The sequence below is a fragment of the Natator depressus genome, chromosome 3 (genome assembly GCF_965152275.1).
Source record: "Natator depressus isolate rNatDep1 chromosome 3, rNatDep2.hap1, whole genome shotgun sequence".
NCBI classification, from domain to species: domain Eukaryota; kingdom Metazoa; phylum Chordata; order Testudines; family Cheloniidae; genus Natator; species Natator depressus.
Genome location: NC_134236.1, coordinates 110,813,825 through 110,885,913, shown reverse-complemented (window position 1 = coordinate 110,885,913; position 72,089 = coordinate 110,813,825). Strand labels below are relative to the sequence as shown.

Sequence of the window (72,089 nt, the reverse complement as noted above, 5' to 3'; positions counted from 1 at the left end):
ATAAATGGAAGGTAAGGTGTCCACAACAGAATTCTCCATTATCTTAAAGTCCACACTCTAAAAAAGATTGAGAACCCCAGTTCACAATTTTCTTTCTTTATAAATAACGGAGTGCCGTTACATGGAACTTAGTAATGATATACATAAAATTAAAACATTGTTTCATGAATTTTGGAGTAAGGATGCATCCGATGAAGTGAGCTGTAGCGCACGAAAGCTTATGCTCTAATAAATTTGTTAGTCTCTAAGGTGCCACAAGAACTCCTTTTCTTTTTGGAGTAAGGATTGTGACTTTTGCTCTTAACAGGATTTATAAAAACAAAGCTTTTACAAAATTGAAGGCCAATACAAATAATCTACAGATTTACAAACAGTTATTATTTAACAAATATTGTTTCTGTGATGTTTGCAACTGGTTCTAGTGCATTAAATCCAAAAATAAAAAATTGGCTAGGCAGTTATTTTTTAAAAAAAAGTAAAACTGACTTGTCAAATTTTACTTTTTATACTGAGAGATATGCAAATAGTAAACGCATAAATAGTACAGTTGGTTGGAAATTTTCACAAAATTATCCCTTTCTCTTGGAAAACTTCAGAATTCAAAATTTTTCAACCAACTCTAATAAATACAAATATTTTTCTAGAATTCCTTCTGTTTTAATAATCTAAAGTGTTTTTTTTCCATAAAGGTAAGGAAATGTTTTAAAAATATAATTTAACCAAATTATATATCTGAGTTTTTTTCTGTGTGTATATATAAAGAGAAGAAAGTGGTTTTATATTGTATTGTTGTTCCTCTTATATTTCCCTATCTAGTGGGCAGTGCTGACATGTGGACATTGCTTCTGCAATGAGTGCATAGCTATTATTATAGAGCAGTACAGTGTTGGCACCCGCAGAAGTTCGATTAAATGTGCCATCTGCAGGCAGACAACTTCTCATAAAGAAATATCCTACGTCTTCACTGCAGAGACTGCAAACCAGGACGACGATATTCCTGTGAAGGTAATTTGCCATATGTAGCATATCTTGGCCAGTCTTTTCAGAGATGCACACTTAGTAGGCAACAGAGCATGTGCATGCTTGATTTTGGCATGCAAACCTAAACTATATGTTCATGAGTTGGGTTTGTCCATAAGCATGTACGGTTTTTTTCCCATTCCAGCTGGGTGTGACTTACATGCACCTTTTTGATAATATGGTCCTCCCTTCTATTCCCTTCTCAAAAATTTAGACAACTAGAAGCTAACTATCAAGTAAACATTTTTAATTTTTCCTAAACACAAAATCCATGTTAGTTACCTTTTTTAGCTTTAAGTACAGACATGCCGCATGTGATGGCATCAAAGATCAGATGTTTTGGAAGGATGTTTTTAAATGTCTGACTGAAGTCTGTTAGAGATGAATTACAAAACTATAATTTTTTTAAGTTGGATAAATATTTGTCTTTCATGTGAAAATAAAATCTGAAGGCCAGAACCTAAATGGAAACAGCCTTTATTGCGCTTTAATGAGGATTTTCATAACATCTCATCTCCTGTAAAAACAGACTCATGAGCATATAAAGGGCTGTGGACAACCTGCTTGGAAGATGGTTGAATGATTGACTTTTTGTAGTTACCTTCTGTATCTCTTGTAATTTTTTATTTGTGGGGGAAGGAAGGGCAGGGAATTCTGCAGCCTTTACTCAGATGAGTTCCACTTTCTTAGGAAAAATTTGTTGCTTCATTATTTTTAACCAATGTGTAACCGAACAGCTAAATCTTGATTTACCAGAGATCTGAATTTTGTTCCTGAATCTGGTTTCCGCACCTCTCATTGGTACAGATTTAGGTTTATGGATAGCCATGAAAGATTAGCTGCTGTTCAGACTATAGTGGTTTTAAAGGATAAGAAGGTATGTTTTTTCCTTTATCTTTTTTTAAAACATTGCTGAATGAAGATTAACATATACAACATTAACTGTAGAACACTGAAGGCAGTCAATGCTGTTGAGGAAACTGCTCCCAGTAGTAGGCATTATGCCTGCTAGTAAGCATTTGCAGGGTCAGTCTTATTATGTGGTTCAGCTGTTTATTTCATTGTAGAGTGGATTCATGTAAAACTCTCCTTTCAATTCCTTCCTAACATTCTTTTGAGGAGATCCAGCATGTGGTTGCTTTCTTTCTCAGTGGTGAAAAGATGAAGGAGTCTGCAGTGCCATCCGTCTGCCATCTACTTTGCTTGCTGATTAGTCAGTGGGTTTGATTCAAGGTTACTGAGGGTACAAAGCTCACAGCCTCAGATTTTTAAAGCTATTAGGTGTTGCTGTGCTCAAAATTACATCACCTAAGACTTACTTTCAAAAGGGATTTAGGCACTTAGGAGCCAAAACCCTATTAATTATTTGTATTGCAGTAGTGCCTAAAAGCCGTAATCATAGATCCGCATCCCGTTGTGATAGGCACAAACACACAACAAAAAGACAGTCGCTGCCCTGAAGAGCTTACCATCAAGGTAATTGCTGAGCCGTGTGATCTGTTAAGGCAGTTGAAACTGGCTGGTTCTTTATCCCAAGAGTCCAGGGTTCCTTTCTGTACCACTTTTTCCTTGAGATTGTCCATCTGAGTCCTTGTGCAGCTGCGTTGAAGGCTTTTGGAGAAATCTCCCTATTAAGGTGTGTTCCTGCTTTGCCATTTTTGTCTCTTCCTGATGAGTTTGTTTGGAGAGGGCTTATTTTTTTGGATTTTAAGTAATGTTTTGGGATCCCTAGGCTGCTGGGCCAGAAGTATATTCATTTTTGTTTTACAATGGTAGTTTTTATAAAATTCTGGTTGAAAAAGAAAACAAAACTGATGACTTATGGTGGTTGAAAAAACATGGATGAGGAGCCTGGATTTGAAGTGGTAGAGACTCTGGTCGTTTGGTAATGTTTTCACTGAGGAGATTAAGGGTATTTCTACCCTGGAGCTAGCGGTGTAATTTCCAGCTCAAGTACTCATACATGCAATGGCTTTGATTGAGTTAGCACACTAAAAATATCATGGTAACTGTAGTGGTACAGGCAGCAGGATGAGCTAGCTACCCCCAGTACAATCCTGTCAGAGACCCTGGATACGGATTCGGGCAGCTGCCCCATCACACCACCATGACTACACTGCTATTTCACACTACCTTGATAAAAGCTAGCACGTGAATGTCTACCTGAGCTGGAAATTAACCTTCAGTGTAGCATACCCTAAGCCAAAGAGTGAATATAGGGATGGAAGTAATTGGCATGACTTGGCACCAGGGGGAGTAGGTAGATTGTTCTTTGGGAGTGTTCGTTGTTTCGGTTTTCTGTTTGTAGAGTTTTTTTCACAATATTTTTCCATATTTACAGTATTTACCCAGGAGTTTTGGAAGGAGAGGGTAAATGTCATTCCGTCTTGAACAGTGTAAGGGAATATCCTGGGAGGTCTCATTCATAGATTCATATATTTTAGGCCAAGAAGGGACCATTAAGGTCATCCAGTCTGATGTCCCACATAATGCAGGCCATAGAATTTCACTGAAGATTCCTTCATCAAGACCATAACCTTTGGTTCAGCTAAAATATGAAACACTTCATGTATTTGAGTGTCATCCTTGCATTGAGCCATGCTAATATCTTCTTTGTATCATTCCAATTTCAGTACATGTGTTGCAAAAGCAAGCAAGATTTTTTTTTAAAATGCAGTTGTTCGCCCTCTATTCCTTTATTAAAAGAATGGTCATTTTTTTTTGTATTGCATAATGGTTCTGTAGAGTGCCATGATAAATGTTGGTAGCTCACCAATGTGTATGTGAAAATTTGGGACCAGTCCTGTATTTACACTTGTGTCTGTGATTGTCCTATTTCTCATTACTTTCTCTAGTCAGTGTCTTTCTTCTATTTTGTCAACACAGCATTATCCACACAGTGGTAATGCTGCACTCAATTACATGTGGCACTCTCTATACAGCGAAGGTCATTAGGGGGATCCTAGCAAGTTTTTTCACTCTGTGGAAAGTTCTAGCTATTCTTAGTCTGCCATCTGATCAAGGGATATGCTCACACTAGGGATTTTTTAACACGGGTTAATTGATAGTCAGTTAACCTGTTTATATATGCTAGTCTGGACATTCCACAACAGAATACAGATGTTTGTGGATTACTCTGGTCAGACTAGCATGTACAAACATGTAAGCTAACACAAGTTAAATGGCTATCATTTAACTCCAGTTAAACTCTAATGTAAACAAATGCAAGATGTGTTGCTGGGCAATAGGATAACAAATGGCCAGCTTGGAAGCCAAGAATACATAGTATCTATGGTACATCTCCTGTAAACATTATGGTGGGAAATGCTGACTTATTTTTGGCACTAAGAATCAACTTCATTTGGTATTTATTTTTACTTAAAATGTGAACCCAGGTTTCTTTCATGTGGTGGTGGGGGGCCGGAGGGGTTGTGGTTTACACATGTATTTTTTTTCAAGTTGATGGTGTACCTTTAACTTGATTGTTTAGAGCAGAATGATTTAAAAAAAAAAACTGGGGCAGCAAAGGAACTGGGATATTTTGTACTGTACCCATAGTTTCAACTCTCTTGCTGCTCCGTTCACTCCTTTTAGGTGTCACAGATGTGCCATACACTCAAATCAGCAGGAGAATGAGTTTGCAAAAACTAACAAAAAACATAGAGTAAATAGGAGCTGTGGAAAGAGTGGAACCACAGAGATGAGTGAAGCAATGAAGCAGCAAAATATGCTTTTTCTGGTGTAAAAATTACCAAATTTCAAGGTGTTTGGTGGTGGTAATTTACAAAATCTCTGTGATACTGTTCATTGAAGGTTTTTATCTTCCTTTGTACTGCTGCTGATCAGTCAAGAATCTGGAAAATACGGTCCCTGTCCTGAAGACTATATAAGGCCTTGAAACTGCAGGCATTTACACAAGTGAGTTACTCACTGCCTGATTGGTAAAAGGACTCTAATTTTGTACATCATGACAAATTATGTTAACAAAGAGAGGTATGAGGATGGAATGCAGGAGGACCGATGCAGTAATAAAATCACGTGGTTACTCAAGCTGGGTATATAAACACTTTGACCTTTCAATTGAATTAATATATTTTCTTTGGGCAGTTTTCCTGTAGCAAAGATTGAATTTGCTAGATTTGCTTTTAATTCATTTGTCAGTGTTTGATGTTGTGTGTGAAGAGAGAGCTTCCTAATTATAAGGCTCTCTGTAGTGTAAATGTGTGATTTCTGAAAGTGAAATGGTATGAAGCAGTTCTGTAGCACATCTGCATAAACACTGTACAAAAGGGGAAAATGGTCAACTTACCCACTGTTATTTGTATTAGTTATTTTCACAGTACAACTAACTGTGGTGCTGTTGACTAAGCAAAATTGGTGTACACTCATGAGAAATTCTATGTTTTTAAGTATTTCTTGTACAAGTAGTAGTTCTGAATGGCAGAGTGCTGATGATCTTTTTCTGCTTGTGAATGGATGGTGGCAAGAATTATCATCTTTTGGCCTTGGGGCTGTAGCTTTATTAACCCTTTAACTGAAAATATCTCTTAAAAGCAGCCTGTCCCTAGAAGCAGTGAAAAGAGGAGAAAACTGTCATAGACCACCTCCCTTTTTTGATTCTCTAGTCCAGAGTGTAACATTTCCTTGACCAGCCAAGTTTGCATCATACCAAAGCCTGATTAAGGCCAAAGTATTGTGCTGATGAGGCAACTGCTAACTGTTGAGGCAACACCTTGCATAATTACCTGGACCTCCAGGCAAATCCAGCTCTTTCTAGGAAGATTCACTGATACACAGTTCTCAGAAAAGGGGCATCACTCCAACTCCCAACCTCTCTAGGGTCATACCAGTTGTGCTCTCCTATTTATTTTATCCCCTCTCCACCAGCTTCCCAGGGGAATGTAACCCATGCATCCAAGACAAGGTACCACCCAAAGCTGCAGTCCTATGATTCATAGGCAAACTAATTGTACCATGAAACCATAAGTGTCCATACAGTCACTTCCAAGTCCAGAGATGCCCGCAGCATCCTACCCTAATCCCTAGGACAGCCAATAACTTGAGCAACAAGTTACAGATTCTGCAAGCAGCTAATAAAATCCAGAAGACAAAGGAGAGAGAGAAATTGCAGCTTGCAGCAGTGTGGAGACCAGAGCAGAAAGAAGCCTAATTCTACTTGGGGAACCACCCCATCCTCCTGCAACTCCGTCCCAACACTTATAAGAAATTCTGAGAATTAACCAATCTCAGATCCCCTAACCAAGGATGGGTACCATTGGCTGGCTGTTGCCAGGGAGCTGCCCATCATCCAGACCCCCAGCCTCCAACCCCTTTTTAGATATACATTTTTTGAACAGTCTAGTCACACTTCTGGAAACAGGATTCTAGATGTCTGCCAGGTACGTATCAACAGCAAAGGTGTTGGCACTAAACGTTGTTCACTCCTGTACCCAGGACGTAGCACTGAAATCATTATAGAAAATAGTAGCAAAGAAGCTGGCACTGAATACGGAAACCCTTGACAGGTTGAGCATTTGCATTGCTGCTTGTGACATATGAATGCTTGAGCTGCCCAGTGCTTGCTCCAGGCACTCACTCAGACTGGGCTCACTTCCCCACCAGTACTACAAGCAGCAAAACTGCACTAAATTTGACCTGTCAGTATAGCACAGCCAGCCATGTGCAAATCAGCCTTCAGAAAACAGGTACAGACAAAAATAAAACAATATTTGCCCAGCTGAAACAACTACAGTGTGCACTTGTATAGACGCATAACCACTTTTAAGCAATAAAATACCTTTAAAAAACACGGGGTAAAATTACTGCAACACTATATTCATAATTAAGGAAATACATTTTCTGATTGCCAGGCAAACAGAGCCCGTATGCAAACAAGTAAATGTCATAGAGAACAAAGTGAAGAATGAGCAAGAAGTAGAACATAGTTGTGTACTCTTCTGTATTGAGAACATTGTAATCTGTATACATAAGATCATGCATTAAAGTACAGTGAAATGGTCTTGAATGAATGGAAGGTAGACAGACTAGGTAGACAGGATTTGCATTACAGTACCCACTTTAGTATGAGTCTCCCCTCGTGCCCTAAGGATAAATTAAAGTTAATTTATGTACTTTTTCCTAGATTGTTCTTAGTTTGCATAGCTGAAGGTAAAAATAGTTTGTTAGTATTCAACTTTACAGTTACAAGTCTCACTGTGACAAATTTAAAATGTCCATGAGGTCAATAAAGGTGTAACTTATATATTTGTAATACACATGGTAAAATAATATACTTTGCTTTTGATCTAAGAATCTCAGTGTTTTACAAATATTACTATTTAATACATTTCATCCCTGTGATTTACACATGTGATGAAATCAAGTAGGGCTGAAATAGTTAAAGGAGCAAATTTTAATAACCTACAATAGAGGGTAAAAGTGTTACATCTGTATTAGGGCTGTTGATTAATTGCAGTTAACTCATGCAATTAACTCAGAAAAATTAATCTAGATTAATCACATTTTTAATTGCATTGTTAAACAATAGAATACCAATTGACATTTATTACATATTTTTGGACGTTTTTCTACATTTTCAAATATATTAATTTCAATTACAACACAATACAAAGTGTACACTGCTCACTTTATATTATTATTTTTAGTACAAATATTTGCACTGTAAAAAACCAAAGAAACAGTATTTTTCAGTTCACCTCATGTAAGTACTGTAGTTCAATCTCTTTATCATGAAAGTGCAACTTACAAATGTAGATTTTTTTTTTTGGTTACGTAACTGCACTCAAAAACAAAACAATGTAAAACTTTAGAGCCTACAAGTCCATTCGGTCCTACTTCTTGTTCAGCCAATTGCTAAGACAGTCGGAGAACACGTCAGTCTCTCTGATCACTCGATTACAGACCTAAAAGTCGCAATATTACAACAAAAAACCTTCAAAAACAGACCCCGAGAGACTGCTGAATTCAAATTAATTTGCAAAATAGACACCATTAAATTAGGCTTGAATAAAGACTGGGAGTGGATGTGTCATTACTATTTCCCCATATTTGTTTTTCCTACTGTTCTTCACATGTTCTTGTCAACTGCTGGAAATGACCCACCTTGATTAGCACTACAAAAGGTTTTTTTTTTTCTTTTTCCTCCTGCTGGTAATAGCTCACTTTACCTGATCGCTCTCGTTACAGTGTGTATGGTAACACCCATTGTTTCATGTTCTCTGTGTATATAAAATCTCCCTATGTATTTTCCACTGCATGCATCTGATGAAGTGAGCAATAGCTCACAAAAGCTTATGCTCAAATAAATTTGTTAGTCTCTAAGGTGCCACAAGTACTCCTTTTCTTCTTAAGACAGACAAGTTTGTTTACATTTACAGGAGATAATGCTGCCCGCTTTTTATTTACAATGTCACCTGAAAGTCAGAACAGGTATTCGCATGTGACTTTTGTCACCGGCATTGCCAGGTATTCACGTGCCAGATATGCTAAACATTCATATGCTCCTTCATGCTTCAGTCACCATTCCAGAGGATATGCTTCCGTACTGATGACGCTCATAAAAAAAAAATAATACATTAATTAAATGTGTGACTGAACTCCTTCGGGAAGAATTGTAGGTCTCTGCTTCTGTTTTACCTGCATTCTGCCATATATTTCATGTTACAGTAGTCTCAGGTGGTGACTCAGCACATGATTATTTTAAGAACACTTTCACTGCAGATTTGACAAAACGCAAAGAAGGTACCAATGTGAGATTTCTAAAGATAGCCACAGCACTCAACTCAAGGTTTAAGAGTCTGAAGTGCCTTCCAAAATGAAGGATGAGGTGTGGAGCATGCTTTCAGAAGTCTTAAATGAGCAACACTCTGATGCAGAAACTACAGAACCCAAACCACCAAAAAAGAAAATCAACCTTGTGCTGGTGGCATCTGACTCAGATGATGAAAACAAACATGCATCGGTCCGCACTGCGTCGAATTGTTGTTATTGAGCAGAACCCATCATCAGCATGGGGACACGTCCTCTGGAATGGTGATTGAAGCACAAAGGGACATATGAATCTTTAGCACATCTAGCATGTAAATATCTTGCGATGCTGACTACAACAGTGCCATGAGAACACCTGTTCTCACTTTCAGATGACATTGTGAGATAATGGCAGCATTATCTCCTGCAAGTGTAAACAAACTTACCTGAGCGATTGGCTGAACAAGAAATAGGACCGAATGGACTTGTAGGCTCTGAAGTTTTACATTGTTTTATTTTTGAGTGCAGTTATATTTTTGTACATAATTCTACATTTGTAAGTTCAACTTTCATGATAAAGAGATTGCACTACAGTACTTGTATGAGGTGAATTGAAAAATACTATTTCTTTTGTTTTTACAGTGAAAATATTTGTAATAAAAAATAAATATAAAGTGAGCACTGTACAGTTTGTATTCTGTGGTGTAACTGAAATTAATATATTTGAAAATGTAGAAAACATCCAAAAATATTGTTAATAAATGGTATTCCATTAACAATGTGATTAATCACGATTAATGTTTTTTAATCGCGTGATTAATCACAATTACTTTTTTTAATTGCTTGACAGCTCTAATATGTAAATATTTTAAGTGCCCTCCTTCATTTTCTTCTGTGCACATAACCATATTTCGACTTTTGGCAGTGATAAGTGGAGCTGTGGTCATGTAATTGTAGTTCTGTAATTTCAATAAAAATGCCATGAGAAAATACTCGTTTCATTGCAGTCATGGGACTTGGTATTTTGCCATGATCCTGGCTTGAGGTGTTGCTAACTGATTTCTATTTGCTAATTCTTTTTAAAGTGCCTGGGTATTATGATAATAGTTTTGAGACACTACAAATTATTATTTTTTATGGAGCAAAAAGCATTAAATATTAGTGCCGCAGCTGAGTGGGGGATGCAACAGAAGCAGGATTCGTGAATATAAAATCTTACTGGTGACCTAAATTTGCCAAGAGGTAGTATAAGAGAGAGGATGTTAAATCTGGATTTTGAAGATCCTTCATAGGTGGTGTTGCTGAAAACTCGTATGGTATGCGGGAGGAGTCATCACTTTTTGGGAGGGAGGGTGATCACAGCCTGAAATATTTTCATATGGGGTCCCCCCCCCCAAAAAAAGATTGAGAAACCCTGCCATAGACAGTTGTGGATCACTGATTTGTGCAATAGACTCCCATCTATTTTAGTGAAACTTAACTTTGTGATGACTGAAATTAGTTTATATGCCTCCTGTACAGTATACAAGAAGTTGTTGTCTGACATTTCCAATATAAAGAGAAAATGTTGCATTATCTCCAGACTGAAGTCTATGGAAAATATTCTGTTTTGCTGACCTTTTTGTTTATTAATAAATAATTCTACTTCTTGTCAGAAGTTTTCTTATCTTTCTACAGAAAATGTCAAAGACTGTTAATTCCTTTGTTCTGAAGAAGGGGAAAGATGCACTTAGTTGCAAGTCTTGGCACCTACTTTCTCTCATTAATTATGATGGTCACATTTTAGATAATATTGTTAAAAATTGTAATTTCTGAATTTAAAAAAAAGAGAAAAAGAAATAAATCAAGATTGTAATTTTGCTGATATCCAGGCTTCATTTTGTCATTTGATACTGAGAATGCTCTCAGCTACATTGAACTCTCTCTGAGATGTCAAATTGTATTTTACCTATAGAGAGTGATTTATTAATCAGACTTTTATAGTGTTTACTAGGGCCAAAATCTGTTCTGTCTTCCATACCTTCTCATGAGAGGGGACCTGAGCAAGAATATCCCCTGTATACTTTCCTCTTGGCTCTGGTGATGGAATCCTTTGGAGTGGCCTACAGAGCAAAATTGTATTTAGACGTTGGAATCAAAGAGGGGTGGAATACCACCATAATTCTTCCTCCACCTGACTTCAGTAGACTGCTATTCTCGTGCTCAGATGCTTTGGTGGATGTGGTCTTAATAAAGTATACACATGTAAGTTCTTATGCAGTTCACTCAGAGACCTTATACCAGTGGAGGATCAAACACAGAAGAAATTCACTGTGTTCTGCCCCTAGTTCTTGGTTTTCAGATGGAGTTTCATGTGTTGGGTTTGATGCTTGTAACATGCCTACCTGACAGAAATCTCTCCCTATGCCATACTTCTGCAATTGTAATCGTCAGAGTACCCAAACTGGAGATCTCTTCTTTAAATGAAGGGAGAACTTGCTGGCAGGGTGCTCTCCATAATAGCCCTGAACTTCAGATTTTTGTCCCCTGCACTTCATCCAAAATAGCCTGAGTCTTTTGACATTACAGCATTTGGGAAAGCCTATCTGTTAGCGTTAAATGAGAGCTGGGATTTGTGAGTACTGTTTATCTCAAATTTTTAATTGCTCAGTTAAGTTTTCAGCTGGTCTTCTGTTGTGATTGTTCTTTAAATGTCTGTCAAAAGCACCAAGGAGCTTTGGATAAGATGCTACATAAATCTTGTTACATAAATCAAAATAAATAAAACAAATAATAGCTAGAACCTTATGTTAAATAACCTTTTTAAAGAATTATTTATTTCAGGGGTGACAGCATACTCATTGCTGTACAAGCCACAAACAAAAACAGAGAGTGAGAGTCTCACTCCCAGTCTAGCCAGCCCTTGGATGCTAGGTAAAAGGTCCAAGTGTCATGTAACCCCTAAAAGCCCTGAATTCGGCCAGGGGAGAATTCACCCCGTGTAGGAACTAAGCAAGACTGTCATAGGCTATCCTTCAAGGACCCCCTTGCAAGCCCTCCGAGGCATAGTGGATATGCTGGGGGAGGGCGAGTTGTGTCAGGTACTGGATTTCAGCACAAAGTATTGTGGAGGTTATGGGCAGCACTGCCATCCAGAGGGCTGTCTAAATTACAGTGGGGATCACTGTAACTCCCAGAACAGTACGTTACTGGGAGGACACAAAGGCAGCTTAAAGCCATTTTAGCCTACCTTCCCCTCCCCCTCCCCCTCCCACGCTGCAAGTTCTGAATTTCACCTATAGTTTCTGCCCCGAGAAGAGTACGGTCTAAGAGCAAACTATGGTAAGTACTTCCAACGTTCCTGGTATAATTTTGTAAGACCCATCCAAAAAAACGGGTACCCGGGTAAGAGAGATTTGCTGATCCCTTTTGAGATCTATAAGACAGAGACTGCACTAAATTTAAGAGATGCTAATAGAAAGATCAGTATATAATGTGCATGTGTGGTTTTGTTTCCTTCAGTTTTGCTTCATCCTATTGTATGCTGGTGTTTTTCTTTCCCCTTTTCAAAGGGAAGTCACTCCACCAAAGTGGAAGCTGTGGTTCGGACTCTGAAGAAAATCCAGTTTAAAGATCCAGGGGCTAAATCTTTGGTTTTCTCAACGGTATTGATCAACCTTATTTTCTGCCTTAAAAGTTACTTTGTGTTCTACAAATTCTTAGATGCCAATAACTGTTTCCAAAGTTCAGTTTAGCTACTAAACTATGTAAGTAGTTTTCAATATCCACTTGATTCTTTGAGAATTGTGAAGGATTCTTTGTCATTGAGACATTGTTGATAGTACTCATGGTTAATAGATGGAAAGTATTGTATAATAATAACAGCTAGCTCTTATATAGCACTTCTCTTCAGTTGATCTCAAAGCACTTTAAAGGGAGATCAGTATCTTATCCCCCATTTTACAGATGTTCAAAGGGCAAACACTGAAAATTCATATGCAGACATATTATCAGTTCTACATGTATTTTAACTAGATAGAAAAGACACTGTCAAAGTATTTTTCATAAATTTTAAAACTACATTTCATTGTTGCAAATCTCTTCTGCTCAAACTTAGCTTTATTTCTTTATACTAGTTTTCTCTCCTCTGGATTCTGTTTGCCCACTTTGAATGCTGGACTGTTTGCTACTTTGTATCTTTAATATTAAGACAATTTTTAAAATATATTGTTCTTGGAGAAAAAATAACACCCCCAAAAAATTGTTTAATGTTAATTTAAGGCGTATCATAAGAAGTTCCTTTTATAACTGGGTTATTTATTGGTAAGGTTAAGATATTACAGTCATGCCATATTTTCATGTTCTAGTATTGTCAGTGCTATTTGTAATACTGACTTGCTTTTATATTGTGTTTTTCTAGTGGCAAGATGTTTTGGACATAATTTCAAAAGCTCTAGATGATAACAACATGGTGTTTGCTCAGATTAATGGAATTAGTAAATTTCAGGTACAGAAAGCTGATTTTGCTGCAAGTCATTTTTTGCGGGAGGGATTGGTGGGGGAATAATTAGCAGAAATTCATTTGACCCTTTCGCCTTGCATATCCTTTCAGAAAATGGAATGAGAATAATAGAACTGATCAAGGCAGAGCATTTGATCTCTGAGCTAATGAACTCTAAAATAATAATTAAAAAACACTATCAAAACCACAAAAATAAGGCGTATACTATTTGTTTTTAATAAAGTTTATGTGGATGAAGGGGATGAGACAGATTGGCCACGGTGTTGTGGGGGATGCTTGCACTGCTCCTGCTCATTTGTCCTTTGGATAAGAGAAGATTTCTGTGTTCAGGGCTGTCAGTTACTAAATTCTCTTTAAAAAGACAAACAAAAAACACCTGATTGTGACATTCTTCTCAGGGAGCCCAGAAGTGTAAGCCAGTGTGTTACCCCTCTGCCTCTGCAAAAGAGAGCTTTGCTGGAGCTTAAATAGTATTTCACCTCCTTGCCAAACCAGTCTGTCCGCCTCTCCAGCAAACTCTTTGAGACTCTGCCAATCTAAACCTTGCCTTGCAGGTAACATTCAGTGAACCCAGAGATGTGTCTCTGTAGGGTCCAGTCCCTCTCACTAGATACTCACAGAAATTACTAAATCCACTGTCGCCAAAGAGGCAGCACGCGCGCACACACACACACACCAGCCTGATAGCCCAGCTGAAGGCATACTTTTTACCTTGGTACACAACACTGAGATGGTTTATAGTACAACTCAGAGTATGTTTATTAAGCACATAGATTTAAGTGGTACTCAGCCAGAGAAAAAGAGACAGGTATGGTTATAAAACAATACGCTTTCTGGTGACTAAAACTAACTTTAGCAAGTTACAATCTTTGCTTAAGCAGATTTCTCACATCAGGCTACCAGCATCTCCAGCCCTTTGGGCAGGAGGATCCACTGTTCACAGAATTAGCAGGTGCTGATCCCTTTGTCCCCTAACTGATGTATAACTAAGGGATTTTCTCCCCTTCTTATAGTCTAGTAAACCTTTGAAATGTGTTTCTTTTGAAGTGTACACCCCAAACAGAGGTAATTTCCCACTGATGTGCAGATGCCAAGCTGTCTTCATCCTCTTTCTGTTGGTTTACTTATTTTATTTACCTTAGATACAAATATATTTTCACTGTCTCTAGTTTACTAAGCTTGACCCCGGCAGACTGGCAAATCTACATTCCTTTCTCTGGGACAAACCTATTTATCTACTCTACTGAGATTACTTAGTCTACCTTCCCCTCCCCCCGACCATGTTTTAGGAACATATTCCCAGTATACATACCTAACTCTTTACACAATAAATGTACATAGATCACTTAGTAATATTAATGACCAGAAAGTCACCAGCTTTCCTAACAGACTTACTCGATGCACTTTTGTAGTACAATAATATTGAATACAATTAGTTGATTCAATTTCTTATTCTTCACCTTGGGGTGTCTGGATCCTGATTGTCGTACCTACCCTACACTCCTTATTCAGGAACAACTCCCACTGAAATGCTAACATGGTGTTTATCTTCTAGGAGAACCTCTCGGCATTTAAATATGATCCCAAGATCAATATTTTGTTGCTACCCCTTCATACTGGTTCCAATGGATTAAACATAATCGAGGCAACTCATGTTCTGCTAGTGGAACCCATTTTGAATCCTGCACATGAACTTCAGGCCATTGGCAGAGTGCATCGTATTGGACAAACAAAGTAAGAATTAAAATAAACGTTGCTTAAAATTGCTGTTCTGTTGCCTTGTCAGTCTAAAATAATACTATGCTCGTATGTGGCAAACTCCTTTTGAGAATCTTTAAGCTGAAGTATAATAGGTATCCCCACTTTACAGATGGATAAACTGAGACACAAAACGGTTATGGATTAAATCTTCAAATAGAACCTAAATACTTAAGTGACTTAAGCTCTTGTGTTCCATTTTCAAAAGTGACTTAAGCACTAAGTCCCATTGAAAGTCATTGGGACTTAAGTGGCTAAGTGTCTTAGGAACCTACAAAAACTTTGCCCTGCATGATTTACCTAAGACCACATAGTCAGATCCAGGACTAGAATCTATTGTCTTGACTCCATATCTCAAGCTGTAGCCACTATCATTACAAACTCTCTTTGATTTTGTAGTGGCAGCTTAGGTTAATGATATTTTTCTATTTTATCTGAATGGCAGATAATTCAGAAGGGATCAATATCTTACTAGCTTTTTAACTGCTTTGGTCTCAAGAACCACATGCCTTACATGTGAAAAAAAAGAAGCATAGCAATATTTTTTTCCTTGTAGGCTTCTCTTCTATTCAGTTTTGCTGTTGTTTTAACGCAAACTTCTTAAAGATTCTCTTTTTTTCTAATTAGTGATCTTAATCATTTAACTGTATATTTACACTAATAAAAACAAGCCACTCTGCCAGGGTGTGGCCCTTCTGCATGTTTTCCTGGGAAATGGATGGGTTGGGCTGGAAAACATAAAAGGCACAATTCTCCCCTTTATTTAGGTAGCCACAATTGAGCCTAACTCAGTAAAAAGTGGGTGAAGCACATTTAAGATTTGGGAGAGATTACCACTGACTCAGTTGTAAGCTTCATCTTCCCTGGGAGCTGTGAAAGCATGCTCTCAAACAGTGCAGGGCCTGGATTCTACAGGTCCAAAGGAAGTGAACCAAGAGTCAGAGGTAGATGAATGGAAATGAGGCGCAGTCATTCCCAGCAAAATGCTCCCAAGGGTGCTGTTGGATTTCTGAGTGGAAATCAGCTTTGGAAATGCTGCTGTGAGCTACCCTTCCACACCCTTTTGGGGAGGGAGATAAAGTACATGTTTGGGGGTAGGTCTGGCTCCTGAGGAAGCTAGGTGGTCAGGCTAAGTGGTAGGTGTATTTCAGGAGTGGGTCATATCTGGGAATAGAAATTGTATGGCGGGCCATAAATACTCACAAAATTGGGGTTGCGGTGTGGGAGGGGGTGAGGGCTCCAGGGTGGGGCCAGAAATGAGGAGTTCAGGGTGCAGGAGGAGGCTCCGGCTGGGGGTGCAGGCTCTGGGATGGGGCTGGGGATGAGGAGTTTGAGGTGTAGAAGGGTGCTCTGGGCTGGGACCAAGGGGCTCAGAGGGTGGGAGTGGGATCAGGGCTGGGGCAGAGGGTTGGGGTGCAGGGGAGTGGCTCAGGGATGCAGGCTCTGGGCGGGGCTTACCTCAAGTGGCTTCCGGAAGCAGCAGCATGTCCCTTTTCTGGCTCTTACGCAGAGGTGCGGCCAGGCAGCTCTGCTGCATGCTGCCCAGTCTGCAGGCACCATTCCTGCAGTTCCTACTGGCTGCAGTTCCCAGCCAGTGGGAGCTGCGGGGGCAGCACTTGAGGCGGGGGCAGCGTGCAGAGCGGAGCACCCTGGCTGCCCATACACATAGGAGCCGGAGGGAGGCCATGCCACTGCTTCCGGGAGCCGCGTGGAGCACCAGAGCAGGGCAAGCCCCAGACTCCACTCCCCAGCGGGAGCTCAAGGGCCGGATTAAAATGGCTGGTGGGCAGTAGTTTCCTCACCCCTGGTCTATTTGGAGCATAGAGGAAGAGTTGGCCCACCACCTGGGTCTCCTGAAATGAGCATTGTAAGGTTTTCACACTCTACTCATGGAATACACCATGCAGTTAAAAAACAAAACAAAACATCTTACGAACTACTGAACTTTCCAGTAGACTCTGTCTCCTGTGGAAGGAGACAGTCTAGCCCAAATCTTTATTGGTCATGTGTTTTTTATTAGGTTAAAAGATACCTACTGATGTTAAGCTTTACATTGATGATCATTGCTTATATTGCCTACAGACAGCCCCCCAACCTGAAGCGAATACTCACCAACAACCACATACCACACAACAGAACCACTAACCCAGGAACCTATCCTTGCAACAAAGCCCGTTGCCAACTGTGCCCACATATCTATTCAGGGAACACCATCACAGGGCCTAACAACATCAGCCACACTATCAGAGGCTCGTTCACCTGCACATCCACCAATGTGATATATGCCATCATGTGCCAGCAATGCCCCTCTGCCATGTACATTGGTCAAACTGGACAGTCTCTACGTAAAAGAATAAATGGACACAAATCAGATGTTAAGAATTATAACATTCATAAACCAGTCGGAGAACACTTCAATCTCTCTGGTCACGCAATCACAGACATGAGGGTCGCTATCTTAAAGCAAAAAAACTTCAAATCCAGACTCCAGCGAGAAACTGCTGAATTGGAATTCATTTGCAAATTGGATACTATTAATTTGGGCTTGAATAGAGACTGGGAGTGGCTAAGTCATTATGCAAGGTAGCCTATCTCCCCTTGTTTTTTTCCTACAACCCCCCCCCCCCCAAGACGTTCTGGTTAAACTTGGATTATTGCTGTGCACATTGTAAGATGAGCTATTGCCAGCAGGAGAGTGAGTTTGTGTGTGTGGTTTTTGGAGGGGGGTGTGTGTGTGGGGGGGGGGGTGGCGGTGGTGAGAAAACCTGGATTAGTGCTGGAAATGACCCACCTTGATTATCATGCGCATTATAAAGAGAGGTTTCAAAGAGGAATGGGCTATTACCAGCAGGAGAGTGAGTTTGTATGTGTGTCTGTGGGGGGGGCGGGGGGAAGGGTGAGAAAACCTGGATTTGTGCTGGAAATGGCCCTCCCTTGATGATCACTTTAGATAAGCTGTTACGAGCAGGACAGTGGGGTGGGAGGAAGTTTTGTTTCATGGTCTCTGTGTGTATATAATGTCTTCTGCAGTTTCCACAATATGCTATGCATCCGATGAAGTGAGCTGTAGCTCACGAAAGCTCATGCTCAAATAAACTGGTTAGTCTCTAAGGTGCCACAAGTACTCCTTTTCTTTTTTCTTTTTGCTTATATTCTGTAACCATTAAAACTGTAGGAGAGAGGGTTTAGCACTTTCACTTGTGTAAGCAACCTATGACACCTGTACGACAATACAGTCATTCCTTAAAGGGACACTGTCAACTTAGAAAATAAAAATTACTACTTTCATAAAATGCTACTTCCTGTTATTAGGAGAAGTATCTCTCTCAGATTTTTCTGCAGTAGCCATTACTAATTGAAACCACTTAAGATTCCTCTAAACTTTTTTGTTTAACTATAACTGGAAAAATGGATGTCTGTTTAGTCTGTGAAACTGACAAGACACAAAGCACTATGAAATGCAATTTCCACTGTATAGTCAGTTTCCATTGTTTGTGTGGGGGTCTCACACGTCGTCAGGAAAAGAGAAATCGTTTTAAAAATAGGAAAATTTAACTGTAAAACTACAGACTGGCAGAGGGACAAAAGGGCCAGGTTTAATATCTAATTTTTGAAATTGGCTAGGTTTTAAATTGACACTTTTCTTTTATATTAGTATCTAAATATCTCAAGCATAGATGATCCATGAATCTGCACAACTTTTAGTATTGCTATTTTGGTGTTGCAAGCCACTGAACCACACCCCTTAAAAGTTTATTATTTACGGATTACCTGTAAAAGCTCACCTACTTAGATTTCAAAAATTACTAGTAAAACCAAAAAAGCCATACACTAAATAGAAACATAGCTGGACCAAATGTGTTCTGGAATAAAGATAATGTATGTTTCTGTTTGGGGCGGAGGGAGTTGCAGGAGTCATCATGTGTGAGAGTGAATGCATGAGTAAATGGATATTTGGGTGTGGTGCTAAATATTTTGACTCAACTGTGGGGATGAAGATCAGATGAAGAGCAACAGCCTGCACTGTAATTTCACATGGTGCTGGTACTGACGTATCAAGGCATGGCAGAAAATGAGGCAGCAGCAGCAACAATATGTTGTGTTGTACACTTTAATAAAACGATAATGAAAATAAAATCGTGAGGAGCCTTGAGTCAAGAAGAGAACTATGCATAAGTTAAATGTGTAGTAAGGGCCAAATTATGTTTCACCAGCATATATCTGGAGTTATTCCAGATTTAGACTCCTACCCTGCATAGGCATGTGCTTATGCTTCCCTTTCACCCACATGAGTAGTTCTATTGGCTTTATCTAGTACATTTTACTTCAGGGCTTGAAAGAATCCCATTACTTAAATGGACTTTGAATCAGGTTCTGAGTAGTGTTTAGTGCTTTTCATTTTCTAATATAAATTCCTAATCTGAAAAAAAATGTATTGTCAGAAGGATCTACAGCTATTTTCATAGATATTAACTTTTGATTTTTGCTCTGCTCTGTTTCACCCACTCAGGACCTTGAAAATTCTTTTTCTTTCCCTTTAGCTTTGTTGTTCTCCATTTGGCAATCAGATTTTTTTTTACCCTTTTTTATATGGCACATAAGAAACCGAACAAAATGTTTGCTTGTCTTCTGCATTAGCGATGTCAGCACAGGTCTGAAAATGAGGTTTAATTAGTCATTACCTGGAGCTCACTTTTTTGGACGGGCTCAAAAGCAACATTGTAGATCCTATATAAACAATGGACTGAGTTCATTACTGGCCCTCATAAAGGGGGCTCTTCAAGACAACATGCGAGGAGCCTGACACAATCCCTTTACTCAGGGAAGTTCAGGAGATGCTTCCTCCATGTCCCCATTCCATGCGTACATCACCCCAAAGTGGGCCGGGAGAAGGCAGGACTTTTCTCCCATCCACATACCATGCTAGTCTATGGAGCAGGCCCAACATACAAGGAGGAGCAGGCCACTTTCCCTGAAGGGGTGTAGCTGCAGGAGTGCTCCCCCTGTGTGCTGAGGAGTTACCTGGGCTGGATTAACGCATAGGTTAACTGGGCATGTCCCTGGGGCAGGGCCCCCACTTTATTTCATGTATTTATTTATTTAATTTTATATATATGTGTGTGTGTGTGTGTGTGTGTGTGTGTATATATATATACACACGTGTGTGTGTGTGTGTGTGTGTGTGTATATATATATATATATATACACACGTGTGTGTGTGTGTATATATATTTGCTGATGCAGATTTGCACGTGAACTGAAAGAACTTCACATGATGTTGCACCACTTTGTGCCAGATCACACCACCAATCACTTGGGTTGCCAGTTTTGGTTGGATGTATTTCTGGAGATTTCATCACATGACATAATCTTTAATTAAAGATTAATTTTTAATTCCTGGAGACTCCAGGTCAAACCTGGAGGGTTGGCAATCCTACCAATCATTCCTTTTCTTTTTGTGGATACAGACTAACACGGCTGCTACTCTGAATCAAGTGAATGAAGTTCTTTCAGTTCATGTGTATCCCCACATCAGTGGATGAGTGGGCAGAGATATTCCTCCCACACAGCTGAGGCTTGTTTGCCATTTCCAAGGAGGGCACTGGGTAAAGAAACTACTTTCTTCTCCAACAGGGTAGGGGCCCAGAAGTATATGTTTGATTGGGACCAAGTGATGAGTTAATCTGGCCCTGGGAGTTATAGAAGGAGTCATGTCTCTGAGCTCCCTAAGCAGGGTGTGCACATAATGAACCCTTTTTATTGTTACTAGTAAAACTGCGAGCAGAATTTTATCCAATGTCTATTAGGGTTTTATTTAATTATTTTGATAATCATTGAGGGCCTGATCTTGCAAAGTAGCTATTTGAGTGGTGGGAGGTGCTGAACACCCTTTACTCTCAGTAGAGGTTGCTCAGCACCTTACAGGATTGGGCCTTTAAAATCCAGAGGACACTTTCAACAAGGTTAAAATAATTTGTAGGGAGGTGAAAATTTGGGCCTAAACTTCTTGCCAGTCCTATGACAATATACCAGTGCTCAATTTTATTTTTTAATACATGCAGGCCCACCATTGTTCACAGGTTCCTGATAAAAGCAACAATAGAAGAGAGAATGCAGATGATGCTGAAAACTGTAGAGAGAAGGTACTTTTTTTTTTTTTTTTTTTTTTTTGTGGGGAGGTGAGCTAAAAAGCATTACTGCACTGAAATGAAAGTCATGTTCATACATACACCCTGCATTCACTCTGTTTAAGAGGTTATTATGCTGTATTCACTATAGTTGTGAGGTTTTGACTAAAGTCCCAAAATGTTTTCAGCAAAGCTTGAAAAAATTGACACTTTAACCTGGATTTGGTATTCAGTTATTTGAAACAGAAACACAATGTAAATAAGTGCAGTTACTGGCCAGACATTTTAATTAAGAGACCAGATGTCTGCAAGGACATGAACCAGTCAGGTATGTGTGTGGTGAATAACCATAAATGTGAGACCAGATTCATGTCTGCAGTACTCCAGTTTTACACTAGTGTAATTGCACAGAAATCAGTGAAATTACACTATCATAAAACTGGACTAATGCAATGGTGAACTAGACCTAAGGTGTATAGGGTTTTTGCTATTAATAATGTTGTTTAAGCATTGGACAATTATTTGAATTTTTACATGCAAAAAGATTAGAATGGTACAAATGTGTACCAGGTTATGCTTTAAAAGCTGGTATTTGGACAAATCTTGTATTGGCTAGATAACAAACTGATGTGATGTGGATGTTACATTTCTGGTTTACACTAGACTCTTCTTTTTTCTTTTGGGGAAAAAAAACCCTTACTAGCCAGGCATTTTAATTATCTCTAATGGTAAGAGACTGACGTTAAGTCCTGAAGCATGAGATTTAATATTCCTTCCCAAATGTTTGCTATTAATCATGTTATTTAACCATTGGACAAATTATTTGAATTTTTACATGCGAAAACATTAGAATGGTACAGATGTGGAAAACTGATACTTACAAAGATAAGGATGATGCCCTACCCCTCATACCCTTACCCCTGCAACAAATACAAGGTGAGAATTTCTAGTCGTACAGCATAGTGATAGTCAAAAGTTATGAAAAAATAAACCCTTTAACTGCACAGTTCCCTCCATTTAGTTCACAGAACCAAGCTTATGTGACTAGAAGAACTGCAGATCCAATATAGCTGCAGAGGAGCAAAACTACTGTATTATGCTTCTTGCCCAAACAACAAAATCACCAGATGAGTTCAGATTCCAGTCTTTTTATTACTTGTGGTAGTTTGGGAGGATGTACGAAGCAGGGTTTACATCAGTCTCTTACTATTAGAGATCAGGATCTCATGCTAGGGACAGATTATTCCACCTTCTTCTGAAGCATGTGGTTACTGGTCACTGTCAGACAGGGTCCTGGACTAGATGGAATTTGGGTCTAATCTAGTATGGCAATTCTTGTGCTCTTAATCTGAGTTGTACTGAATAATATGAACAACAAAATACCTGATCAGACTACTTTAATTGCTTTGTCTTTAAAATTGCCTAGTGAGAAGACCTCATGCGATTCATAGAATCATAGAATATCAAGGTTGGAAGGGACCTCAGGAGGTCATCTGCTCAAAGCAGGACCAATCCCCAACTAAATCTCCTGTAAGATGGTCTCCACATAATAAACAGGATGGTTCGTGCTGCTTTGGTTGAGCATGGTAATAACCATACCCTTCCTTAAAGAGACAAGATGGGTGTTACTTGTTTCATTGGACCAACTTCTGCTGGTGAGAGATGCAAGCTAGTGAGCCTCACAGAGCTCCTCTTCTGGTCCTTCTGGAAGGTATTCTGGGAAAAGTGTCACAGCTAAATGCAAGGTGACACAGATTGTTTAGCACAAATTCTAAGGAACCATTCAAGGTGGAGTGGCCCATTAACAACTCTGCAGTCATAGGACAAAAAGAGGGGGTTAGTGGGTTACAGATTGTTGTAATAAGCTGTAAATCCAGTGTCTCTGTTCACTCCATGAGTTTTCATGTCTAGGAGAGTTATGAATTTAAACTCCCAGGCAGGGGCGGCGAGTTGTATGGGCCCCTGGTGCCCGGGCTCCAGCAATATTCAGGGCCCGGGGGCCCAGCTCCACCAATGTTCGGGGCCGGGTCTCTCCCTCAGCCCCACCTGCCACCCCCTGCACTCCCCCAAGTGTCTCCCGGCCTCCACTTGCTGCCCTGCGTACCTCCCTGGCCCCCCAGAGTGTCCCTGCAGCTCCACCCTGCCTCTGTTCTCCTGGCTCCCGGCATTAACTGCCGCCGCAGGGTCCTAGTGCCCCCCTCCCCCACTAGGGCCAGGGCAGGCTGCCCTTACCCTCCCCTTCCACCTCGGACCCTTCCCTTTTCCAGCGGGACCCTCCACCAGCACAGCCCCCCCCCCACTGTCACCACTCCTGCCCCCGGCTGGGCAAGGGGCAGCCCCATCCCTCACCCCCAGTGAGGGGCAGCAGCAGGAGAGGAGGTGCACGTGTTATGTCCGCAGCCCCCCTTCCACCCCTGCCCAGAGCACCCACCACAAGGGAGGTGAGGGGGCTTATTGGACCTGAGAGGGGCCCTAGGAGCACGTGCAGTGACAGTGGTGTGAGATGAGTGTGCTGCCGGGGGGGGAGGGAGAGGGGGTCCCTCCCCCAGAGCTCACTGCTGCCAGTGGGAAGAGGGCTGGGGGGCAGTCCTCCTCTCGGGGCAGTTCTCCTCTCTGGCCGCAGCTCCAGGGCACCTGCCTGCACCCCAAACTCATCCCCAGCCCTGTCCCACCCCAGAACCTGCACCCCCAGCCAGAGCCCACCCACTCCCTGCACCCCAACCCTCTGCCCTAGCCCTGAGCCTCTCCAACACCCCAAACCCCTCATCCCCAGCCTCAGACAGAGCCCTCACCCCCCCACACACACTCCTTCCCTCTGCCCTAGCCTTGAGCCCCTCCCAAACCCCTCATCCCCCCGCACCCTAACCCTCTGCCCCAGCCCTGAGCCCCCTCCTGCATCATGAACCCCTCATCTCCAGCCCTCACCCCACACTCCAACCCTCTGCCCTAGCCCTGAGCCCCCCACACCCCCTCATGCATACCCACCCCCTGCCCCAGCCTGCACCCAAACTCCTCCCAGAGCCTTCACCCCCACCCCTTTCCCACACACCCTATCCTACCCCCAAACTCCCTCCCAGAGCCTGCACCCCAGCCCTGCATACTCCCTCCCAGAGCCTGCACCCCCACCCCTTGCCCCAGCCCAGAGCCTACACCCAAACTCCGTCCCAGAGCCTGCATCCCTCACCCCCTCCTGCATCCCTGACCCAGCCGGCGGCCTGCACCCAGCACCACCAACATTTCTACAAACCTGCCACCCCTGCTCCCAGGTTAATCTTTTGAAAGTGTTGTGCAGGTTTCCTTTGAGGAGGAGGATTGATGGGTCAGATATAGTGATCACTTTGTGAAAAGCATTCACCCAATGGTTCTCATGGGAGACTTTAATCACCCTGATATCTGCTGGGAGAGCAATACAGCGGTGCACAGACAATCCGTGAAGTTTTTGGAAAGGGTAGGGGACAATTTCCTGGTGCAAGTGCTGGAGGAACCAACTAGGGGCAGAGCTCTTCTTGAGAGAAGAATTAGTAGGGGAAGCAAAAGTGGATGGGAACCTGGGGGGCAGTGACCATGAGATAGTCGAGTTCAGGATCCTGACACAAGGAAGAAAGGAGAGCAGCAGAATACGGACCCTGGACTTCAGAAAAGCAGACTTTGATTCCTTCAGGGAACTGATGGGCAGAATCCCCTGGGAGAATAACACGAGGGGGAAAGGAGTCCAGGAGAGCTGGCTGTATTTTAAAGAATCCTTATTGAGGTTACAGGAACAAACCATCCCGATATGTAGAAAGAATAGTAAATATGGCAGGTGACCAGCTTGGCTTAACAGTGAAATCCTTGCTGATCTTAAACACAAAAAAGAAGCTTACAAGAAGTGGAAGATTGGCCAAATGACCAGGGAAGAGTATAAAAATATTGCTCGGGCATGCAGGAGTGTAATCAGGAAGGCCAAATCCCACCTGGAGTTGCAGCTAGCAAGAGATGTTAAGAGTAACAAGAAGGGTTTCTTCAGGTATGTTAGCAACAAGAAGAAAGTCAAGGAAAGTGTGGGCCCCTTACTGAATGAGGGAGGCAACCTAGTGACAGCAGATGTGGAAAAAGCTAATTTACCCAATGCTTTTTTTGCCTCTGTCTTCACGAACAAGGTCAGCTCCCAGACAACTGCACTGGACAGCACAGCATGGGGAGGAGGTGACCAGCCCTCTGTGGAGAAAGAAGTGGTTCGGGACTATTTAGAAAAGCTGGACGAGCACAAGTCCATGGGGCCGGATGCGCTGCATCCGAGAGTGCTAAAGGAGTTGGCGGATGTGATTGCAGAGCCATTGGCCAATATCTTTGAAAACTCATGGCGATCGGGGGAGGTCCCGGATGACTGAAAAAAGGCTACTGTCGTGCCCATCTTTAAAAAAGGGAAGGAGGAGGATCCTGGGAACTACAGGCCAGTCAGCCTCACCTCAGTCCCTGGAAAAATCATGGAGCAGGTCCTCAAGGAATCTATTCTGAAGCACTTAGAGGAGAGGAAAGTGATCAGGAACAGTCAGCATGGATTCACCAAGGGCAAGTCGTTCCTGACTAATCTAATTGCCTTCTATGACAAGATAACTGGCTCTGTGGATGAGGTATCAAGTGGAGTGCCCCAAGGGTCGGTCCTCGGGCCGGTTTTCTTCAATATCTTCATTAATGATCTGGAGGATGGTGTGGATTGCACCCTCAGCAAGTTTGCAGATGACACTAAACTGGGAGGAGAGGTAGATATGCTGGAGGGTAGGGATAGGATACAGAAGGCCCTAGACAAATTAGAGGATTGGGCCAAAAGAAATCTGATGAGGTTCAACAAGGACAAGTGCAGAGTCCTGCACTTAGGACAGAAGAATCCCATGCACTGCTACAGACTAGGGACCAAATGGCTAGGCAGCAGTTCTGCAGAAAAGGACCTAGGGGTTACAGTGGACGAGAAGCTGGATATGAGTCAACAGTGTGCCCTTGTTGCCAAGAAGGCCAATGGCATTTTGGGCTGTATAAGTAGGGGCATTGCCAGCAGATCAAGGGACGTGATCGTTTCCCTCTATTCGACAGGCTTCATCTGGAGTACTGTGTCCAGTTTTGGGCCCCACACTACAAGAAGGCTGTGGAAAAATTGGAAAACATCTAGCGGAGGGCAACAAAAATGATTAGGGGACTGGAACACATGAGTTATGAGGAGAGGCTGAGGGAACTGGGATTGTTTAGTCTGCGGAAGAGAAGAATGAGGGGGGATTTGATAGCTGCTTTCAACTACCTGAAAGGGGGTTCCAAAGAGGATGGATCTAGACTGTTCTCAGTGGTAGCAGAAGACAGAACGAGGAGTAATGGTCTCAAGTTGCAGTGGGGGAGGTTTAGGTTGGATGTTGTGAAAAACTTTTTCACTAGGAGGGTGGTGAAGCACTGGAATGCGTTCCCTAGGGAGGTGGTGGAATCTCCTTCCTTAGAAGTTTTTAAGGTCAGGCTTGACAAAGCCCTGGCTGGGATGATTTAGTTGGGGATTGGTCCTGCGTTGAGCAGGGGGTTGGACTAGATGACCTCCTGAGGTCCCTTCCAACCCTGATATTCTATGATAGGGTGTTTTTGTCTTTTATCATTTTCCTGTGTGAGTTAATTTGAGAGTCTACTGATTGTCTGGTTTCACCCACATGGTTGCTATTGGAGCGTTTAGTGAACTGGATGAAGTATACCCAGGGCCATCCCTACCCACACACAAACTACACAGCTGCGTAGGGCACCAGGAAATTTGGGGCACCAAATTGCCCCAAATTTCTTGGTGCTCTACGCAGCTGTGTGCTGCGGCCAGCCCAATCCCCCCAGGCAGCTGAGCCAGTCCCTCATGGGCTGTGCACAGCAGGGCCCAGGAAAGCTGCTGCTGCCCCCGCTCCACCCCTTCCCCCACCCATATCCCGTCCCCTGAGCTATGCATCCTGGGGGACTGCAGCAGGGGTCAGGGTCAGGCACTCAACGGGTGGCGGGAAGTGGAATGACCCGGCCCCAGCCCGCTGTGCTGTGCCAGCTCCCCGCTGCTCCGCCGGTGAGTGTCTGGGGAGGTGGTTTCTCCCCTTCCCCCAAGCCTGGGAGCAGGGGAGCAGAGCGGAGCAGGCTGGGGCCAGATCGCTCCACTTCCCACCACCCCATGAGTGTGGAGGTGGGCCCGACCCCTGCTGCCTTCCTGCACTGGCTGCTCCTGCCTCCCAAAGCCCTTGGGTGCAGCCCACCCACTCATGTGCAGAGGCCTGGGACCCCTCTCCCCCTCGGAGGCCCAGGGCTGGTCCCACCGGGGGGGGGGGTGCGTAGGGCACCATAATCTCTAGGGACAGCACTGGGTATACCGCATGTTGTGATAGGCACGTGTAAGATCCATGGATCTTGAAATGTGTTGATCATTACAGCAGTGGAGATATGTCTGCAGGTTTTGCATCTGTTGTTCTGGCAGTTGGTGTGTCCTGATCTGTGGGAAGCTTGCTTCTGATGATGAGCTTGGAGAGGTTGGGGGGTTGTATGAGGGCCAGAAGTGAGGGTTCAGGAAAGATTTCTTTTAGGATTGGGTCCCCATTGAGTATAGGTTGTAGTTGTTTGATGATACCCCATATGGGTTCCAGTGTAGGGTGGTCTGTGACACCTAGGGGCATGCAGCCGGAGGGAGGTTTATTTCTGTATTGAAGCAGGGTCTCAGGGTATTTGTGTGGCCCGTTCCATGATTGTCTGCTACTCTGGTGGAGTGTCCTTTTTTTGGTGAAGGCAGTTTTGAGTATTAAGATATATATCCCAGACTTTCTCCTGGGAGCCTATTCTGTGGTATCTGAGTGCCTGGCTGTAGATAACAGATTTGTTGGTGTGTTTGGGGTGGATACTGGAACTTTGAAAGTAGGTGTGATCTCTTCTTTCTTGTATATGGTTGTCTGTAGGGATCCATTGTTGAAACTAATTGTGGAGTTTAATGGATTGGGATTGGTTGTTGAAATTGTGGTGGAAATCTATGAGGGGAGTTTAAGCCATTTGTCCAGAGGAAGAAACTATCATCAGTGTGTTTGAGGTATATCATTGGTTTTGTGGTGCATTTGTCTTCTTCAAGGTGGCCCATGAAGAGGTTGGCATATAGCTATTCCCAGGGTTTAGACAAAGTGTTTGTTGTTGAATGTAAAATTGTTACGGGAGAGGATGAAATGGATAAGTTTGTCCGCGTGTTTGGGATGGATATCTGAGGGCTGTCCATTGTTTTGTAAATATTTGACGCAGGCATCATTGTGGTCTGTAACCTACTAACTCCCTCTTTTTGTCCTATCACTGCAGAGCTGTTAATAGGCCACTCTACCTTAAATGGTCCCTTAAAATATGTACTAACTACTTATGCTGAACAATCTGTTCCACCTTGCGTTTAGCTGTGATGTTCAGAGTACTTTTCCCAGACCTGAAGGAGAGCACTGTGTGGTTCGAAAGCTTCTCTCTCACCAATAGAAGTTGGTCCAATAAAAGATAATACCTCCCCCATCTTGTGTCTCAAATATCTTGGGACCAACACAGCTACAACTACACTGTATACATACCCTTCCTTGTCATCTTCCTTTGTGATGTTCACTGTAGTATAAATTTTAGACAATCTACAACTGCATGTTCTTTCTTTATTGTGCAGAGTCTGTTCTCTAACTCTCATGTGCAAATTTTCCCTACAGCCACACCAGCTCTTCCATGAAACAGTCAGAAGCCTCAGTGTTGACAGTGGCTGATCTGGCAGACCTTTTCACAGAAGAAACTGAAGAACTTGAGTGAAACAACTTGGATTTGATGCAGTGAAATCAGAAGGGACATGTCTTAGTAATAGCATCTGTATTAAATCGGTTGACCTGTCATAAATTCCTGTAGATATCAAACACCCTTCTTCTGTTAGGATTGCTAGAATTAGTAAGGGTTTTAATCGTTTTCATTTGATTCTGTGGCTATGTCCTTATCAGCACGTTTTCTGATAGCACTGAAGAGATATTGCACTTTGCACACGATACAAAACAATGGATTTTATTTCCAAAGAACATTTGAGCTGGACTTTTGAGGGTAAAATCTTGGCCCCAGTTAACAGGAGTTTTGCCACTGTCTTCAATGGCGCCAGGATTTCACTCCGAGTAAAGCTTCACTCTGGGGGAAGGGAAAGTGGAATCAGAGAAACTGAACAGAGTATTTTGCTTCTCAGTTTTTTACTCTACAAAGCATTATTGGGAATGAATACCCTCATAGAAAGGGCTCTAGGGTTCTCGGCATTTAACTCTCAAGGATTGCACCTCTTATTGTTAACACTTAAACTCTTTACTAACCAGTTGGGTATTCATAATGCCCTTTTTAGGTATTCTTGTAGATTATGTAACACCACCGAAGTTTCATTGCAAGTTAGATTTCGTGTTCACTTACTGCAGTGTTATCTTGATAAATTATGCCTTTTATATGTATATTGGTCTTGAAATAACAGTAAAAAGCTGAATCAGTTGTACACATTTTAAAAAATTCTTGAAGCCGTGACTACTTTACTGCTTTGCTGTAAGAATTTGGGTTCCTTTGTTATAGAATTTAAAAAGAAATTAAGCTACCCATCATTTTATACTCATTTGGTGTCTGTGTTTTTCTCTTTCCCCATTCACTTCTTTTCTGAAACGGTGGGCTTCTCTGCACAGTGCGCCAGAAGGGTGTGATTTGTAAAGCACGCTAACATGTTGTTGTGCTCTAACTGGCCTGTGTACACCCTTCTGGCATGGTCTAAAAGGTACCTCGTCTTGTGGACTACATTAATGTGAACTAGGTACCTTTTAGAGCACACCTGCAGGATCTGCATGGGGCAGTTCACACATACTCCTTTCCAACACTTTCCTTATGCCCTTCAGAACAACTCGCACCAAGTTAATGCTCCCTGTGTCTGCATTATTTCTTCCAGGATCATTGTTTTGTCTGCAAATGTACAAAAATTTTCCTTATTTGGGCTTTCACTCCATACAGCTGTTTTTTAGAGAAAGTACACTGTTATTTTCTCCAATACAAATGTTGTGATAAACTAGAGGAGAAACTTTTTGGGTGGACTGAACAATATGATAAAGTTTGAGCTCAGAATTTACATTCCCTTAAATTGTGGTAAGGACGTGAACAGAAGAGTCTGAAAAATATGATTAACTAGAATATTCTATTTCTGAATTTTAATCAGAACGCTTGTTGCTTGAAATACAAGAGCTTCTTTAGTTTTATACATGCTGACACACTGCTCTGCAAAGCATCTGTGTCGGTACACCGTGTTTTTCTTCCTTTTTTGGTTGTCTGGGACATGTAAGATGTTTACAAGAATAGCCCTCATTTATGGTACATGACCATGGGAATCCCACACTGGGAAAAAGGAACCCAAAGAAATCACTCCTCACCCACCCCCCCACCCCCCCAGCTTGCTTAATCTCTTACAAAGAATGAGTGTGTTTGGTCAATGGCATTAGGGCAGATGAGTCACAATCTATTAAATAGCTACTGTAAAACTAGTTTATTGGAACTAAAGAGTGTAGATGAGTGGGAACTTTTTTTAAAGAAAAGTTTAACCCATTGTTACCCCACTATACATTTTCTGTGACTATAAAGTCTACTCTTTGCCTGTCTCTCTGTTTACTGCAGAAGCAAATTTTGAATTTCAATCTAAGCACTTTATATTTCCAGCTTGTTACATAGTGTCAACAATATCATCTGAAGACTTGGAGAGGCAGCTAAGTAATTAAGTATTAATTGAGTATTAAGTAATCATTTAGACTCACAGCTTTGTTCAAATCCCAGCGTCTGGTTTATATTTTGATAAATATGACCTATTTTTGAAATGTATGTTTTAGGGTGGAATTTCCTTTGCATGAATTGCAGAATGGCCTATTTACTTCAGAATTTTCTATATTCATGCTTAGTGCATCTCCTCTAAGTTAGATCTGCTAAGTGAGGGCCCCAACTGGGTTCATCAAGTCTGTTACTGTTTTTCTTCCTTATAGGAGGCTCTGGGTCTAAGTGTGTGTGGGTGGGGGGGGGGTCTGCTTATGCTATCATGTTCTTGGTTACCTCAACTTGCACATGGAGAGGACCCAGGACATCAGCTTTAGACCCACATGGAAACAATGGCTTTCACAGAAACTATTTCTATACCTACTCACACAACAGGACCTTATTGTCCGCTCAGGAGTGGATATTGGAACTCTCACAAAGTGTCCTGATCTCGTCGTCCAACCACCATCTCAGCCCTGTGAAACTGTCCTCCCTTCATTCCACTAGGACAGAGGTGGGCAAACTACATGTGGCCTGTGGGACCATCCTGCCTGGCCCCTGAGCTCCTGGCCCGGGAGGCTGCCACCCCTCCCCTGCAGCCACACTGCCGTGAGGCGCAATACTCTGAGCAGCAGGGCTGCAGAGCCCGGCCCTCTGTGCTGTGCTACTGCCTGTCCTGGTGCAGCCGCGCTGCCAGCCACCAGTGCTCCAGACAGTGCAGGGACAGGGAGCAGGGGGGGATTAGGGGCAGAGGAGGTTGGGGTGTGGATAGAGGTTGGGGTGGTCAGAGGGTGGGGAACAGGGTTGAATGGGGGCAGGGGTCCCGGGGGGGGCAGTCACGAAGGAGAGGAGGGGTTTGACGGAGCGGTCAGGGGACAGGGACTGGGGGGGGTGGATGGGGCAGGGTTGAATGGGGTGGTGGGGTGGTCAGGGAGAACGGGTGGTTGGATGGGGCAGGGGTCCCTGGGGGGCCGTCAGGGAACGGGGCGGGTTGGATGGGGCAGGGGTCCTTGGGGGGCTGTCAGGGAATGGGGCGGGTTGGATGGGGCAGGGGTCCCAGGGGGGCCATTGGGGTGAGAAGTGGGGGGGTCGGATGGGGGACAGGGGCCGGGCCATGCCTGGCTGTTTGGGGAGGCACAGCCTTCCCTAACCGGCCCTCCATGCAATTTGAGAAACCCGATGCGGCCCTCGGGCCAAAAAGTTTGCCCGCCCCTGCACTAAGGGAATGAACCACCAAAGTCTGTCTGCCCACAAAATCTTTGAAAGCTGAAGTTTCCAGCATGCCTCAGGAAGACCATCACCCACCTACACAGCCAAAGGGCTGATGAGCTACTAGGACAGCACAACTGCTTGTCCCTTGGCCTTCTCTTTACACCAACAGATCACCATAGTTCAACAACTAACTTTGTTAGGTAAAGGCCTATAGGCAGATAGACAACACAAAGACCTTCTCTGGAACTATGCCGTCTAGTAAAAGAAGCAAAGAAAAGCTACTTTAATTAAGACCAGAGTGCTTTACCTGTTACTCCTGCTGGAATTTGATCCCATTACACTCAAAGCTTTCAGAGTAGCGGCCGTGTTAGGCTGTATCCGCAAAAAGAACAGGAGGACTTGTGGCACCTTAGAGACTAACACATTTATTTGAGCATGAGCTTTCGTGAGCTACAGCTTTAAAAGCTGATGCTCAAATAAATTTGTTAGTCTCTAAGGTGCCACAAGTACTCAAAGCTTGAGGTCATGGCAAACAAACCCCAGTATGAAACAGATCCTCCACTAACTAAGAATTGTGCTCACTGCTACCAGAAATTATCAGCATTTCCTTCAGAGAAACAAACCTACCAACCTCCTCTGAGAAATGTAATAGTCTGTTCAATCCTCTTTAGCTCTTACCCTCTCTGACCATTTCTAGATAAAATCATTAAGGAAGGAATGGGGAAGGAACACAATCTACATTGGGAAAGAACAGGTTAAAGAATATTTAGGTAAGTTAGATGTATTCAAATCAGCAGGGCCTGATGAAATTCATCATAGGATATTTAAAGAACCAGCTTATCATGATAATCCAACCTAATTTTCTTCTTTGAGAGGATTACTGGTGGGAAGCAGTAGATCTGATATATCTTGATTTTTAGTTAGGTTTTTGACACAGTCCCATGTGACATTCTCATAAGCAAACCAGGGAATTGGGGTTTAGATGAAGTTACTGTAAGGTATGTACACAACTGGTTGAAAGACTGTACTCAAAAAGTAATCAGTGAATGGTTCGCTGTCAAACTGGGAAGGTGTATCTAATGGGGCCAGCGGGGGTTGGTCCTGGGTCTGGTCCTATTCAGTATTTTCATTAATGACTTGGATAATGGAGTGGAGAGTATGTCTGTAAAATTTGTGGATGACATTAACCTGGGACGATGTAAGCACTTTGGAGGACAGGATTCAAATTCAAAACGACCTTGACAATTTGGGAGAATTGGTCTGAAATCAACAAGATTAAATTCAATAAAGATAAGCACAAAGTACTTCTCTTGGGAAGGAAAAATCAGATGCATAACTACAAAATGGGGAATGACTGGCCAGGTCGTACTGCTGAAAAGGATAGGGGCATTATAGTAGATCATAAATTGAACATAAGTCCACAATGTGATGCAGTTGTGAAAAAGGGTAATATTCTGGGGTACAGTACCAGGAGTGTTGTATCTAAGATATGGAAGGTAATTTGTCCTGCTCTATTTGGCACTGGTGAGGCCTCAGAGGTAGTACTGTGTCCAATTCTGGGTGCCACACTTCAGGAAAGATGTGAACAAATTCGAGTCCAGAGGAGAGCATCAACAATGATAAAACGTTTGTAAATTTTTCCTCACAGGTCAGGTTTTCTAAATACTGGGCAGGTTTAGTCTTGAGGAAAGATGACTGAAGGGGAAATTATATAACACTCTGTTCAAATATGTTAAGGGCTGTTCTGAAGAGGACTGTGGTCAGTTGTTTTCTGTGTCCACTGAAGGTAGGACAAGAAATAATGGGCTTAATCTGTAGCAAGGGAGGTTTAGCTTACATATTAGGAAAAACTTTCTTAATAGAAGAGTAGTTAAACTCTAGAATAGGCTTCCAAGGGAGGTTGTAAAATCCCCCTTGTTGGGGATTTTTAGTGGCAGTTGGACAAACATCTGTAGGGGTGGTCTAGGTTTATTTGGCCTTGCCTCAGCACAGGAGGCTGCACTTAAGGCCCTCTTGAGGTTTCTTCCAGCCCCATGTTTCTATGTTTAAGTTGTGACCACTGCCACTATATCAGATGCTTCAAAAAAAGCAGAGGAATGGATTTGGCCCCATCAAGCCGCTTAAATGAAGTTCCCGTTTCTAAAAAGAGATAAGAACAAACATTTCCATTAAAATTACATTTTCCTTATTTACTTGGGACATTGTTATAGTTTATTTTATTTAGGTATCCAAGTGCTAGACACTTAACAATACCAAGATACATACGTTCCCTCCCCCACCACTTTAACCCTGTCCCATTCCTGTATAGGTCACCTCGCACAAGCACATACATGTTCAACACACACAACTGTGTATAACTCTCATTGACATGGCCCTTTCCTACATCTTGCATAATATTATCTTAATAATTACGATTATTGATACTGTGCCATTGCTGTATAAGGTCTTTGGGCACACATAAGACAAGTTTGTAACCAAAAGAAACAAGCTGCAGCTAAGGAAACAGGGAAAGGCTGCAACATAAAAGCAACTAGACTGACATCTTTCTTGCTCCTTCTTTAGTTGTGGGGTTTTGTTTGTTTGTACCTCCTGTTAAATTGTCTGGGAGCTAAATTCGTATTTTCAGCCCAGACATGAGTACAGTGGACAAATAGTGACATATAGATCTAACTAATCTGATGTGTGAGACAAAGGGGACTGTACTTAAATCCAGCAGTAGCTTGGATTTGATGGAGCCAACACTGAACTGGAGCCATGGTTCCTGGGAACGGCTTTTTCTTTATCACCTTGGTAACCTAGCTAACGTGAATGCAAAGTCTTTGCTCAGAGAGAGCTTTCAGACTCATGTACATTAACGGGGGGGCAATTCCTGGTGACAAAAGGAGGAAGTTTGCCTAGAGGAAAGGCAAATGGGTTTAATTCTTTCTCTTCCCTCTTAAATCAGGCCTACACTGTTACTTTACCAGCTGCTGTGCGTGTAGGGAGTGGTCATTATTCCAGCCATAGTATCTTCTAGCTAATTCCAACACCAATGAAAGAAAGCTTAAGAGTGATGGATGCGGGTGCACAGCAAGTAGCTTTGCTCTGCAATGGTTTCCTAACATCAGATCAAATCCTGCACTCTTTAGACAATGGGGATTTAATCTGAGTAAAGAGTGTAGGATTTGTCCTTGACATTTCGTAATACCAGCCTCCCAGCTCTGCGCACTTAGGGGCTCTTTCGTATAGATGACCTGCTCCACGACCAAAAGGGGGATGATTAGCTGCCTTTGTGGCACTGTCCTCCATATTCTAGGGAGAGCATGTTGTAGATCTGGTTCACATCAGGAGAGAGAAAGGAAAATGGGTCAGCTGGGGGAATGCATGTTGTCCCTTCTCAGTCTCTTGGTGAGTCCCAGTAAAACTTAAACATAGCTTGGAACTATATTGTCATTTCCACAGAGCCCTTCCAACTCCTTGGGTCTGGAAGCAGCTGTAACAAGGAGGCAACCCTGGCACTGCAGCTGGTAACAAGCCAGGAGAGCCCCATTCAGCCAATGAAGAGGCATGGGGCCTCCCTTAGGTCCCTGGTCATCTGTCAGGTTCAGGGCTGGTCCTGTGACCTACCCTGCTGGAGGGCAGAACCCACTCTTGATAGAACAGTGGAGGAGGACCATTGAATCCTTGTAGCAATTTCCTCCCCCCAGGTCCTCTCCCATGGTAAGAATGATCCAGCCCTCAGCTATGAACAATGAATAATGTGTTTTTCATAGGTAACGCATTCATTGGCAACAGGGATCATAAAAAGCTGAATCTGAACGTTTATCAAGCCATATTTTACTTGCATTTATAATCAAGACTATAGTTATTTTCTTAGTGGAAACAAACAGAATTACTGGAAACGTAAAGGGCTTTGCAGTTGTTGAGGAAAATAACCCCTTTTGTATAGGTTTGCCACAGTGACGGGTACTTTAACAATGCATGTGATAACTACTCTGGCACTTGGTGGCCAAACCCATACTGCAGATTTGTGAGTGTAATAGCAAAACACCATGCAGTACAAATGTATAGCACCCCACAATAAAATTATAGACTTTGTCCTTAAAACAGATGCATTAGCCTTACAAGTCATTCTCTGCAGTGACTGTACAGCCATCTTGATGGGATGAGGCTGCAAATTTCACAACTGTCCCCCACAAAATGAAATCTTGCACCTTGCAAACTTGCATGTCAGCACAAGGCTTAAAAAGCAAAGAACCACTGCAATTCCACTGTACGGGAGCATACAGGCTGCAGAGCGGGAGTCTGGCTCCCTTTGGTAGCTCACAACAGGACTGTATCATAAATATTTCAACTCCAGTAACTGGTGGCCATGTGACCATTGTTCTTGCATATACGTTCTTAGTAAGGAATCTTGAAACTGTGATTTTCCATGTAGCATTCAAAAAAAAATTAAAACAAATTTCCTTCATCAAAAAATTGCCTCTCTTCAAAGGATCATTATATTTTCGGGGGAGGGGGAGATAGCACAAAATGCTTTGGGCTCCTTTGTTACGTGTTTCCAACAAGGATAGATGCCTCTAAATCATTCATAGCTCCCATGAGCAGCCTGCAAAGCAAAATGCAAGGGTATAAAACGCCAAAGCAATCAGCGACGTGAACGAGGTCTGCGGGAGGCTAGACTCCTACCTACAAAGAGTGAACTCTGCTGCTGCTATAGTACAAGACAAAAATGTGGGGGGGTGTTCTGTCTTGGAGAAATTCAGTCCTAAACTAGGTAGAAATTGATTTGTGAGTAATCCTGGTCTCCACTGACTATCTCCGTGCACGTTAGGAATCCCATTGTTGGGCACAGGACCCCATTCAGCCGTTCACTGGGAGGTGGTCATTTCTGTGAAGAGGTTTACAACAAAAAACAAAACAAGAAACCTACTCACAATGTGAAAGTCTTGAGGAAAGTCACCCCCCATTGAGCTAGTTATTCCAGCCAAGTAAAGCGACTGAAAGGGCAAGAGATACTTAGGGGGTTCCTGACTTTGAGCTGTTTGAAGGATCTGTAGTTCTGAGTGTAGTGTTTAAGATGCTCTTTGCTGCTTTCCTGACCGTTTCTCTGCTGACTTCTTTAACTCCAGCAAAGGACGCTGGCAGCGGGGAGGGTGAGTTTTTTAAAAAGAAAAATGTTACCATTAATTCACACGCAAGAAAAGCATTTCCATGGGGAATTCTGAACAGCATGGGCCAAGTTCTGCACTTGCACTGGAGTAACTACATTGGCTTTAAACCAACGTGAGATCAGACTCAAGCTCTGTGTGCACAGGACATGGCATGCTTTTCAAATCGTACACACTAGGCATCAGATTGGTATATGGTGGGTGTAGATGCGATTGAGTTTAACTGAGATAATATTTAGAAACCTTTGTTTTTCCTGGCTTGCACCTGAATTACTTTCATATACGACTTTATTGTTTTATTAAAAATGTTAGGGCATCGAAAGCCTTGGATAGGCATCTTTTTAGTATTTTAAATCTAAATAAATAAAAGTATTAGAATGTAATGGTTAGTTGTACCAGCATTAAATATGTCCCCATTATGTGATCGGTTGGTAAGTGTAAGCACTGCACATTTACAATTAAGCTTTAAATTAATCCTGACATGGAGCTTTGTTTGAATTGCAATTACTATTCTGTTGCTGTGTATGTTTTAATTAGTTTTGGGCATCAATGTTGAGCTAGCATGTGCATTCTTCTATGTATAAATCAACTTGTATTTTATAAAATAACATGAGTCAGATACTCACAAATTGTTGGAGTTCTTATATTGTAATTTAATGATAGCATCTCAGAATGGAGAGGGAGTAACTGAATTGCTTTGTTAAGAGAAAACTGGAACTAATCATTTTATACACTAGCAGGCTACAGTGAAGAGATTTGTAAAGAAATTAAATTTAAAGAAAGGAATATATGCAAAAAAAAATCTGTTTTTTCCCTGTCATACTCCAAATCTGATGTAAGGTTTCGCCCCCTCCCAAGTGCTCCTCCCCGAACAGTAACACAATTTCTTCACTGGGATTCAATATTTTTACTTTGTGAAATATCAGAGCTTCTGGATTTTGTTTCTAATCCAGACTAGAACATTTCAGTCTCGTGGTTATGCCTCTAGCACTTGATCCAGTGACTTCAACAGGTGTTTGATTAGGCGCCATGTGGGTGGGTGTTCTGTCATGGAGGAATTCAGTCCTAAACTAGGTTAACGAAAAATTAAAAGCAAATTGCTGAGTGAAAAGGTGTAAAGAAAACACTGAATGCTGCCACATAGAAAATCTGAGGCTGGTATCTCTTCTAGTCAGATTACTCATTCTGGGTTTTTATATCACATGCTGCTGCATCACCTCTAATTTTATTGTGCAATATATTTTTCCTCTCTGATAACTTATCGGTACCTTAACACAGCAGGAAACATATTGTGCTTTTGGTCCCTGAAGAACTACACGTCTCTGTCAGCAGCCTTTTATTTTGAAATCATGTTTTGGTGTTAAATATGTTGATTGTCCCTTAAAATTTCTCTTAATCGCTCTTTTTTTAAATACAAAATTTGTTCTGAATTACCTGGGAACTGAAATAACAGCATATATTACGATATTTATGGAAACATTTTTCCTTTTTTTTTAAACTGTTGTGAAATGTTCATTACTTTTTGCTAAGCCATTGGGGAAATCACTGGGGAACATTCCGGTAAGCTAGTTGTTAAGCAATGCTGTGTTCCTAATCCTTTTCTTTACACAGCATGTTGCTGAGGTGTCTGACAGATGTAACTTGTGCTACACATTGTTAAGCAGTTTCAGTGAATGGGATTGCTCTGAGTAAACTGCATGTAGACATCTCCTGGTTTTCAGACTGAAATGTCTGTATTAGAAAACATGTTAAAAGGGACCTATAAAAAGGGCAAGGGGATATAATGATCCTGTACCTTCTTGCTTCTTTCTAATGTATAAAGAAGGTCTGAAAGGATTTTTTTCCCCCTGCTTGTTTTTTTAACTTAGAAATTCCAGTCTTATTTACCCTGCAAGATTTCATGGGCTCCTGCAGAGCTGGTAGGTTTATGACATCTCAGTCCAAGGGAGTGACACCTAATTACTTGAAAGAGTGTTTTGATTTTTATTCCAATTTGTTTACTATTAATATATCACTACTCATTGTAGTCAGTTGGAATTGGGCCAGCTGAAATTGAAGCCAAGTCCAGCTCTATTTTGGAACTAAGTCAGATGGCCAGATTTGCTCTCTTCCCATCCTTCGTTTTGAGGCCTCCCGTTCTATGGAACTGAGATAGTGGGATTATTCCGCTGGCTTGCCTGCTAAACTGTAGTGTACTTCTGCTTTTGTGGCTATAAATCACCTCTCATCAGTCCCAGGTATAAAGAATCAGCATTTTCTAGATTACATTTGGAGAAGTCAACTCCTTGAGTCTCTTGCTGAGTAGCAGCTCAGGCATGACTGTTTTAGGAAACCATATAGCTATGAAAAACCAAAAATCGACTAAGTTACTCAATCAGTTGCACTTAGCGTTAACTAGAGGCAGGGGTGCTAGTTTCACAGCAGAAAAAATAGTTGGTAAAATGTTTGAAAGAACAAACTTTCTGAAAAAGAAAGTGGAAGTGACGATATTGTAAATAAGGAATGTGTATAATTATTATTATTTCTTATTTGTATCACAGTCACACCTAGAAACCCCAAAAGAGATCAGCCCCTCCTCCCCCCACCCCCCACTGTGCTGGGAGCTCTACAAACAGAGTCTGATCCAAAGCCAACTGAAATTAATGGGAGACTTTTCATTGAATTCAGTGGGCTTTGGTCAGTCCCACAGTGAGACAGAAGAGCTTACAGACAGGACAAAGAATGGAAAGGGACACAGAGAAGCGACTTGCCAAAGGTCACTCAAAGGCAGAGCCAAGAATAGTACCCAGGCTTTCTGATGTCCAGTCCAGCACCCCATCCATTGGAATGATGTCTCCTACATGCATTTGTTGTAGGCAGCAGCAAACCAACCTAGATCTGTAGAATCTGTCACGTGAGGATGTTAGCACAGTCAGTCTGGGGCCCATTCATTACTTGCTGTTGCTCACAGTGCTTGCTGGCACCCCTTATTCCTGTCAGAAATCAGCTTTTTGCTGGCTGGTTTGCTGACCAACGGGCACCAGGCAGACTCTGGCTTTTTCCAAACAAACCCAGGGAACACTACAACAATGGGTTGATTCTGACCATGCATACTCCGGTGAAGTCAATGGGCCAGATTCACCACACACTGGTTTTAAAATAATATTGACTTCAGTGGAATTACTCAACTGTATATCGATGAAAGTGATATCAGCCCCAGTAGAGTTATGTCTATGTACAACTGAGGCAAGGAAAGCAGAATCGGACTAAAATTGTTGTTGTGTTCTTGCAATATTCACTTTTTCTTAGGACTTGGTGAAAATTTGGTGTAATATGGACAGGATATTTGGTAGATGCTGCTCTTTTTACTAGATCCTAGCGGGAAGTAACCAATAAGACAAGCCAATCTGGACTCTTTTTAATCTGAGGAGGAGTGTATTAGTCAAGGTATGGAACAATAGTCAGAGCTTGTGGGTCCAACTCCCCACAGCTCACTGTGACTGTCAGTAAATCTCACAAGCTGTCTGTTTCTCAGTTTACTCATTTTAAAATGGTTATAAGACTTCTTGAGCTAAAGAAGCTAGTAAATTACTAATGAAATTCCCTCTAAAAGTGGAGAAAACACTGGCTCAAGCAACAACTTGGAGGACAGTAGTTCTTTAGAAATGGGAGCAATGCTGTTAACACATTTGACTAGATCTTTCTGATGGGTTGATACTCTCCGATATACTCACTATACAAACACGGAAGAGAAGAAGATTTTATATCAAAGGATAATGAACATAACCAAAAATGCTGAACTATACAAAGTATAATTGTTACTTGCATATTGACTTCTGAGAGAAACAGATGATAAACAGTTCAACCTGTTAATGAAGATGATTGAACCTGAGGAAAAAAGCTCCAACGACCTATGTAAACAATGGGTTCTACAGGTCTTCTTCCAAGAAGATCTGACAGGAAGTTGACAAAGATGACGCACCCAACAGAATGCTGCTGGCAGGAGGGATAAGCATGCTTTAAACAGGATTAAAAAGCTTAATCAATAAATTGTAACTACAGTGTCGGGCCTGTTTGCTGCACTTGTGCACAGGAATAGCCTAGTCATGGCTGTCATTCCATTTAGTTTTCATTTGTTGAGTCTCACTTTGTCAAATAAACCTGCTTTTAATTTAAAATAACCTGAGCTTGGAACGCAGGGTGTTAATAGGGCAAGTGCTGCGAGATGTTCACAGGGGAAACAACCTGACATCTGACCCAATGGGAGGCAGAAGCTGGATAGAAGCGACAGCTTGAGCACGAGGTCAAAAGCAAGGGCACAGAGGAGACTATTCCTAAAAAGATTTCTCTAAGGAAGCTGATGGCTTGGGAAAAGTTTAAAGGCTTTGGGACATCTTTTGCCATCAGTCACTCCAGTGTAAATCTGGTGTTTTGGAGTTTCTCTGTACTTACACCTCGTGTAACTGAGGGCAGACATGGCTGCTTACACCTGCTGAGATCAAATTCTGCTCACCTTCTCCATGTAAGTATCCTTATTGACTTCAGAAAGTTCTGCACGAGTGAGAACCTCAGGATTTTGTTCCAATAATACTTAACACTGAGGGCTTGCCTACACGGGGCTTTAAAACTGTATCAAATCCAGTTAACCTGGATTGAAAATGCTTGCTTTACACACAATGCAACCTATCGCTGCATACTGACTCCACATTGGTGGGAAATCTGGAGTTTTCTTGCAAAGTGAACTGTGTTTGCTTTGAATTGGTTTAGCTTTTTGTTTCTGTGCACACAGCTATATACCACTTTTTGCACAATTTCCCGTCCGCCCTCCAAGGATGATGGGCTCAACCCATCAGAGGATAAGCAGGAGGATGCCGGAGAAGAGCTGTCCGTCCCCCCCCCCAAGATCTTTTTGTGACTCAGGACCCTGATGACAGCTGCTGGAAAGCCAGCCCCTGGCCTGACCTGCTACCATGGACCAATCCTGCCCAGAATAGGCTGAGCCCAAGTCCCAGCCAGAAAGCCAAGCCGGGACTGAAGAGTCCAATCCTATGGAGGAAACTTCAGCATGTAAGTACCTATCTTTGAAATGTATTATTATTGTTGGCAGATGTGAGCTACCCGTCCCCGCCACCTCCCCAACCCTCCTTTGTGCTGCTTCAAAATGGCACCCGCCAGCATGGTGCGGTCTGTCCTGCTCCCTTTCCCCTCTTTCCCCCCACCCCGGCAGATTTGAATATCAAAAGCATTCATTTGTGCAGAATTCAGCAGTTTATTGAGACCGTGCTTACAGGAAGAGAAATGTGCTTAGTTTGCACAGTTTACATGAGGTATAAGGCTAAGTTTTTGTCATAGATATTTTCAGTAAAAGTCAGAGACAGGTCATGAGCAACAAACAAAAGTTCATGGCCTGTGACCTGTCCCTGACTTTCACTAAAAATATCCCTGACAAAAGGGGTAGGTGGCTCCAGCACCCACTGCTGCTGGGGCTCCTGGGTTCCCCGTTGCTGTGGTGCATGGGAGCTCCAGGGTCCCCCAGCCGCGGGGCTGAGCAGCTGCAGGGTCCTCCCGCCGCGGGGCTGAGCAGCTGCAGGGTCCCCCTGCCGCGGGGCAGGGGCTGTGAGCTGTGTGGGCGGGGCTGGCTGAGAGCTCCAGCCCCGGGGCAGAAAATGTCACGGAGATCAGTGGAAGTCACGGAATCCATGACTTCCATGACATAACTGTAGCCTTAGGTATGAGTGCCCGTTGCATGCCTGCTCAAGGCACAAACACTACTGCTGCCCACTGAAATACAAATGCCCCGTAACACGCAGTCTGGCTGACAGCGATTGCATGATTCTGTTTTCCCCTGCAGTTTCTCCATGTCTGCAGGGGAGATCTAGCAGAATGTCAGTCTGAGAAATAGCTCTGTTTTGTTTTGCACATTATAGGGAATAGCCCCATATGCATGCTCCTCAGTATAGCTTGCAAGCCCCTTCCACTCCCGCAGCGCTTTTCGGGGGTGAATAACTTCACAGCATATCTCGGTAGTCTCCCTTTTGCCTTTTTGAATAAGACCATTCTCTGCCTCCAATCATCTGCCTCTGTGAAATGTCATCAAGAATCAGGATGGCCTAAAGGGGCTATAGAAGGTATTACTATTCAGCTTGCCCCCCTTCCCCTCCCCCTCCCCGCCCCGCATAGCCCCCTCTTTACACCTCCAACACCATAGTGCAAACAAAACTGCCAAAACAAATCTGGAACGTAGCTCCAATCAAGCCACCCCTACCAGCATGAAAGCAGACACAGACTGAAACGCAATGCACCCAGCACCTTCCGTACATGCAGACCACTTACCATTGCGGAGGTGCCCCCAAGAATGGGAAGAGTGTCCAGGAGAGATATCCAATGAATAAAAGCTAGCATGACTTCTCTGGGATATGAACAATAAGCAACTGGGTTTTTTTCCCTACAGCCCCAGCACCTGCAACAGACTGTCAAGGAAGGGCCTCTATCTAATGCTGACAGGCCTTCCAACCTGAGGGAGGGAAAAAAGAGGACTTGAGAGGAGATGTTTGCTGAACTCATGGCAGAGTCAAAGAGGAAAACCAGGCTGGCTGAGAGGTGGAGGCTGTACATGAGGATCCAGAGCAAGAAAAAAAAATGCAGCTGCCCCATGCGAAGGAGAGCATGGGAAAAGACAGAGATGCTGAGGCAGTTCATGGATGCTATCCCGAGTCAGAATGCCCTCTGGCAAAACATGATTCAGCTAGGCCAGCGGGCCCTGCAGTCCCATAATTTAGGTTCCAGCCATCTCCTTCAGCCCTTGAACAATGGTGGCTACTGGGACCAGCAGCAACTCCTAACATCTGCATTCCAGCTACAGTGTTCCTAGACGGAGGAGCGTTCATTCATCTCCCATATTCAACCTCTGGCCACGAGAACATTTGCACCTGGGAGTCCAGCCCTTTTGAGCCCTGTGATCTGTCTGAGAATTTTGAACTGTGGTGCTCAAGCCCAGAACCCATGTGAATAAGAGGAATTAGAGGCAAGGGCTATACTTGCCTTTAACTCCCTTTCCCACTCTCCCTTCTCATCCCCCATTTGGTTATACTTGGAATATTGTGACTGTTGCACTTTGAATTGTGTTTGCACTGTGGGAGTAATTAAAAGGTTTGTATATAGTTGGTTACTTAAGAAGATTGGTTTGTTAAATGTATTTCCAAACACAAATAAATTATTTTTCCATTGCCTTTATTAAAATGTTATCATTGTTTTTTATTGTTGTTTCATAATAAAACTGTTCACAGTACATCCCTTGAGTCGTCATTGCATTTAACACAGACAATCCTTTAAATAAAGCTGAAATGTTTTACAAAAGCACATAGGGAAAGATAAACTTCAATCATCTACACGCAATACCCCAGTGCTTGCAATGTGTGCATCCCAACAAACACCTCTTCCAATCCATGGTCTAACATGTTTGGGCATCAGACTCAAAATACGAACGGTGGGCATTCCTGACTGCATTCACACAGATGTTCGTGTTCTCTGTGGGACGCCTTGCTGGCTGCTTGAACCTCCAAGAAAGTCTCTGCACCTCAGCCTCCCACCCATCAGTAAAGCTTTCCCCCTCCTCTCACAAGTATTGTGAAAAGCACAACATACAATTATAATGGTTGCAAAGTTTTTGTTGCCGCTTCCAAACTATTCCAAAAACTGCACCATCTGCCTTTCAAACGGCTCAATACACACTCCGCTACCATTCTGGTGACCTGTTTCTCCCTGGGTATGGGGTCCTATATGTTGTAGGTTGTTGCTGAAACTCCAAAGTCAGTTCTGCAAAAATCTCAATACAGGTACCCCCTCCATCCAGAAGTTCTCTCACCACTGCAGGTCATCCCAGTTCTGCAGAATAATCCTCTCCCACTAATCCACACTGGTTTCCCAGGCCCAGCAATGGTGCTGAATGCTGTGTAGGTGATCCAGGAATCTTGTTCCAACAGCTCCATATCATCCTGTCCTTCCTCCTCATCCTGCTGTTGCCACCACCACAAAGTGTCCTCCTGCTGCCGTAGGAGCTACTGCTCTAGAAGAACATTGTCCTGCTCCTTTATCATCTGGTCAGTGGTGTGAGGGGTAAGGTCCAATGCAGAATTCATCTGGCTCTGAGGGCTGTAATAGAGTCCAAACAGCCTGTGCGTACTTGCACTTATCACCACTGTGGTGTGAAGAATTGCTGGGTCCATGCTGGAGGACAGCGCGATTGAAAATAGTACGAGGTTGCCTGGAAAGGAAGCATGTGGTGGAAACTTTTTTAATTGAACCTACCTGGCTTCTCACAATTCACAACAAAAACTATCCCAGGATGCATGCACTCAGCAGTGAAGCAAAGGCCCATGGAATATCCCCTGAAAATGCTATGCCCTTTCTTTGCAGCAAACCACGCCTCTGTTTTCATACAATAGGAAATGAAAACAAAAGAGGCTGCAAAGAAGCAGGGAATGCTCAGAAATTACAGATTGCTAGCCATGAATAGGCTCTAGTGAAGAGTCCTGGAAGTTTGGACTGAAACTCCAGCCAGGCAGAGGCTGGGAGTAGTCTGCTGAAGCAGGAAGGCCTTGGAGGAGGAAGAGAAACCTTGGTTTGTTTTTGGATAGTCTGGAAATTTTTATTTTGAATGTTTGTTAATTTAATAAAGAAGGAACAGGAATGGATAAAAGTGTTGAACAGTCCAAGAGCAGAGATTTAGGCAGGCTGTTTGTAGCATGGCCGTAGGACATGAGGGGGCGAACTGAAGGTGCCGAGGCCAGTTACAGGCATTTTGAGACTTAGCTCAGAGTACTTTCAGGTCCTCAGAAGCTGCTACAAAAGTGTGCAGTATTAGAACATGCACAAGTTTCTTTTACAAGAGGATTGCTGGGGGCTCAGGACATCCCTTCTTCCAGTGATCCCCTGTGAAAACATATCACAGCCAGGGAGAGAGACACACAGTCTTCTTTGATCCTTAGATGAAGAGGGAGTCAAGTTTTGAGAAATTCTGTTTTCACATTTATTTTATTAATTCCCCTCAACTTTAGCTGAGATTTCAATGGGTGTTGGGCACCTAATGCCCATGGGCTCCTTTGAAAATCCCAGCCTTCCATTTTGCTAAACCATGGACATATATGGTGTGATACTTAGGCTCCTGCAAGCAGTCTGAGGCCTCAGTCCAAAATGAACACTAGCTGAGAAATGGAGATGGTTTATTGGAAAAGGGGGAGGAAAGGAGAACTGCTTCTCGGATCTCCTTATCCTCTCCCCACGCCTGCTTCAGCTTGTGGGAAATAGGAGCTATTCTAAATTAGATATGCTCTCTGGTAGCAACTATATACAGAAATTAGACCCTCATAAATATCAGCTGCCTGTGGAAACTACCCACAGCTAATGAGCCATTCCAGAATGTAAATTAAAAACCAATAACCACTGTGACATTTTGGAAGACAATTAGCACAAAAGGTTGCTCATGAGCAGCTTCAACTGAAGCAAGAACTGCCCATAAAATTCGAAAGACTTGCTGTCTGCAATATGGAAAAAATATTTGTAGCTTATTGTGCCAGCCTTAACTGGCAGACAGAATTAAATGTTTGTACTGAGGTGTAATAAACTAGCTGCAGCTGACATGAATTGGTAGTTTGTACAAGAGGAGTGACTCAACTCCAAGCATGCTAAATGAGAGCTGAAAGTATCTGTATAGCACCTCTACAAGCGTTGCAAATAATCCTCCCTGTATCCTTTCAAACACACAGGTAAGAAAGGCTGGGACAGACAATTGCAAGGGCCACATCCTAAATACAATGTTTCCCTCATCTTATCTAGTGCAAATGAGAATGTGTGTTTATTGACATGACTGCTAACTGGGTATCCAGCAGCAGGCTTGAGTCTATTTGTACATCTGATTCACAAGTACCCAAAACTTCAGTGAAGGACAATGATAGCGAGAATTATTTTTTTTTAATTGCTTGCTCCAGCCCTAGCAAAGTTATCTCGGTCTTACCTGAAACCACTTGTGGCAGCTAGTCCTCATCCAAGTCACAATCTCCAGTAGCATTAGGTCAACTGTTCCACTTCACCAGCAGGACTGACCATAATGAGGCTATACAGTTGGGGATCATCTGCATGCTATAAACACCATAACCAGTATTTCCATATTAACCTACCTAGTGGCTTCATACATACACTGAAGGAGGAGTGAGAGAGTAGATTCCTTCTCTAGCAGAGGAGTTTTCACCCTGAGGGTCATGACTCGCCCTGTCCTTCCCATATTGCTAAATGGAAAGGGGATGGGGGAGTGTCCTGGCATGGCAAATGTTGGGAATTATGGCTATAATGCCCCACCTGAGAGAGCTACTGAGATGGATGAATAATTGCCCATAATCATCCTCTGCATACTTCCACAGGAGGAGTTAAATCTCTTCAAGGCATCCACTCCCACTAAGGACTGCATCTTTGTAAACAACACCGTGTGATCAGCCGTATCAAAGGCAACTGGCAAATCTAACTAGGGCATTGTTGGTTCATACCTTCAGCTGGTGGCACTGACTTACACCAACTGCAGTTAGGTTCATTGTCTCCATCCACAGCCAGGAGCAGCCAATCAATCATCAACAAGTGCAAATACAGCAGTTTTTGTCCCATACCCAAGTATAAATACAGATTGAGCAGGAGAAAGGGAATATGAAGACATCAAATATTTCTATACTTGCTCTGCAACCACCACCTCAATAATCTTTCCTAAAGATGGAGAACTAATGCCAGTCTATAGTCAACAAGATTGTCAGTTGACAGTGTCCACCAAACTGAGTCACTATCTCCCCTGCTGGCCTTAGCCAGCCAGGTGGGACAAGCATCTAGTTCACAGATACTGGCCTGAAGTCCTCCACCCACCTCCACCCAACCCCAAAATCCTAGCAAGTAACACTGGTAGAAACTGAGTGAGTGTGTGTTCCCTAACTCTTCTGACCCCATGGACACAGCAAGCTCCATTCGGATTTTTACTCACAAAGTAACTTAAATATTCTTCATTGCGAGAAAAAAGTAAATTCTGCAACCACACAGAGGCCTCCTGGATTAATCAAGCTCTCTATCACTTGCTGGTTATGACTTCAAATATGCACTAAAAGCGGCAAAGAAACCTTTCACTGATTCCCACGCAGCCAGGGTGTAAGACTTCATAATCTTTTTATGTCACAATCAGGTAAACTCAGATCAGGACTTCTGCCACTAGCACTTTAGCAGTCTTCCTTCTTGCATCACCTGGACCACAGTGAGCTGTGAAAGGGAAGAGTGTTTAAGAGCCACTGTATCAATAATCATGGATAAACTTATTCATAATAGCCATCCTGCCAACAGTGCCAAGAAGCCATTAGGTAAGAATACACTTCCTCAGAGCCTTCTGAAACCGTTCTGGTTCTGGCTGTCTCCTTTGGGCAGTCCATCAAAATATGTCTCACTCTGATGGGCTAAGAATGCCCAACCTCAAACCTTATCAGTCCACGATAAGCTTGTCATTATTACCTCTCCAATCTGCATTCCAAACACTAGATCCAGAGTGCGGCCAACTATATGGGTGAAGACATCTATCACCTGTGAGAACTCTGGCCATGGCAGCCATGAACTCAACCCAGAAGAATCATTGTCAAAGGTGGACACTGATGTCACCAAGGAGTGTCAGTTTTAGTACTAGTGTCACCACAGTGATGAACCGGAGAAACTCAGAAAGGGCTTTCACGGTGCAACGGATTATTTACAACATAAATTCCATCCTGAGATTTGTTCATAAGCACTCAGCTCCAAATTTGGAGTCAGTAGAAAAACCCAAGGCTACTCTTCCTCCTCATTACTCTCTTGGGTCTGAGCCAAGTACCTATTCAGAACCAGCTGGAACAACATTAGCTCTGCAGACTCATCTTAAACAGGTCTGTTATACATAAATCAAGGTTCTTATCCCTGGTCAAATCATAGATGCTGGTAACTTTTATTGATCGTTGGTCTTGCATTAAACAGCATGAACAAACACCCAGGTTCAGTGTAAGCCAATGCCTAGTTCCTGGGCAAACTCCCATTTAAGTCAACAGGAATTTTTCATGAGTAAGAACTTCAGGATTTGGTCCATTATTATTATTTTAATGTATTATTTAATATATTAAGAAGTAAGTGTGTGTGTGTGAGAGTGAGAGGAAAAGGAGGACTTTTGTCCCTGAAAATTACTCCAGGATGAAAATTTCTCAAGCCCACAGAAAGTTTAGTGTATAATTTTTTAAAAATTGGTTCTGTTAAAGAAATAGCAAAAATAATAGAAATGTTGTCATGCCATAGGTCTTTTGCTATCATGTATAAAAGATTTGTTGTTTCCCTTTTAGTACCAGAAAGAAAGAAGTTGTGTTGTTTTATTATTTCAATGATCCTTAAGAACTCTGACATGACCTTTGAGGCTTATTGGTCCAGTGAGCTGTGAATGAGGGAATTGCTAAATTAGGTCTTAACATGATAGAGACATAATGATTTACAACAACCAGAAACCCTGGATTAAAGGTTCCAAAGTAAGCTTTGACTCACTGGGACATTACTATCTGTTGTATTAATAATTTGCTTTCTAAAGATTCTCCTGTATAATACAAAGACTGGCATGAATGCACAACAAAATGTGTACTATGTAAGTGTCTCTACAAATGAGAGATGATTTTTCCAAAAGGAAATGTATATTACACTAACACTAAAAGCAAAATGTTCCTATCTAATTAAAACTATGGCTCTCTAAAGCATATTCTATACTGATTCTGTACATAGAACAATGCAGAATATACAAAGGAAATCTGCTTGGATAAGAGAATCATAGTGTGGCTCAAAGAGGAGAATTTTGTATATAAGAACGGCCCTACTGGGTCAGACCAAAGGTCCGTCTAGCCCAGTATCCTGTCTTCCGACAGTGGCCAGTTTTAAAAATAAAACTAATAGAAGTTCAACTTGTCTATGCCTTGTACCATATGGCATGCAAAACCACACACATAATGCTGTGTTTCCTGAAGTCCCTGGGCATAATTGTGTAAACTGATAACTGAGTTGCAACCATAGTCTTGTTCCTAGAGCTGGTCAGGAATTTCCTGTCAAAATCATTTTCAATGGAAAATTTACTTTCTGCAAAATCAAAATTTTCCAAGGGAAAATTTCAATTTTGCTGAAATCTCCATTGGGAATTTCTCCATTGGGAAAATGGAAATAAAATTTCATTTAGGGAAACTTCAGTTTGTTAAATTTAAATCAAAACAGTTTGTTTCAAGTCAGTTTGACATTAAATTGTATTTGCCTAAGTTGACACCGTGCCTCATGGGAGTTGTAGTTCAGGTGCTTCATGCCCCCATTCTCTCCTGTGGGCCAGGATATTTGGCCAGACTACATCTCCCATTATGTACCCACAGTCTCTTGTATGACTGAACTGTGTGGTGCATCATGGAAGTCACAGGTCTACAGTGCATCATGGGAGATCTAGTCCAGCCCACAGAAAAGAATGAAGGTATGAAGCACCACCATGGCACCTGAGGTAAAGGCGGTTTAATGTCATACTCACTCAGAACAAAATGTTCGGATGAAGGAATGTCAATATTTTGTTGACACTTCTGAACAGAAATTTTTCAGAACTTTCTGTTCTTCAAAAAATGTTAATATTTTAATTTTGGGGGGGGGGGTCAGGATTTGAATGTCAAAATATCAGAATTTCCTATGGGATGGGATGGGGTTCTGATTTTTGCTCAGCTCTGCTTGTTCCCTGATTTTTATTATAGCATTTTTTTTCTTTGTATGTATTGTCATTGAAGACATTTCAGCCATGGAATCTATTACTCAGCTTTAAGCAGTAGGCTTTTTGTTAAATACATACTGGATGCAGAGTCAACTTGGGTCAGGCAACATAGCTTTATTTCACTCATTTAAAATGACTTCAAGCTTCATGTTCCGTCCACCATACTGCATTAAGCAATTCACTGTGGAGAGATAGATGGTACCTGTCCATGATATCTACACGTCTGAAGAATAGCACTTTGGGAAATAGTTACTCTCCAAGACTAGAAAGCAAACATAACAGCCATGTATCTAAATCATAAGATCTTTCATAAGGATTAAACCTGGCCAATAAAAGAGTTTTACACTGCATCATGCACTGTACAGCAATTCATATGCAATTAGTGGTGTAAATGAACCCAAAATCTTAAAACAAAACTCAGATGAAATTGCCAGGTTTCGTTTGACTGTGCATTGAAACTATAAATTGGCCTAGGCTCAATTGCTCAGGGTTAAAAGCCTTTCAATGAACCTGCTGTGAGACCATAACTACCCAGGATATTAATACGGACCCCAACACCATAGTATCTGAGTGCCTCACAATCTTTAAATACTTAGCCTTAAAATGCCCCTGTGAGGTAGGGAAGTGCTATTGTCCCCATTTTACAGATGGGGAACTGAGCCGCAGACAGACTGACTTGCCAAGGATCACACAGAAAGTCTGTGGTGGGCCAGGGAAATCACTCAGGCCTCATGCCAGCACCCTAACAAATGGCTCCTCCTTTCTCTCTAGGATCCTTTTCTAGTTATTTAGCTATCACCAACACAAGCCACTACTAGTGTGGACAAGGAACATAGCCATTTACGCTGATGTAGCTGACCCCTGCTAGACACAGCGGTTATCTCAATAGGTACAAATTGTGGCTTTCTTTATCCATAATAAGGGTTTGCACAGTTGCAGCTGTACCAGTTGCTGGCCATTGATGGTTAAATTAAAGGTATTCCCAAAAGTAGAGAAGGCCTGAGTGTCAACAACAAAACCACAACCCAGATGAGGCTTCAGTGTCAACATACTCCACAGTTTTGGAAGGAAAAGCCCACTTCAACAAATGCCAACTGGACAAATAAACTGGAGTCTTGTTCACTTGCAGAGCTCAGCAAGGCAGCTAGGAGTGTTCAGTTACAGGAAAAGGAAGAAATAACATTCCTTACAGAGACAAAGACATTTCTTATTGTACTTTAAATGCAGGTGGGGACAGCAGTAAAATGGAGATATAGCTATTAGAAAGTAACTGATATTGAAAAGAATTCCTTCAAGAATTAATTTTTGCCAATCAGAATACTAAATGCATACAACTTGGTACTGAGATCTGTGCAAAACGTACTTGTTTCATGCCCATTGCTGTGGTATAGAAAAACCAAGGTAGATAATTTGTTTGATCGAATGTGATGGTGAAAGTCCTCACCCTTTAATATGCAGCAACTTTAATGTTTATACAGAAATCAATGAAACCATCGTCTGTACCAAAGACCTGATTGAGGTGGAGATTCCAAGTAAATTCTTTCTAACAAAGAACCCTCCAATCCTAGTAAGTACTCTAATATGTTAAACAGCTCAGATGCTTTAAAAATAAATAAAAATACTGTGTTCACATATGGTAACTTTTTTTCTGGTATGCAATATGGTTTCCCCTGATCTCAGTGACTATTATTCATACCTGTAGTTCATATCATCATGATATTGTGCAAGCTCCTGAATTTGGGTAGACAACAAATGATGGTCCAAATTCTATCATCCTGGTGACTGTTGAGGTCAACACGATCCACCCATGCACCATATGTGACCCTATAAACTATATAATCTAGCAGTGACCAAGAGGAAACAATGCGTGTTTTTCTCCTTTATTCCTCCTAGTACTTTTCCCCCTTGACTCAATCAGATATTAAGTTGTAAAGTCCCATGGTCCTGGCAGACACTATGGTCCAGGCAGACACCTGCATGGAAGGGACAGTGCAGATTAGACCAAAATTTGTGAAAATGCATTCAAGTATTAAGCCCCTTTAAATAAGTTTTATTTGACTTTGTTAAGGGGCCTTAATAAAGCATAATGAGCCAGATCCTCAGCAGGTATAGACAGCACATCTCCAGTGAAGACAAAAGTGGAAGATTTGTCTGTATGGCTCTTTCTAGAAAGAGCAATTATTTCTCTTTCCAAATTGCGATTCCTGAAATGTCAGGAGGGATTGGCAGGAGTTTCTGACTGTTCCCTCTATCAAGAGAGCATATTTCTCCCTCTTGGTTTCAACAGTTTGCAATCCAGGGATCTTATTGCTGATTCACTGTTGACTTTTGGTGGGGGCATGCCCTACAATCAAATGTCACAAACACTCAGAAACAAGAGAGCTTGAAATGAAAACTTGGCTCTACTGTGTGTCTACCAATATTTTTAAGAGAGCGAAGTTCTGCTTTGCATGCAGCTTATGCACAGGGATATGTCATGTAGCTGTTCCCTTGAGCTTTTACATAAACTATCCAGTACTTAACATTATGTTCTGTATCGCAAGAGAGACATTTCCTTAAGATTCAGGTTACCCTTTTAAAGAGTCTCTTCCATCATTATTCAAGCTGCATGTTTCAGCAACACTGGAAGGGAAATTTGATGGCAGTTAAGATATTTTCAGTTTACTGCATAATTTGCTGAGTCATTACGAGAACTATGTTCACGTTTGTTGCTTTTTATTGCTTGTTGATGGATTGGTCTACTTAGTGACTGGAGTGGGGCAGGCAGAGAGGTGTGAAAAGATGATATGTATGGTAATGTCTTGCCATATTTTTGCCACCATTTTCCTGGAACTGCTATGAGAACTGAGAGACTTACTCGCCTGCCTTCAGCTGACAACACATAAATTGGCATGAAAAGTCGGGCATGCTGGCAGCACAAGCCATAACAAAAAAGGAGCAAAGTTTACATTGGAGTCATCTAAATCAAACTCACAGGGTTTTGTTATGCCTGCCCTGGGCAGGGGTGGAAGATTAGAGAGGAGAAAACACAAGAAACTGATCCTCCCCAGCTCTCTAGTACGACATTGTGAGAAACAGCTACAATGCTTCTGCCTGACTTCCTGCAGTGCTGTATGCCCCAGAGAGATTGTGGTCATGGCCCTGGGTCGTTAGAGCAATGCTGGATCAGGGCCCTGGGCCAGCAGAGCATTGCTGAGGGAACACTTGCCCCATCTGTAGAACAGATATAACAATTGCTGCTGCTGCTCAGCTCTCTGTCCCCCAGCACCCTGAAAGCATTCCACAGTCACACTGTAACATGCTGAAAGCCTTGTGCTCCACTGGTCCTCAGAGCCATAATTTGGCCCATAGTATTTTAGACCCTGATTTTGATCTCACCTACGTTGGTGTGAGAGCAGAATCAGGCTCTTTTTTCTAAAGAATCTGGTCATCTGATTGGCGGGGGTGTGTGTGTGTGTTTTTTTTACTCTGTGTAGTTAAGATTAATAGTCTCCTCTTTGTTTTACTATTTGATGGTGAAACATTATGTCTTAAGACCCAGAATGTTGTATAGATTAGGTAGTGATTAAATAAACTGGTGCTAAAAGTGTGATAAATTGTACAAAAAATGATCATTTCATTCCAGATCTCTGATTTACACCTCAGTGACCCAGAATGCCATGGTACTGAGACAGGAAGCTTCTATGTATTCAGCATTAAAACCAATTTCGCAGACTGTGGGACTAGAATGGTAATATGCACAAGAGGCTGTTGTTGTGAAGTAGTTGTATTACCTCCTTTGAATACCACGTTTGTTTCTGTGTGCTACAGCTGTGGTAGATTCCAACTGCAGAATAACTCAAATGTTTAACTCTGAATCAAACAATTCGGTATTTTCTCTGCACATTCCATTGCTGCTACTCAGTCTTAGTTTCTTGTTATTCTCTCAGACATTCAGCAAGACTGATGCTGCCACAAAGAGTTCCTAGAACATTGTAGCACTAACACCAATCACACATGTAGTCTGAATTATTAGTAGTAGTAATGTGGGCTCACTAGTAAAAATATTACTAACGCTTAATGTGTTAATGGCTGACAGGGAAGTTATGTTTTAACTGTCACTGGTCAAAAAGCTCATATTGCCAGAGGTGCATCTGAGCAGGTCTTATTAAAGGCAATTGCAAAGATTTGCTGTACGTATGCAGTTTAGGTAGGAAAGCCCCAGCAATAATAAAATGCCAAATTCTGCCATGAATAAAATCCCATGCAACCCCTTAGACATCAACAGAATTGTATTAGGAAAATGCAAGGAAGAATTTGATGGAGAAGTAGCAACTTTCTCCAATTACATTTATTGGACTAATAAGTAAAATTATTAATCTAACATGAATTACAATTAACAGACCATTGTAAAAGTAATAGGTATCAATTAAATTTCTGAGTTTCAAACCAAAGATGCTTCTTTACAAAAAGTTCCTCAAATACCTTTGTCTCTAATTCCCAATGTATTGTGGGTCTGATAATTTCTAGCACCTAACCAAATCCAAAAAAAAAACAAAAAACCACACTGTGGTCAGATTAAAACTGCTTCACTGAAGGTGCATTTGTTCTGTGTTTTTAAAATGTAGATCCCAATCATGCTCTCCTTTACTCCAGTTACACCATCTTAATCCAGTGACTGCAGCGAAGTTATCCCCAATATATACTGGTGTGAGAGCAGAATCAAGCCCATAATATTTTTCTAATGTCCCCATCAGATGATCCATTACCATGATATTGTATGAATGTGTAAACCTAGACATTTCCCTTTCTAACCAGTCTCCCCTTGCACAGTATTACATCTCTGTGGAAATAACTGGGATGCCAGTTATTTCCACAGAGATGAGATTATTGAGTGATTCAGAAGGATGATACGGCTGATTACATGGGTTTATGTGTTTTTTCCTTTATAATCAGCAACCGTAAGAAAGAAAATACAGCTAAAACACAAGACAGAGTTTAGGTAAAATATTATGTGCCATATTTTATTCTCATATGTGGGGGATGCACTTCCCACTGACTTCCGTGGGAGTTGTAGATACTTGGCCCTAAATTTGTAAAAATTTTACAGTACTCTATGTGACACCCAGTTTTTAAAAAGTTCTTTATTTGGGGAGCGAGGACACTGGACTAGATGAATCACTGGATGTGATCCAGTTCTTTTACATTTATTAAGACTAGAAGGGGCAAATTCTGCCCTTGGTTACATGAATGCCATTCCCACTCAAGTCCAGAGAAGTTACACATAAGTAGCCATGGTGCAATATTAACTAAAACAACATTTGGAACATCCAAACGTGAAGGATGAGCAAAGCAATAAGGTAGCACAAGATTTTTGTATTTTGTATTATTGCTTTCCTTGAATTTGACATCACCTTTCAGATTCTCAGTATTTGATTATTAAATGAACACACAAACAAGAACAGTTCTACAGCTATTGTGGGGGAAAAGAGATACAATCCCCTGTCAAGTATGGAATGGTTTAGTTAAAAGCAGGTTCCCTTAATAGCTGACATCTTTGGAGAGAATAGGACATATTGCCCTCTAATGCTGTGCAAAGCAAAAACCAACATCTGGCCAAAAACTTTTATAATGTTAGTGAGTTCGCTTTGTTACAAAAATCAAACATGTACCACAAAAGGCATACTCATTGCCACAGCTCTATTCACATGGTTGGCTCACCTCCACACTCATTAATTTGCCTCCGGGAGCACATGCACTCCCTTGCTTACAATCGTGGTTTGCCTCCAGGCATTACAAGGTCTTCACACACACCTAGCGCTCCACCTCCATGAACATTCTTTATCATATGTCTATACACAGCTTGCCATGACTCCATCTGCGCATGTCTTTTACGAGTCTATTACTGGGTCTCCTTGTATGATGACAGTCATATCTCCAAGTCCTGCATATCCATTACCACACACCTACTACCATATCTGAATGCAGAGGCAGGACCATACCTTTAGATTGTAAGGTCTTCTGGGCAGGAGCTGTCAAGTGGTGTATGTTTGTACTGTGCCATAAACTTAATTAACTAATAAATAATAATTAGTTTTAATGGAGTTCCAGAATGTACAGTGATACATGCATCCCTAAGTGTCCAGCGTATTAAGCAAATTAGGCTCTTTATACAGAAATAGCAACAACTCTCTATATTTTGTATTATCTTTCAGAATTCTGATGGTGCACACATTGTTTTCATCAACACTATACAAAGCAACTTCTCTGATATAATTACAAGGACCTTTATCAATATCACATTTGCTTGCCGATACCCTGTTAATTACATGGTGCAACAGCCTAACGGAGAGAATAAAATCAGTGTTGACATCAGGTAACTCCTTTTGTTTTTGTTTTCTAGCTTATACTATTAAAATTGCCCTGCATAAAGCACCATTGAGAACAAAGGCAAATTAAGCCAGAAGGTATACACACTTCTCATTTGTCTAGTATTACATAGCTCATTTCATCCAGAAGAACCAGGCTGCATAATATACAGTAATATTGGCTGGGGCACATTTATTGAGAGGAAGGACGCTCTTTTGGCTAGGACATTGGACTGGGATTTGGAGATTTCCTTCCAGTCCCTGGCTCTGTAATGGACTTTGATTTAAGGCAAATCACTTAATCTCTCTGTGCCGCAGCTGCTCATTTGTTAAACTAAAATATGGGGCTAATAATACTTCCTTTGTCTTGTCTGTTTTACACAGTAAGCTCTTCAGAGCAGGGGTTGTCTTTCTTTATGTCCATACAATGGAGCCTCTGGGTACTAAAGTAATACAAATCGTTACTAAATTACTAAATCACTGACTAATACAAATTACTAAATCACCAACTGAGGAGCTCTTGAATCACTGCCTCAGTATGCTACTGGCATTATGGTGCACAGCTGATTGCTGCTGGTCACCCATCTACTCCCAGCCCAGAACTCAGAGAAGAAGAAATGAATTCTGGGGCCACAAGGCACAATGTCAGCCAAGATAGGGGAGGTACCAGCAACAGATGGGAGGCATGACTGGGTCAGCTGGCATGCATGAACACACTCTCAGCTGTCAGAGTAACCCCAGAGCGTAAGTGGATCTGGGCCTAGATTAATCAATTCACCCCTAAATACCAGAGATGGAATCTGGCCAGGACACTGGGGTTAACAGCCCTATTCTTGTGAAAAATGACCGTGATAGGACCCCAATTCAGCAAAGCACTTAAACATATAGCAAATTTTTAACTTGTGCTCAAGTCCCATTGACTTCAGTCAGACTTGAGCTTGTAATGAGTGCTTTGCTGCATTAGAGTTGAGCCTCTAACTTTGGGCCTCAGTTTTGTGTGTCTTCTGAAAGACAGCAGCATCAGCAGCACAGGGCCCCAGCACCACCCTGGGTAAAAGAATGCTTTTTTAACTAATATTCTCTTTCAGCCTGTTTTCTGTTATTTTAAAATAATTGATTCTGTTTCCTGAAACAAGAGGAACTCTGAAGGCAAAAGGGAAAAATCCAGAAACACTAGCGTGAAAAAAATAGAGGAATCCCTGTAAGAGACACTAAGAATTATTTCTAGCTCAGACACACTTTCACAACTCATATTGGCTTGGCCTTCCTGGCTCATACTATGATAGCCATGATCTGAGTCTTAGCTAGAGTACTGTGGAGTCTGCACACATGGCCCAGATCCCCAAATCTGACTAACCTGTTTTCAGGTCATAGAGTGACCAGATAGAAAGTGTGAAAAATCAGGACAGGGGTGGGGGGTAATAGGTGTCTATATAAGAAAAAGCCCCAAATATCAGGATTGTCCCTATAAAATTGTGACATCTGGTCACCCTATCAGGGCAAGACCATTGAAGTGGGGATGCAAAGGTAGCTTTATGCTAACTTCTATGCTAACCTGGTCCTGGAGACAACCATGGGGTGGGCCAGATTCTGTCATAAACTGAAGAAGATCAGAGGCTGCTCGAACTTACGCCTGGCTATCAGTGGCCCCAAAGAATCATTTTGGCAGTCAGAGATAATTGGGGCTTACACCCCCCTTGCACTAAGCAGAAGGATAGTGGCATAGGAACCAGTAGAGCAGCTCAGCCCATCTGAGGATTCCCCTGGCTAGGGAAAGTCCTCAGTGAGTCAGATCCATTGGCTTTATAGCTGTTTTGCATCACTAGAGAGTAGAGCTGTATGGCAGAATGCAAATTCCATTTTGTGAAGGATTCTGTGCCTTCATTCTAAATTAGGAAGGAAATCCATAGACTCTTGAAGATTCTCAGTGAAAGAAAAGTCTGAAAAAACCCCATTTCATCTTGTTTGGATTTTGTCATTATTTTTATTTGCCATTATAATAGAATACAAAATGAAATGAAAAGTCTTTTCCAAATAGAAATGTTTCATTCTGAAAATGTCAAAATGGGATGTTGCAACATTGTCAAATGCATTCTCTGACGGAAAATGGTTCTGTCAAAGATTTTCCAACCAGCACTACTGTCATGATGTTAAGCAGCCAAAGGGTGTGGGACAGGGTCTGCCCCATGGTGAGTCAAGCCATTGAGTGTAGTAATCTAACTGGTTATGCCTGATCACCAGGCACCTTGCTGCTTCTCTGTAGTGCAGACTTTAATAAACACTTCAACCATGGCAGTTAAAATGTTTTAGCTTTACTTTTGCATGCACTCATGATAACGTGTGTGCCATTTTAATTGATTGATTGATCTGAACTGTTGTTTACAGAACCATTACACTGAACACAGAAGATGGGAATTTTTCTGTCTCAATGATGCTGTACAAGGACCCAAATTTTGAGGATATGTGGACTACTGTTCCCTTTCTAACCCTAGAGGATAACATCTTTGTCAAAGTCAATATGGTATCTAATACACTTGATTCCTTGATTAAACCCTTGCAGGTGAAGGCACAGTGCCTAGAAAGTGAAGGCAAGCATCTGTACAACCATTGGTCTTCACAGTGAGTATAACAGAGACCTTCTGATAGTTAACCAAACAAGGGAGAGAAGGAACAGAAAAGGAAACATTTCAGTCATTAGGCATTTTTATGATAATTTATTTTGATCCTTTAAAACAGATAATAAAATAAAGGGGTAGCAAGGAAAAAATTTTCTGGCTGGGATAGATTTGGATGGTGTGGTTGGACAGAGGCCTATGGAATAAGGGAGCAAGGCTGTCCACTGGGGCCAGGGAACTGGTCTCTTCAGCAGCGCTAGGAACCAGTGGGCAGAGGGGATGGGGGTGAGAGTCAAAGAGCTCCTCCACTCAGCCTAGCTCTTCAGCTCTGTTCTCCAGCCCGTTCAACAACCTCTGAGCCCCTTGCCATATCCGCCCCCATTCATACCCTTCACCATCTATGCTCCCTGCCTACAGCTACATCCCTCCATTTATGTATAATGCCCCCATAATCTATCCCCACCCTTTTGTGGCTGTAAAGCCTACGGAAGCCCAGTCTGACCAAGGGTCTATCAGACCTTCATCAATAGTGAATTATGGGCAGTTCACCAGAGAAATAATCTGCCAGAAGAAAGGACTGGAGCTGGTAGCACTGTTCAGCTGCAAAGCTCCCCCTCATCTTGTCCCCTCCCACCATGTCCCAGCCCTTATTACAGGGAGGAGATCCTGGAGATGCGGATGCTTGCAGCTCAGGATGTCTCAAGAAGGAGCTACAAGTTTAACTCTGGAGATAGCTCCTTCTGGAGAACTTCATTTGGGAGAGGAGTTCTCATTCTGGTGGACCTGAGAAGGCCTGTTGAACTGGAGATCCTGTGGGGATGGATTAAGACAAACCAGTGTGTCCTTCTATGTCCCCCACTTTTCTTCTACTCCCCTTCCCCCCCACACACACACATAATTTCCTTGACTGCCCCCATAGTTCAGTGAAGTTTGAAAGTCGATGCGGAAATGCTTCAAGTGGATGCAAAGGGGTCTCAACAACACAACCTCTGTTGGAGAGTTTGAACCATGACATAGTGTAACCAATTTGATCCAACTAGGGTGACCAGATGTCCCGATAAAATTGGGACTGTCCCGATATTTAGTTGTTTGTCCTGCATCCCGACCCATGTACCGTCAGGACACCATTTGTCCCAATATTTTGCTTCGGTGGCACTCCGGCTTTTTGTGTGTGTGTGTGTGTGTGGCTTCAGCGGCACTCTGGCTTTCCAGCCCGGGCGGGGGGGGGGAGGGGAGAGGGGGAGGGTGAGCCTGTGGCTGCCCCCCCATGTGTCCTGATATTTTGTTCTTGTCATCTGAAGAAGGTCTAACTATTGGTTTCATCCTTCATGTATTTTGAGCTTGTCACAAGCACCTAGTAGGTGGTGAGAATATTATATGTTGAAGATAATGAATCTGATAAGAATGCAGATTTCTTTTTCTGTCCTCTGGCAGGTTCCAGGTCATTTAATAATCCATCTTGAAAACTGCTGGTCTACACCAACAAAGAATCCTTCTCATGCTGTTCAATATTCCTTTATAGAAGATAGGTTTGTATCCCAGCATACATAGTAGATGCATCATTCTAAAAGTACATTAACTGGGCCCTGTGTATAATGTGATTATGCAGCCATGTAAATTGTTACATCATTTTAAATTCCCATGCAATTATATTCCAGAATCTAAGATTTCATTTAAAAACAAAACACAATATTACCAGTCTGGGTGGTTCCCAAAATGTCACACTATACTATACAGTTGGGAAGGAAAAATTTTTCAAGTGTGAGCTAAATGTAAACCAATCATGTGAGATCTGCTGGAGTCTGCACACAGCTTGTAATGTAAGTAGCATAAATTTCTGTAATTCATCTCTGTGGGGTGGTGACAGTGAAGACTGAGAACAGTTTAAATACATTAGCTTTTTCCACTGATGATAATTTTAGCAGAAATAACAAGTTAATGTGCTTATTTTCCATTGTTGGATGGAATGGTAGTGTCACTGGGCGGCGACTCACCCCTGCAGCACCTCCTGCTGGTGTCTCAGGGAATTAGCTTGTCCAGCCTCTGGAGCGCCCTCTGCAAGCCGGTGTCCTGCTTTCCGCTGGCCCCCATGTCCCTCCTGGACCCCAGTGCCCTTTTACCTTTCTGGGTCTCCCCTCCCTGGGGAACCCCCACCCTCTAACCCCACCTTGCCTCAGCCTATGGGCTACTGCCAGTCACCATCTAGCCCCCTTTCACTGGGGCCAACTGCAGTCTGTACAAGCCAGTCATCATAGGCAAGGGAGGTTTTGACCTGCTGCCTTTCCTGCAACCCTGTAGGCCTTGGAGTAGGCCATGCAGCCTGCGGAGTTGCAGGCCTGGAGCGCCTCAAGCCTTTCCCCAACCCTGCTTCACTCCAGGCACCCTTAGGTCCTTCTCCCTCCTCAGCTAGAGGAAGACTCTCTGCTCCTGGCCCACTGTCCTCTTATAAGGGCCATCTGAGCCCTGATTGGGGCATGGCCACAGCTGAGCCTGCTTCCCCCAATCAGCCTGGGAACTGCTTGCTTCCAGCCACAGCCCTCTCCTGTGCTGTTTTAAGCCCTGCAATTATTTGATATTTGAAATTAAAATTGTGTCGTTTAGTTTTGACTGGACATGTAGATCACATGCTATTATTTCTGTTCCTAGATTGGATGAGAGCAACTCTTAGTAACAAGGTTCTGGTGTGAATACTCAAAGTTCTAAGTTCATAGTTTGCATTTGAGGAATCTCAGTGTTGCCAACGTTTGCAATTTTATTGTTAGACTTGCTCTATTTGGTATTTTTCTTAAAACTGCAGTTCCTGAAGTGAAGGGACAATGTGAAAATCTCAGCTATCATTTAAAAAAAGAGAAAGTTTCTAGCCCTCATGGTTGCGGAAAAAATCTTGAAAACATGACTCAAGTGTACCCTAATGTCTCAGAAACCAGAAGGCAAATAAAAAGAATCCCACATTAGTGCTAGTTGAATAATGCCCATCAAAACTCTTTTTCAATGGAAAACTGGGTTTTCAACTAAACAAAATATTTATTAAAAGTTTCTCCTATCCTTGGGTAATTTCAATGTTTCACTGAAAAACTTTAACACCTGAAAAACCAAAATATTTTGGCCAAAACTCAAAATATTTCAATTCAAAATGGCACTGCTGTGCATCATTAAGGTTGTAGTTTAGGTGCCTTATTCTCCTATCCTTTGGGGTTGATACATTCACATTGTGAAAGTGTTTATATTGAAGCCAACTACCTGCAACAATTTTTATTAGGCTTGAAGAATTTTTTCAATTAAAATTTTTTAAATGCAATTAAATGTTTCAATTCATTTTGAATTAAAAAAAATCATTTAGATTTTTTCTTTTTCCTCTTACTTTTAGTGTTTCCCTATTTTATGCACTTGAAAAGGGGGATGACAGTAAGACTTAGAAGAATGGGTGTTTTACTCACATTTCCTTGCTTTTTTCCCCACTGGAAAAATGGGGGGGGGTGAGAATAGGGAAAAATAGTTTTAGAGATGAGAGAAGGGGAGGGTTGAAAACAAACAGATCTGAAGCTTTTTCTAAATGAATGTTTTTGTTTTGAAATTTTTGTAACAATAAACATTCAAAAAAGTGTATCAAAACAAATTTTTCTGCAATTTTTTATTATTTTGGTTGCAAAGACATTTTTCTGACCAGCTCTAACCTTGAGTAATGTGAGGGATGCACAAACAAGACCAGTCATCAGACTGAGACTCTGCTGTTTGGCTAAATCTCCTCTAGTGTCTGATACAACACAGATGAATGCCAAAGATTTATGACCCTTGGATCTAATTATTTTATATCTTTTATCCCACATAGCTGCTCCCAAGTTGTCAAAGATGAAACACTGTCAGTAATAATGAATGGTGAAGGTGCAGAAGCAATGTTTAGGATCCAGATGTTCAAGTTTGTTGGCATCTCTTACAATGACATTTTCCTACACTGCACAGTTCAGATTTGTCACAGTACAGCAGCTGTTTGCAAGCCAGTAAGTTTTGTATATATCCATGTGTGCATGAGGATTGGGGTGGGGTTATTAATTAATTATTATTATTATTGTTGGGCCAAACTGGAGAAACTATGTGGTCTAGTAGACTGAGTACAGGTCTGGAAATCAGGAGCTCCTAAATTCTAATCTCTTATCATTTACTTGATGTGTGGCCTTGAGCAAGACACATAGCCCTCTGCCTCCACTTCCCCTGCAAAATTAGAATAGTAATCCTTAGCGCAAGTTGGTCGAATGACTAAACAGAAACAAAACCCAGGAGCAGTCAACGTGGTTTTTATGTAAGGATAATGTTTATAACCAGAAATCAAATCAAGTTAACCAAATAAAAAAGAGTAACAGAAAACTCCCTCCACCAGAGTTTCAGCCAAGTTCTCCAACTCTGGTTGTGGACTCAATTCCCACTGGCATCCCCCCCTCCACCCCCCATCTCCCAGGTAGCCCATTTTTAAGTCCTTCCCCCCTGTGCCAAGGGAGGGGGAGCTGAGTTTATCTCCTTGCTCCCTAAGGACAACATCGTGTCCCTGCACGCCATCACACTTGCCTAACTCTCAGCATTGTCATGAGAAATTAATATTTGTATAGCAATTTTCAAATGTGAAGTGCTATATTAATTACTGTTGTCCTGTGGTCCTTAGTCAGACCTTCCAGAGGCAAAATTCCCATTGACATCAAAGAGTGTTTTGCCTGAGCAAGGTCACATAGTTTGGACTGATTTATAATATTATTTTTAGAGCACCATCAATGTAACCAATGTTGTACAAACACATATCGAAGATAAGGGCCCTGCTGCTGGAAGCTTACAGCTTAATTCAGACATGTCAGTATGGTAGCAAAACATATAGCAGAGTTTGCATCTGTTTCATCTGATAATATAATGTGCTAAGAAAAAGCACGAAATATTAGTTGATCCTAGAGGAGCTATAACTAAGTGACATTTACCAGCGTTCAGCTGACAATTTATGGGCTGGTGACATAGAAGACAAGTTTTCTAAGGGGAGCAATATAAAATTCCACCTCAGAACCACACTGTTCTTAAAACTGTCCATGCAGTTGAATTTTATATTATTAGCAAGGAGATTGATTATATCTTTGTTCACAATACAGAACAGGAGAAAAACCTTTTTGACATCATAAAGGAAGATACAGTACAGCTTGCTCAGGACTTGTCTGACATTATGGCACAGAATGCAATATCAGTGTGAATGATTTTTGATGGTAGATGTTTAGGCATTAACAGCAGCTTCATAAGGATAACAAGGCTTTGTACGTTGGTTTATTTCCTCAAGAATTACATCTGAAAAGCTACCAGAATGACATATTAAGCAAAGAAAGAAATCAAGGAAGAAGTCAGTATGACATTTTGGAAATTGACTCAAATAAAACCAGATGCTTTGTCTGAAAGTCACACAAGACAGTAGTTCAGCATAAGTAAAATCTGCCATAGACAATTCAGGGTATGCGTCTGTTTCCTGATACATGTGTCATTTGTTGCTACGCACCTTGTTGTGTAGGCTGGTTTTTATAAGATGCCCAGAAAACAATGTACACTTCCCCTTAAAAAAAAAAACAACCCAACCTCTTTTGACCTGTAATCTCTTTTCACGTATACTGGTGTAAATCGGAGTAAATCTATTGCAGTCAATAGACGTACCCACACGTAAAGCTGATTTAAGTGAGAAGAGAATCAGGCCTTAAATATCTGGGACCAAATTCAGACCCAGTATAACAAAGTGCAATTCCATAGGGAAATAGCATAGTTCAACCTCCATTGCAGTTGAATCCCTTTACGCCAAGCCTGAATTTGGCCTCTGGAGTTGGGTAGATTTTTGCAGTCCTTTACTGCTAACCAGTTTTTTCAGCAAAAAGAAAAGGAGGACTTGTGGCACCTTAGAGACTAACAAATTTATTTGATCCGATGAAGTGAGCAGTAGCTCACGAAAGCTTATGCTCAAATAAATGTGTTAGTCTCTAAGGTGCCACAAGTCCTCCTTTTCTTTTTGCAGATACAGACTAACACGGCTGCTATTCTGAAACCAGTTTTTCCAGGTTTTGGAACAGGATGAAATTGTGCATGCTGGTAGTCTAATATATGGATTGGGATCTTTTAAAGCCTGACCCAGAAGAAAATGCCTATGTGGGCTGGGACCCCAAAAGTTGGGAGGATGTGGATCCCAGTTCCTCAGCAAAAAAGTCAGCCTGCAATAGAAGTCTTTAAGTAAAGGCTTTGTGGCTGCACATTGTAGATCTACCCAGGAGGAAGCGGACTTCTGTCAATGAGCCAGACCTCTTTCTATAGGTCTGCACAACTCCCATGACTCAGGACATTCACAAATCTCTCGCAGCACAATGAGGGGATAACTACAGCCCTAGTAACTTCCCTGCACAGTTGTGAGTGGAGGGATTGATGGGCTCAGAGCCCAACCAATGAACAGAGTTTTATTTTTGTCTCTGCAGCTGACCTGGATGTCCAGTCCCCAGTGTGTTGCAAGGGAGTGAAAGGGTAGAATTTCTGCCTCCTGATTTTTGTTTTGTATGGATGCAGAAGGTTTCTTGAATCCTGATCCTTGTTTTTAAAATTCTTGTCTCCCACACTGTACAGCTATTCAGATATATAAACCTTTTAAGCCTCCTCCCCGTCCAGATTACTGAGTGCTGGAAAGAACCCAGTCTCCCACAAGAATGTGAGATTCCATGTCATCCCCAAGAACTAGAATGCCAATACAGTACTTGGGCTGGGAGAGGCCTCTAATTTTGTCCTCGGAAAGGTGAAAGTACAGGATAACTGATTTGACCTGTGACTGCAGGAAAGGGGACATTTCTTCCTCAGACTAGAGATTATCTTCCATGATTGCAGAGACTAAAGGTCCTGTACAGTTTCCATGGGACAGCAGCCATGTAGGATCATTTTGGATGGATCAAGCTCATTGTTTATTCTGGGGTATAAAATGAGAAAGGCCAAATTTATTAACATCTGAAAATTGTCCCCTCTGGATGTGCAGGACCTTCCAAAATAATATTTTTAAATATGTGCATCATTGTGCTATTGCTACCCCGGCCACGTCTCCTTCCCAGCAGTATTACTCACTTCTGGAGCTTGTCAGTGTTTTGTACTGAGAGCCCAGTGTCTTTTATTAAGCTGGCAGACGTGCCCCTGATTTTTCCACTTGTGATTTATCCACTTGAGCTTTCTGCAGTGCCAACCCATTCTTACTGTAACAGCAACTATCCTTTGCATCTGCAATGCACCAAAAGTTAAACCACAGCTGTGCTTTCTTGCCGTGTATATTAAATTGCCCTCTATGGGATTAGGCTCTGCTAAAGAATAGCATTTCTTTGCACTGAGCTAATATGGACCTTTTTCTTTAGCCATACCTGTTAATATTTGAGAGAAAGAAATAAGAACACAAGTCTGCAAAGTGAGTAGGTGCTTAAGTGGGTTCAGGGGCTTGTCACAACCCCCCAAACTTTTAACTATTACCCCAATGCTTAGTGTTCTGCAGTCTAGAAACTACCTTTCAATTTACTTCTGTATCCAGTACTTTATTAGAGGACCTGGTACCAGACCTGAAATGTAAGTACAGCTAGAAATTATGCATTAAGGTATCAGACAAGAACCCTGTAGTTTGTGATCAAATGTCCAGGTTTGAATCCTATTACTTCCTCTCTCTGTTGTTGTTACTGAATATATCTATTTGCAATGATTTGTTCATAGAAACACACACATATATACACATATGAATAGATCATTGCAAATTTATTCTTAGATGATAGCTTGTCTTGAACACATAGATTTGAGAGAGTCTTGTTTTTCTAAATGATTTTGGTGCTTGTAAAAGATTGGCAGCCGAGGAAAATGCACTCCAATTTATCCACAGAATAAATACAGAATGATCAGCAGCTAGCAAACTTTCCCATGCTTCCCTAACACTAAATTAGGGGTGAGGGGGTGAGAGGGCAGTTCTATCTCCAAGTCTATTCAGTCCTTTGTCTTTTTGCTGAGAAAGGCATAAAAGGTCCCAGTTAGTACCATTGTGCAGGTGAGGGTTTCTTTTCTTGTAATATGGACTCTTTTCCACTAAAATTGAACCTACCAAATTAATTTCTAACAGGTCACTGAACAGCCACCAGATGGTAACAATTTAGCTTTGCTCACAGGTAACCCCACTGAGTTTAATGACACTACGGTTCAGCAAAGAGCAGCACATGTACATGTCTGCAAGATCAGGTCACTACTGACCTGACCCGAATTTGAGCCAGTGACCTACATGATAAGGGTTTGTGTTCCACTATGACTCTCCTGAATAGCAGCTACTCCTGCTTTGGACTTCAGGACAAGCTCTGTCTTAAGTACTGAGTATATGATGTGTGTGTGTATGGTTATCACTGCCCTCTCTTGGAGCAAGATGACTCTGCTCATCTCAAACATTATTCTATTCACAGCATTGCTCTATTCTGTTGCTCCTTCATCTAATCAGAGGCCTGTGTTTATCAGGCAAACAGTTTTAAGTGTGAATTACTTGACCTCCCTTTGTGGAGCATGTATGCATATAGGCATGGACACTTACTGTTTGCAATCTCTTTTTTATCAGAATTGTACTAATTATGGTAGAATAACCAGGAATAAAAGAGAAACTACACCATTTCCTACTCACACAGTCTCTTATGGTCCCATCAAGCGAAAGCTGGCAGATGATGGAGAAGCTAACATAAGTAAGTGATTTATAAAGCCATGTTTCAATGTTTAAATTGAATGTATAAAGCCATGTTTCAAATGTTTTATGTAGCCTGGTGGATCCATTTTGGTATATTTTAAATGTTAAAAATGTCAAATATTCCATTAACAGGAAAAAAAATTTTAAACACACAAAATCCAAGAAATTCAAACTCATGCATACCACAGACAACTTAGCTTCCTTGCTCAATGCATATTAATTTTTATTATGTGCCAGTTCCTGGATGGTTCTGAAAACCTTAAACTCCCAGAGAAGTCAATGGCCCTATGAGCTGTGATGGAAACCATAAATATGAGTTTTCTTATTTATGTGATTAAGTCAATCTATGTTGCTTTAACTTACTTCCATGACTTCAGTGGACCTCCCATGACTTATTTGGCTTTAGTCCGCTACAGCAGCGAGGCTGGAGCAGCTGTCAGCCCCCACTCAGAAGCAGAGGCCAGAGTAGTGGCCTGGGACCGAAGCAGCAGCCGACAGTCAGCCCCTGCCCCAGGAGCAGTGCTGGGGCTGCTGAAGCAGCAGCCGCCACCGTCACACCAGAAGCCTGGGGCTGGAGCACGAGCAACAGGGCCGGGTTAACTGCCAGGGCTAGCGGTCAGCCCCCACCACAGGAGACGTGGCGGCGGTCAGCCCACTGTGGGGATCTGACTGTTCTGTAGCCTCAGGGCATGTCCACACAGCAGAATTCTGAGTCTACAGAATTTGTGGCAGCAAGTCTCAGAGTCCTGGTCTGCAGGCTTGGGTTTGTGGGGTTTGCACTATGGTGTTAAAGATAGCCATGTAGATGTTCCAGCTCGGACCGGAGCTCAGGCTCTGAAACTCACCCTCCTTCCTGGGCTTCACAGCGTGAGTCAGAATGTCTACATGGCTATTTTTAGTGCTGTAGCATGAGCCCAACCTGGGCTCCGACACTCAGTACCATGGTTTTGGGTGTTTTTTTTTTTTTTTTTTTCTGTGTAGATATACCTTTAGAAGCTAATCTTTGTCCTGAGCTGGGGAGGTCCCCTGGAAATAGCCATGTCCAATTCAGTCATCCACCCAGCTTCTCAGAGTGGTGGAGTCTGAGGGCCTGATTCTTCTGTCACTGACCCTGTTGTAAATCAGGAGTAACTCCATCGAAGTCACTATAGTTACCATAGTTACACCATTGTAGAAATTGTGTACTGAAAGGAGAATCCAGCCCTAACACTCTGCCCAGCCCAGTTGCCACACATGGGATTATATCAGAGAATTCATTAACCATTCTGATCATCTCCCCAACCTCTCAGCAAAGGAATCAATTCTTTCCCAGTTGACAGACAGAAGGGGAAAAATTCAGAAAGGGCCAAGTGAAGACTTGGCCAATAGCTGAAAGGTCTGAAACAATAGTACAAAGGACCCACTGGGATCAAGATAATCACCTCCCCACTATAGCAATCAGTAAAGGGAGGAGAAGGAGGACATCCATCTCTTGCTGGGCAGACTTTTTGCTGTTTTATTTAAAAACAAGACCAGAAACCTGATCCTTTCCTCACCTCCACTAAACACACCCTATGCCACCCTTGCTGCCTCCATATGCCACCTGCAAGTAGAAGAGATAGTGAAGGTTTATGATATGCAATGTAGAAGATGGAGAGATCATTTACATGAATTCACACTTCACCTCCAACAAGCTGCTTGAACCTGAGTTTCAGGTGTGATTTCCTTCTTCCTGCCATTACACATCAAACTAACTTTCCCCAAGATAAGTGAGTCTGGTGCCCCTCACTTTTGCCACCTTCTGCAGCTTATGCATTTGATAGAGCTATGTAAATTTGGTTCTGAATTGGATCCTAATTAATTCTTATACCTTTAAGCAGTGATGAGCTGCCAGAAGCTCAAAAACCGGTTCCTTCACTCGCTCCAGGTCTTCGGTGGCACATCCTTCAGTCCCTCCGGGTCTTCGGCGGCACTGAAGGACCCGCCGCCGAAGACCTGGAGCGAGTGAAGGACCCACTGCCGAAATGCCACGGAAGACCCAGAGCGAGTGAAGGACCTGCCACCGAAGTGCCGCCGAAGGCTCGGAGTGCCGCTGGGTCAGTAAAAATTCACATGGGAGCCTCCCCAGCCGAGAGCTCAGGTGGGACAGACAGGACGGTCCCATGGGCCACATCCTGTCCATCCCGCCTAAGCTTCCCCACCCCTTTAACAACCGGTTCTAAACTGGCTTCAAAATTTAACAACCGGTTCGCGCGAACCGGCTCCAGCTCACCACTGCCTTTAAGACTGGAAAAACACCTTCTGTCAAAAATAACAATATTGTCAGATGGATTTGATGACAGGGAATTCCTTTGTAAATCCTCTCTGTTTTTTTCCCCCCAGATAAAGGAAAACTTCCACCAGTTGAAACCTTGATCCTTGGAGGATTGCTTATGCCATTTTTAGTTATCACTGGAGTCTTTGGAACACTTTTGCTTCAGTCAAGAAGAGCATATCCTCCTATGCAAGCTCAGCTGACTATGTCACATTTTCATAACTCAGAAGTAGCATCATGATTAGCTGATTCCTCTATCTTACAATATTTGATCTGAGTCACAGCAAGGGTCATGAGACCTAATAGGGTGCCAATCTCAAATTAATGTTTATTTTATACATGTATGTGATTTTTATTTTTGATTCAACTGAAGGCCACAGATTAATGAGGCTACACTTTTCTGTTCATTTTCATAATAAACAGTACAGTTTATTATGCAATTGGTAAAGTAATGCATGCTGAGAACCTATAATTATGTTTTCTGGAGTATTTTAATTTACCACAGACTTGTCATTTTCCCCTACCTAAAAAACCCAGATATTTTTCACCTCCTCCTACTCCACCCCAAAAGGCCATCCCAATTGTTATGGCATAATCACCAATTGGCTATTGTCTCAAAGATAAACAGACTGTTTCTGACTGAAGCTGATGCTGAGTCACTGGTAGAAGTCATGGAACGGACACTTAAACTACTACTGTTTCAGCGACTATGATGGTATCAAAAGTATCATTTGCAGGATCATCAAAGTCATCAATGTTCTACTCTTCCAATTCAATAGACAAGTTTCATTCATTGGCACGTTTTATTTTGAAGTACATGAAGAAACTAAATTTCTGCATTTTTTGAGATGAGCATTAATCCTTTGTATCTTGCTATTTGACACTTTTTGACAGACTCAAGGGATCTGGTTACATCATGATCAAAATTAGTAGTCTAGACTTAATCCCATCCCTGTAACAGTGTTAAAACACTAGACAGGCCATGATTTGTTATA

At 42.1% G+C, this 72,089-nt stretch overlaps 2 protein-coding genes and 1 non-coding gene across 4 annotated transcripts in view; 2 read left to right on the top strand and 1 right to left on the bottom strand.

The window, feature by feature from the left end:
• Positions 1-29,695, top strand: part of SHPRH (SNF2 histone linker PHD RING helicase) — a 141,069-nt gene extending 111,374 nt beyond the window's left edge. The window contains exons 25-30 of one of the 2 annotated variants that reach the window (XM_074948563.1): positions 817-1,005; positions 12,339-12,431; positions 13,187-13,273; positions 14,844-15,022; positions 21,127-21,189; positions 28,866-29,695. In XM_074948563.1, the coding sequence (XP_074804664.1) occupies positions 817-1,005; positions 12,339-12,431; positions 13,187-13,273; positions 14,844-15,022; positions 21,127-21,189; positions 28,866-28,962 (708 nt within the window). In that variant the 3' untranslated portion in view covers positions 28,963-29,695. Of the gene's footprint in view, positions 1-816; positions 1,006-12,338; positions 12,432-13,186; positions 13,274-14,843; positions 15,023-21,108; positions 21,190-28,865 lie in introns of both variants that reach the window. The other variant, XM_074948562.1, reaches the window with a different exon arrangement.
• LOC141985614 (U6 spliceosomal RNA) lies at positions 3,570-3,673 on the bottom strand. The gene has a single exon (XR_012638973.1). It is a non-coding gene; the product is annotated as a U6 spliceosomal RNA (small nuclear RNA).
• An 18,929-nt stretch (positions 29,696-48,624) lies between the features above and the next one.
• LOC141983854 (uromodulin-like) lies at positions 48,625-71,621 on the top strand. Its single transcript, XM_074946842.1, has 9 exons — positions 48,625-48,679; positions 52,587-52,675; positions 54,734-54,838; positions 57,303-57,463; positions 59,841-59,976; positions 61,505-61,599; positions 63,900-64,068; positions 68,679-68,799; positions 71,163-71,621. The coding sequence occupies exons 1-9, from the start codon at positions 48,625-48,627 to the stop codon at positions 71,333-71,335; spliced, it is 1,104 nt and encodes a 367-aa protein (XP_074802943.1). The 3' UTR covers positions 71,336-71,621.
• Positions 71,622-72,089: the final 468 nt, after the last annotated feature.

Excerpts from the sequence above, each read along its gene's own strand:
- LOC141983854 (XM_074946842.1), top strand. The coding sequence starts at position 48,625 with ATGGATAAACTTATTCATAATAGCCATCCTGCCAACAGTGCCAAGAAG. Across the intron at positions 57,464-59,840 it reads AAAATCAGTGTTGACATCAG|AACCATTACACTGAACACAG; the intron begins GTAACTCCTTTT and ends TGTTGTTTACAG. Across the intron at positions 68,800-71,162 it reads TGATGGAGAAGCTAACATAA|ATAAAGGAAAACTTCCACCA; the intron begins GTAAGTGATTTA and ends TTTTCCCCCCAG.